Source organism: Scyliorhinus torazame, chromosome 1 (genome assembly GCF_047496885.1).
Source record: "Scyliorhinus torazame isolate Kashiwa2021f chromosome 1, sScyTor2.1, whole genome shotgun sequence".
Classification (NCBI taxonomy): domain Eukaryota; kingdom Metazoa; phylum Chordata; class Chondrichthyes; order Carcharhiniformes; family Scyliorhinidae; genus Scyliorhinus; species Scyliorhinus torazame.
This window is the reverse complement of record NC_092707.1, coordinates 345,643,211-345,715,299: the sequence shown is the minus strand read 5'-3', so window position 1 is coordinate 345,715,299 and position 72,089 is coordinate 345,643,211. Positions and strand designations below refer to the sequence as shown.

General features: G+C 43.3%; 1 protein-coding gene across 2 annotated transcripts; it reads left to right on the top strand.

The window, feature by feature from the left end:
- Window positions 1-17,067: 17,067 nt before the first annotated feature.
- utp25 (UTP25 small subunit processor component) lies at window positions 17,068-69,688 on the top strand. 2 transcript variants are annotated; one of them, XM_072509961.1, is made up of 13 exons: window positions 17,068-17,268; window positions 23,551-23,590; window positions 24,506-24,737; window positions 26,124-26,315; window positions 31,229-31,314; window positions 31,947-32,357; window positions 50,201-50,414; window positions 52,785-52,987; window positions 57,015-57,197; window positions 57,837-57,949; window positions 67,633-67,878; window positions 68,682-68,940; window positions 69,301-69,688. In XM_072509961.1, the coding sequence occupies exons 1-12, from the start codon at window positions 17,159-17,161 to the stop codon at window positions 68,926-68,928; spliced, it is 2,277 nt and encodes a 758-aa protein (XP_072366062.1). In that variant the 5' UTR covers window positions 17,068-17,158; the 3' UTR covers window positions 68,929-68,940; window positions 69,301-69,688. The 2 variants fall into 2 exon arrangements, with proteins under 2 accessions (XP_072366062.1, XP_072366053.1); XM_072509952.1 differs by having other exon boundaries at window positions 68,682-69,688.
- Window positions 69,689-72,089: the final 2,401 nt, after the last annotated feature.

The following is a 72,089-nucleotide window of genomic DNA, read 5'->3' as shown; positions in this document are numbered from 1 at the left end:
CAATCATTTCTATGCTTGTGTACCTTTTTGCAATGCAAAGCCAGTTAGTTTGGCAAATCAAATTAAATGTGAACCCAAATATGAGACATTTAAGCTTTCAGCTTAAATATGGGTAATGTAATGAATAATGAATAGGGGCTTTAAAAATCAAAAATAAGATCTCAAATTGCTAATTTAATATACTTTAAATTGCGAACTATTTACATAGCACATGTTCACCATGTGCGATAAATCTTATTGCCAGATTTTAAATATATAAAATAACATTCATATAATTTTGGAATGGAAGTAATCATATGGAGGAAAATGGATATTTAATTAAATCCCTCAAATTGTGGGCAGCTTTACACAATTTGTTTAAGTAGCATCACATTATTGATTTAACATCTGGGCACTTCTTTTCCCAAACAGGTATTTTAACAATAACAGTTCTGATAAAAGTAGCAACTTAAATTTCTTTCACTTTTCTGGTTTTATTTAATCAGCAGTTGTGTTAAATGCTCCCAACACATGTTGCTTTGACAATTTCTGATTGCGCAAGATGCATTTTATTAGCTGAAACAGAAACTAATCACTGTGGATGAAGGAGAGCACTCCAGATTTTTATATCTCTAAAGTAAATTCTTAGATTTTAAAACTGAAAGATTATAATGGATCAGTTTTGAATTGAGAATATTTCTAAGATCTGGTACAATGTTGAACAATGTACCTTTGAAAGTATTTCATGGACTCGGTCTTTGGCAATGTTCCACTGTCTTTAACACTTTTCTTCCGCAAGTTTGTTGAGTGTGCAGCACCATACCTTGGTAAACACTATTCAAGACTAGTAAGCCGGACAGCCAGAGTCTCATCACAAAAACTTCAGTGCTTCTTTCATTCTGCATATTATTATTTCAAATTCATGTAATTTTGCTCTGCAATATCTGTCAACTACTGGAAACAGTGCATTTTTACCATATTTATTTTTAAAAATACTTTTAGTTCACATTTCTTTTAAACCTTTGCTTGTTTTTGATTTTTCTAACCGTTGCACACTGCAATGTTGCCGTTCAGTAAAGTTTTCAATACACATGGCTGCACTATTTTTCACTTTGAACAAATCTTAAGGAAATGTTTCCAATTTACTCAAGGATTATTTTATGCATCTAATTAATCCCTTGCACTCAGAAATTTTCAGCAGTTTGATTTCTTCTCCTTTTTCTCCCCTGATATTATTCAGATTTTAAAAATTCTTTCACAGGATGTGGGTGGCACTGGCTGGGCCAGCATGTATTGCTCATCTTAGTTTGCCATTGGCATGGACACCCTTCCAGCACCTAATTTTGGATTCTGGACTGCGACTATTACTTGAGCTATACACTACAACCCGCCGCCTATCTGTCAAAAGTAATACTAGAAAATGGCCAATATCAATTATTTTCCTCTCCCACAGCTGCAGCAACATATCTACACTAACTTGAGATATTTTAGCCTCCCACAACTTAGTGCTATACTATTATTTTTGGATAGGGTTGCAGTGGAGGATCGTGCAGACAACACCCATTTTCTTTCTGACTACATGCAATGAAAAATGGTAATGAGCTGTAAGAAGAGAAGACCATCTTGTCTTTTTCTTCTTTCAAGTCCAAGCGACATCTTCACAGATTGTGTTCCTGGCAAACTCTCAGAAGACATCAGAAATAGTATCAATTAGATCAGTCTTGAAAACTTCAGATAGAATTATCAGAAGCTTAAAAAAATTGGTTACCCAAACATAAAACATTATAATACGAGAAAGGTTTGGAAATAGAAGTGAAACTATGTGAAGCAGCCAGAGGTATCCATATCAGGACAAAGAGTACTGGCGGTTGGAAATGTTACTAATTATCTATCTTCTGCAACTTAAAACAATGACATTTCTCACAGATCTATTTCCTTTTATAAAAAAGAATTACATACATTAATTTGTATTACTTTTTCCAAATTCACAGCCTATGGCTTTTGTGAAGGGATGTTACCAACTACTTGTTCAAACAAAATGAACAAAACAAGGATGAACCACTGCAGAATTGTCCCATTTATTTTCCTCTGCTTGACTTCCTCTCCATTCCAAATGACAATCAAGCTACGGTATGGTGCCACAAGCCCCTATTGCCTCTTGGTACAATCCATAACTACAGTTGGAGTGAAAGGATGCCATTTGGTCCACACAGCCACTGCATGCTCCAATATGGACTTCTCAACCTTCACAGTTGATTCCCTACATCTCTAGGTGGAAATAAATATCAAGCAGTATTGCTACTCCTCTTGAACACAAATCATCTTTTTCAGTCCATCACTCAGCCATCTTATTCATTTTACTTTATTTTTTTGTTAGCTGGATTACTTTTCAAAGTGTTTAGTTCTTTTGCCCGAGGAAAGCAGCTGTTGCATTCCAGGGGCTGAATGTAGCCCAACCCCACAATTCTCAATACCTTATCTTAAAAAGCTCCCCATCTTCCTGTGCACATTTATTATTGCCTGCTCCTACATTATCCTACATTTTTCCATATTAAAGCCTATCTGTCATGTTTCACGTAACTGTTGCAAGTGACCAATCTTTCTATTCACTACTTGCCAATTGTTTTATATCAGTGAATGTAACAAAAAAAAGGACTGCTAAGCTAGGCAATTTTCTATATTATTCATAAATATTGTAAACAAGTGGCATCTTAGAAGATATGTGAAATGTAAATGATTACTTTCTCGGAGGAGGAACTTTTACCATCATTGCCCACTGTTAGGTCAAAACTCAATCTGACAAGACAATTTATCCATGCCATAGCTATAACTTTTCCCATTTGTATAAAGTGAGGAATTTTAACAAAACGTTTTGAAAATCCAAATTAATTACAACTACTAGATTACCCATGTTGACTAGCTTAGTTACCTGTTCTGAGCATTTCTATATTGTATGTGGCGATTATTACTTTTAAAACCATGCCAATTGTTCGGTATAGTAACTGCTATTTTAAATGCCCATTAAAAGTATATTTGTAGAATACCTCAAGCATTTCCTGCTTTGGATTTGAAGCTAAGATGCCTGTAATTATCCATTTTGTGCTTTAAACTTTTTAATATTGGAATTACATTGCTATTCAAGTCCTAAATTATCTCAGTAGTTCTGGAGCTCTTAAAAATACCGAAGTATAATTTCTTCAGTTTATTGAAGGCTCAAACTCTCGGTGCTCTGCAGGTGTTTTGACCTTCAAGCTCCTACACCACACATTTTCAAACTTTTATGCCTTAGACTGCTGAGCTCCATCTACTATAGAATCCCTACAGTGCAGGAGGCCATACAGCCCATAGAGTCTGCACCAACCCTTCGAAAGACCACCCAATCCCCCGCCCTAAGTGGAAATTTAGCTTGGCCAATCCACCTAACTAGCACATTTTTGGACTGTGGTAGGAAACCAGAGCACCCGGAGGAAACACACGTTTGCACGGGGAAAATGTTCAAACTCCACAGTCACCCGACGTTGGAATTGAATGTGAGGCAGCAGTGCTAACCACATATATAAAAAATATGGTTAGTGTTACCTACAGTCTTTGTGGAAAAATAGTGAATTTATTTGATGTATCTGCCACATCTTGTTCACTTTTAATAATCTGTCCCATCCATTCCTTGACCTTTCTTCTGTTGACCACACAAATTGTAAAACTTTTTTGGTTTCTTTTTTTATACTGTGTGAGCTATTTCTTATATATTTTCTCTTCTAATAAGTGGCTATTTTCATGTCAGCGCAAAAAGTCAAACGATTTGATTTCTGGGACATTGCAGCCAAGCCTAATTCCATTGTCATCTAACATCAAGTTTTGACAATTCAACATTTCCTCAGCTCAAGCCTACACCTATGTGCCTTTGGTGCAGACTTCATCAACTCCACGACTGACATAAGACTGAATAACAGCCTCAGGTTCCGGTTTTACTTTTAGCTGAGCTTTTTATCCCACAGCTACTTGCTTATGCTCTGTCCAAAACCTTAATCTATGTCATCTCTACTCAGAGTACTAACTTTTCTCACCGTTGTGACTGGCTACCCTACTATGATCACTTACAAAACAGCACACCAAAATCTCGATCTCCTTTTTTAAATATAATCATTGCTATAATCCTCACTCCGCTCTGCTGGCTAAATGTGCTTTAATGAATCAAGATTCTCATGTGCAATTTTCTCAATTGCCCTGCTCCACCACATCTGAGCAACTCTCATTGAATCCCATCTCCCTTTGCACACTCTCCACTTCTGACTCATTTTAGTATGTGGCTCCCACTTCATTATCTGAAGCCCCTTGGTCTCTATGCCCTATGTTTAAATTTCAAAACAATTCTATAATTCCACATTCCTTCCACTTTCAAAGGCTTTCTTAAAATCCACATCTTCAAGCATGCTTTGTCCTCTATTAAATTTATCTTTTTCCTGTTTAATGTCCATCTCTCTGCTTTTTGGTTTCCTCTAAACCTTTCTGAAATTACAAATTGGTGATGTTGCTGACAACTTCCACTGTACAGCAATCAGAAGTACCAAACCCATCTATTTGCTCACTTCTCTGCTCAGGAACACTAACCAACTGTTGTGCTCGGTTTCTGCACAGACCAGTAATAATCATCAGTGTCTGTATGGCTCAGCAGCAAAATGCAAAAGTAAATTTACCTACTGAGTCATTGTGGCATTTAAAATCATGCTCTTTGTTGCAAGAATGGCAATTTAAAGCACAGTAGCCACTTCAAAATTGAGCTAAGCAACATGGTTTGACACAGATTCAGGTAACACTAGAAATGAAGAAAATGATTATGTAAAAACTTCTCACCTGAATTCAGTGCTCAAAGTTTCCCGGTAGTCTCAGCATCAGCAGTAGGCCACACAGGGTGCACTACCTATGTTACCTTTCAGGAGACAACAACAGCATCAATCTTGCACCACGGTAAAAGTGGTGATTAAAATTTAATTTAATAATCACATGCAACGTTGAAGAAGAAAATTAGGAAAATTGGTTAATGGGCTTAAAAAAAAAAACTTAAGGGCAAGTTTTAAATTGCACAACATTAAAATTGCTACATTTTAATTACCCATAGATTTTGTTTCAACGGTTAGACTATAAATTAAAATATTAATCTCTTCTAATGCTACCTTTTAATATTAATATATTACTGGAAGCCAGATATGTTGTGGGACAGCCCACATAAAATTTAGTTAACCATACCTTAACAAATTATTGTCTCTTCGTACATACAATTCCTGCTTGCAGATTTAAGACCCAGGGTAGGGCTAGCCTAAGGTTAACTTGAACTGCACATTGGTCAGAAGATAGAATTCAGCCCTCAGCACAAAGGGAACTAGTAAAGTTCGTTGTTAAACGAACTGCTTTCCTGGCAAGTTAGGTTGTGATCATGCTGGAAGATGGCAGGCTCTGTTCCATAATACTTTTTTCCATCGTTACGCTATGTTTCTCTGCCATTAACATGGCAATGTTAGGAAGAATTACAGTTGTTCATTAAATTTTTTGTAGCAAGTAATGGTATCACTTTCATTAGAATATTCATATGAATATATGGTTACTATACATTACTTCATTAAAATATTCAAATGAATGTAGTTAAGATACATTAACTATCTAACATTTTTGTTTGTCAAACAACATGTTACACTTCAATTATTGTTTACTAACAAAATCAAGAGGGTCAAACTGCATTGTGTATATATATATATATATATTTTGGGAAAATGAATTTAAAACCCTTTGAAATTCACAACTGTTTTAAATATATTTTTTATTTCCTCAGGAGTTTTTCATTGTGCTCTTTCTGGTTCAGAAAGTAACATTAATCCACATTTACTCAGTTACATTATTTAGTGTTTCTAACAGTTCAAAACTTAAAACAGTGAGTTTTCTTTTCCACGTATGGAATCAACCAGCCATTAACCACTTTTACTTTACAGTGTTACTTGCTTTCAGTATTTTAAAGTTTAAAAACACTTCACTTCTATAAAATAAGGATGCACAAGCAATATTTCCAGACAAACAACATTTTTAAAACAATCACAGCTACCCAAGCTAAAATAGCTGCACAAAAGTATTTTCAAACTGCATAAAAATTGACTCATGATTCTTTACAAAGATAAATGCTTGACCTCAGAAGAGACATCTAGACATAAAACATGAATGGTTATTTAATCATTCAAGATTTATATGTGCATGAGGCACCGATAGGAGTCCATACAGCTTATATAAAACAGTGCTTCGAAGGTCCAAGGAGTCACAGGAATATATATTTGTATGGCTTGTGCCATCTGGTGCATGAGGGCTGCTGCAAATATTGTTGACAAGTCTCAACTAAGTTTCTTTGCCAGCACTACTAATTGTTGTTCCTAGTCCAGTCATCAAAAAACTTTTTGTGTCCACCCCACTATGCAATTTAACAGTAAGTGGCTTTAAAAGTGTCTGCCACCTGGCGGTCCAGGCCATCTCTGGCCCCGTCCAGGTGGCGGAGGTGGCAGCGACGCACCAGGTCCATTGTGAAAGCTGTGTAAAAGGATAAAATCACAATTTTTTTGTTTCATGGTGTACTTTTCTTCATTGAAAAAATTAAGTTAGTTAGTTATAAAAATCGAACAATTACACTACTTTTATCAACTTACGAGCTAAATAGTCATTTCTTGACATGCAGGCTTTTATAGGCTTCCAAACAATTACTCACTTCAATAAGGGCTAATTACAAAAATCGGATTCAAATACTTTATTTAACTTTGGGGGGGGAGGGGGGGGATGTTCCCACAGAAGCCCGAGTTCAACTTACCCTCTCCGAGGTGAGAAAACCCCTCTCTGCATGCCTCGACCTCGAATAAAGGGGGGTCTTCCTCTGAAGCCTATTGGTCCTGGAGGAGGAAGTGGTAGTGATGGTGGAGGAGGACCACCACCCCTAAATCTGCAAGACAATTATCATATTCTTATTACCACAGAAAGCAAATCAAAACACATTTTATTCAAATTAGGACCAAAGTGGAGGCGAAGTTCTAAGCAGCTGGACAAGACTACAGAGGTAAGGATTTTTGAAATCAGAACATGTTAGAAGTCACAATCTCAGCTTAAGTATTGTAATTTTCATTGCTTAGTAATAACACAGAACATTTCTGCAAAGATCCCTTGCAAGGCATGCATTTTCAATCACCTCACCAGAATGTTTAGAGGATATTTGCATTACATCAGAACACCTGTGCTCCCAACTATTACGGGTGCAATCACAAAAGGCAGGGCGGCACAGCCAGTAGATCCCTCTTCTGGGTTCTACCAGGCTCGCCGTGCCTCACGCGATCTTGCGGGACATCACAATCTAAATCCATTGTGGGCGGAATCACTCTTTTGCATATTAGAGGAAGACCCCCCCCGCCCGGCCATTACGAGTACAGATAAAAATGGTATAGGTTTAGAGATTGTAAAAACAGAAACAACTCCAATCCATTCTTAACATTCAAATTAATGTAAACTACTAAATGGTGATATACCTCTAAAACGTGGAGTCTGTCTCGTGATTCTGCATCTTAATAAAATATTTATCTGGAGAAAATATTTGCAAGGCAAGTGGGATCAATGTATCTTACCACCCAGTAAATTCAAAAATTATTCCCCCCCTCCCCCCACCAAAAAAGGCTTCTGTTGACTTCAGCAATAACAAGCAATTAGCAGAAGGCATTTGATGGGAACATGACTATTAAATTAGTATTCTGCAGAGGCACACATTAAAGTTTAAAGCTCCTGTATTATTCTTTCTTGTCTAGTGAAAAACACTAATGGAATGTTGACCTTTATCCAAGAAGATTGGAATTAAAAAGTAATGCTTCAAGTTTTCTGAGCCTCGTTTGGACTCATAGCAGTGTTGGCATTCATTTATGGGCATGGAATCTAAGAAATGTTATATTGGCCTTGGAAGTGTAAAACATAAATCCACAGAACAATACCGGAGTTTGAATGTTTAAATTACAAGGACAGGTTGCACAAACGTACATAAGTTTGAATGGAAACAGAATGGTTCCAGGTGAAGGCCACTCAGCCCGTCATCTCAGTGTCAGCTCTCCAAGAACTCAGCTATTCCCACTCCTCCACCTTTCCCCCCCTAGCCTTCCAAATATTTTCTTTATAAATATCTACTCTCTTTTGAAAGCCACGATTAAATTTGCCTCCACCACACTCTCAGGTAGTACATTCCATATCCTAACAACTTGCTGCATAAAAAGCTTATCCACATGTCGCCTTTGGTTCTTTTGTCATTCACCTTATATACCGGGGTTTCCAACCCATCTGCCAATACGACCAGTTTCTCCCCATCTGCTCTGTTCAGATCCTTCATGACCTTGAGCACCTCTCAACCTTCTGTTCTCCAAGAAGTACAGTCCCAGCTTCTCCAATCTATCCATGTAACTGAAGTCGCTTATCCCCAGAACAGTTCTCAAATCTTTTCTGCACACCCTCTCTAATGCCTTCACATCTTTCCTTACACATCCTACTCCCTAATATAATGCCCATAATTGGAAGCAATGCTCCAGTTGAGGTCAAACCAGTATTTAATAAAAGGTTAACCCAAACCTCCTTTTGCACTCTATGCCTCTATTTATAAAGCCCAGGATCCCATATGCTGATAGCAATGTTTCCAATTTCCAATAAAATTTGCAAGTCCCTTACCTTGGAGGAGGAGGAGGGAAAGGCATATCTCCTTGTCCACCAAATGGACATTCCATCCCTCCCCTCCTAACTGGCGGACCAAACCTAGGCAGTCCTCTTCGTCCACGAGGATCTGGGTAGGGACGCATTCTGGTATTTCCTAGACCACGTCTAAAACAGAAAACAACATTTTAACTCAAATGAGCAAACACAATTCATATAAAGTTAGCAATTTTAACACCTGGCATAAAATCATTATTAAGATTAAACCTTTTTTTGTGCAAATCAAAACGATGGATGTTAGCATGAAGAAAATAGAACTTAATGTTCTTGCTGCAATCCAGTTAAGAGCATTCTGAAGCTCTCTAACTGATTCCAACAAAATATAATTTTAAGTATTTTACATGTTACAATTAAAATGGTTGTGTTAAAAGCTTTGGCAATCTGAATGGGACGAGTCAAAACAATGATAAATTGAGTAAATGCACCACATAGCTTGCCCGTGAACAATATAAACCAATAGAATATAAAAATTCAAATCAGGCATAGGCCATACGGTCACTCAACCCTTCTCTGCCATTAACTATAATAATAATGTTTATTAGTGTCACAAGTAGGCTTACATTAACACTACAATGAAGTTACTGTGAAAAGCCCCTAGTCGCCACATTCCAGCACCTGTTCGGGTACACTGAGGGAGAATTCAGAATGTCCAATTCACCTAACCAGCATGTCTTTCGGGATTTGTGGGAGGAAACCAGAGCACCCGGAGGAAACCCACGCAGACACGGGGAGAACATGCAGACTCCACAAAGAAACCCAAGCCGGGAATCGACCCGGGTCCCTGACGCTGTGAAACAACAGTGCTACCGTGCCGCCCTAAGGTGATGGTTGATCTTCAACATCAACTCAACTTTCCCATCCTTTTGTTTTAAATAAATTTAGAGTATCCAATTCCTTTTTTTCCAATTAAGGATTATTTAGCATGGCCAATCCACCTACCCTGCACATCTTTGGCTTGTGGGGGTGAGACCCACGCAGACATGGGGAGAATGTGCAAAGAACACATGGACAGTGACCGGGGTGGGATCGAACCCGGGTCCTCGGCGTCATGAGGCAGCGGTGCTAACCACTGTGCCACCATCCACTTTCCCATTCTTACCCCATAATTTCCTTTGTGACCAAAAATGATCAATCTTGAATATGCTCAAAGACTGAACACCCACAACTCTCAAGGATAGAGAATCCCAAAGATTCACAACCCTGTGATTGAAGAAATTTCTCCTTGTATCGGTCCTAAATGGTTGACTCCCTCTCCTGAGACTATGATTCATAGTTCTAGACTTCCCCCAGGCAGGAGAAACAGCCTCTCAACACCTACTTTGTCAAGCCCTCTAAGAATCTTATATGGTTCAACAAGGTCACTTCTCATTCTTCCAAATTTCAGAGAATGAAAGCCCATTCTATCCTATCTCTCCTTAAAGGACAACCCTCATATCCCAGCAACCAATCTGGTATTTATTTAATCCCCACTAAGCCAAGTAAATTTTCCCTTGGGTAAGGAAACTGAACACAGTTGTGGGGTCTCACCAGACCCCTATATAGTTAAAGCAAATCTTCCTTACACTTTATATTCCAACCCCTATTGCAATAAAGCCAATATGCCACTTACCTTTTAATTGCTTGCTGTACTTGCATGTTAACGTTCTGTAATTCATATACAAGCACAGCAAATTCCTTTGAATATCATTATTTAATGGTCTCTCACCTTTATTCTGCTTTTCTATTCTTTCTACCAATGTTGATAATTTCACATTTATCCAGATCTCCATCTGCCAACTTCCAGCCCAATCACTTCACTGATCGATATCCATTTGCAGCCTGTTTAGTTTGATTTCAATCATAACTTTCAGCAAATTAGTTATATTACACTCGGTCACCTCATCTGTCATTGATACAGGTTGTAAATAGCTGAGGCCCAATCATTGATTGTTGCGAAACTCCAATTGTTACAACATGCCAGCCCAAGAATGGCCCATTTTCTGTCATTAACTAATCCTCAATCCATGCTAATATATTACCCCAAATCTAATGAACTATAATCTGGTGCAACAACTTCTCATGTGGAAGTTTATCAAATCCTTTTGGTTTCTCTCATTTTACCTGCGCTCACCACAATGCTGATCGATCACCCTTCTCCATCTCCTCCTGTCAGTCACACATTTTGCTTCCAATCACACTGTGCTTAAGTCTCTCGCCACCGCATCTTTCCATCTGGTTTTTAGACCGTCCTCTTCTCTCTCTTGCTGGTAGTCCCACCTCCACCAATCACCTCACCACATTTCCATTCTTCTCCGCATCAGATAACCATACTTTCTTCGATGCTCCCGCAATCTTCACCTAGTCGAAAAGTTTTGAAAACCCAAATATACCACATCCACAATTCCCCTGCTAGGTGCCTCCTCAAAACCAAATAGGTTTATCAAGCACAATTTATTTTACACAAGACTGGATTGATTCCACCTACTCATAATATTTTACAGGTGTCCTGTTACCACTTCCCTGATAATTTCTAACATATTCCCCACTACTTCATATTAGACTAATTGCTCTGTAGTTCTGTTTCCTCTTTGTCTCCTTTCCTGAATAGCAGAGCTACATTTGCCACCTTCCAATCCACTAGATTGGAATCTAAGTGCAAGCTGATATTTGCTTTGATGGCCCTCACATAATTTATGCTACCATTACATAAATGTCCATGTTCACCAATAAAGAATATTCTCTTGGATGAGACATTGAATGGCTGCTGCTTCTGGAAGTGTACCCAGATCAGATGTTCATCTTAAGGATAGGAGGGAATTTCACGGGGAAAATAAAAATGTCGGCAGAAGCAGAATTCCAAAAAAGGCGGGCCGGGGGGCGGGGGGGAAAGACTTGTTTTATTGTTGGGTGGGGTGAAGATTGTGGTGGGGTGGAAATGTTTATTGTGCCATGTTTATGTTGCTGTTATTATTATAAAAATTGCAAATACCCTAATAAAAATATATTTTTTTAAAAAAGGATAGGAGGGGAAAAAATTGGGAAAGAAATGAGAAATACCTTGCAGAGCCAAATCCATTAGCAGCTGCTTGTCCTCGCCCAAATCTGCCAGATGATTCACCTCTACTCGGTGGCCCTAGGTCCTTAGGTCCTCGAAAAACACCTCTGCTGCCTCTTCCTCTGCCACCTCTGGCCATCCGCCCATCTTTTCCTCTTCCTTTACCTCCTCTGCCCCTGCTCAAAATAGTTGCATTACAATCTACTTACTTCTCTTTGTTGCACATAATATTTATTATAAAATGGCACTATAATCCAAGTGAAAGAAAATGTTCAGAGACTTGAACTGTTAACAATCAAGTCCCTGCAATAAAATTGCAAAATGAAACTAGTAAGTTAATTTGTCCAACTATCCATCTTGGCATAAATAGTTAAACCTTTCTCATGTCTAAATGCAATTTTCTTCAATATATTTTGTAGAAATTGGCCAGCAAATAAATGCAGTTTTGGCCATTTAGCTTTGAAGAAACGAGTAAGTACTATTTTTTTGGTTCACATGTATTTTCTGGTAAACAAATGATTAAATATGAGAACAAAGATTTCATTTAAGTACAGAAAGATTTGTAAAAATAAAGTATCTTTGTTTTCAATATATCTTAGGAGGTAGCATAAATTTGTGGTGCGCATATTATAAAATGTTTAAATTTTCAACTATTTACACCTCAAATTATGGATATCCATGCTATTTGTAATATGACATTTCCGCATATTTCAGAAGGTCTGTAACATTCCATCCTCAAGAACTTTTACATGAAGTACAACTAGTTAATGAACCACTAAAATGCTCAGGAATTTGTACGTAAGAGCAAACATCTGATTGAGTGGATGATAAATTAAAGGTGAGAGCTTGCATAGCACATAGCGTTCATTAGATGACATAGTTGAGCTGAATGCAGTGTCTTGAACTCTGTATAACACAATTGAGCTACAGCAATTGAGATCAGTTCCTTTTCTGCAACCAATCTGAACTCCAAATCTAGACCCTAATGCTATTAATGTACAAAAATGATGTGATCACTCCAAGTTGGTCACAAATCATCGTGGTGTAGAATCAGTCACCTAGCTTCACTTGATTGACTATCTATATTTACATGACTTTCTCAAACTGTTATGTGTTAAGGCTTTTTTAAAAACCTATTTCAAATGGATCTTTACCATATTCAATTTAATTAATTCACTATTTACATCAAATAGTCCAAAGCCATATGTCCACACATTAGCTTACCTAATGTTGCCACTGCCAGTCCATTCATCAAAATCCGCCTGAAAATCAAAATTTAAAAATATTTCAAGTTGCCTTGCTTAATATGTCACCACATGTTAACAAACTCCAACTGAGCTCCATTACAAAAACATGCTCTTTCTCGCATCATACTTGTACTGTAAAAGTGCTGTCCCAGCTTCTTGCCACCCAACTTTTTTTCACTTCCATGATCAGTAGCAGCAAACTGCCTCTATTCTCCAAGTCAATCCTACGACTCTCAAAACTACTGTCAATATTAGTTCATAAAACATAGGGGCCGTAGGCCATTTGGCTCAAATCTTCTCTGCCATTAAATGAGATCATGAATGATTTGATATGATCATACTCAACTCCACTTTCCCAACTTATCCCAATAACCCTTGATTCTCTTACTGATTTAAAATCTATCTCAGCGAGGGCGGCACAGTGGTTAGCACTACTGACTCACGGCGCCGAGGACCCAGGTTCGATCCCTGCACCGGATCACTGTCCGTGTGGAGTTTGCACATTATCTCCGTGTCCACGTGGGTCTCACCCCCACAAACCACTGATGTGCAGGGTAGGTGGATTGGCCATGCTAAATTGCCCCTTAATTGGAAAAAAAAATTAGGTACTCTAAATTAATTTTAAAAATCTATCTTAGCCTTGTACAGCTTTTTGCAGTGAAGAATTCAACAGATTCACTACCCTCTTGAGTGAAGAAATTCCTCATTGGTCTTGAATAGTCTCCTCAAAAACTCTATTGTCCATTTTCTCCAACTACTGATGTTTAACTTTCCCTTTCTAAAGGGAAACAACATTGCTGTGTTGTAACTACCCTCCCAGCTCCCACACTTTACATTCAATGGCATTAGCCATGTTTTCATCTTAAGTACAGAAACACTTGTTAAAGTCACCTTCTTCATTGTGACCAATGTTGACTGTTCCTCCTCAACCACCCACCATCGTCAATATGGTCAATTCAGTCCATTGGAGAAGAAAACAAATGAGGATAAAGTTCATGCTTGTGACACTACTCATGGCTGGTTCAATTCCTTACTGTTGTACCACAGACATTCAATTGCCTCAACTTGCTTCTCCTCGCATATCTGTCTCTGCTGTATCCTCATGTTGCGATCTTGGCTCTCTCCTCTTCATCAGTTATAAGCTATCCCTTTTTAATGTCACCAGAAGCACAAGATCAGCTTTCACATGTATGCTGGTGACACCCACTCTACCATGCCACCTGCGCATTATCACATGTATCTGTTCCAAACTTCCTCCACTACAAGATGGTAGGTGGTGAGCTATGAACTAGACGGGAGTATCTGGCAGAATATAGGCAGTTGTGTTGGACAAGCTGCAGTTGAATGGTGGATGCTAGCAAGGTAATAAAGAGACATTTGAAAAATGGAGTCTAATAGTAACCAAGCACAGATAAGAATTCCAGCTGAAAAGAGTGACAGACAGAACTGTTGCGAAGGTGGATGCGAGTCATCGGAGATACTTAGAAGCTTAGCTTCAAGTCAAACAGGACGCCACATGACCAGCCCTATATTGCATAGCTGACAATGCTGGTAGGCAAACTTGGCATGGGAAATAAATATTCCCTTTAAGTTTCAGTCTGTTTTAGATTCTGAAACTTGTATTTATTTCCACAATATGCAATAATTTTACAGCTGGAATTTGAGTTATATGAATATTAACGTAGATTCATCTAAAACTTGTGGATTCAAGCCCCAATGGATCGGAGCACATAATGTACACTGATACTTAAGTGTAGTACTAAGCAGTATTATTACAAGGGACAATCTGCACTGCCAAAGATTTTGGCTCTCAGGTTTATCTGGGCTGTTTATGGAACCTTATGCGCACAAATTGGCTCCACATTTCCTTACATTACAACAGTAACTATGTTCCCACAGTTCCTAATTCATCATAAGGTCTTAAGACATTGTGCAGTCCCTTAGGCAATATATAATTGCAGATTATTTTTTTCAATGAAGGATAGCATGAATGATCTGTCAAATATTATGATTAGATTAATGAAGTCAAGGAAGGATCAATCATAGTTTTAGAAATGTCATCAGTGATTTTGGTCATTGGTGGTCTTGCAAACATGGCAGAAAATGGATTGTTAGGATTCAAACAAATTGTTGCACAATGGGGCATAAAGTTGATTGGGGACAATTTGAACATCTTAGAAAGGGAGGTTAGAGATTGGACAGGCAGTTCGAGAGGATGGATTTGAGTTAATGATAGTTGACCATGAGCAAATTACTATTAACAATAACAGCTAGCAAAATGGTCAGGTGTGGTAATTGACTGACTCGGAGTTAAGTGGGGAGGGAATTGAGGGAGCAGATCTAGAGAGTATACAGAACTGTGGTAAACTCTAATGTAATAGGGTAAATAGGATACTAGAGAGATGCCTAGCGGCTCTGTTAGAAGGAGTTGCATGACATTTTCAATCTGAAGCCAAGAAGCCACAAGCCTATCACACCTATTTTGAGGTTGCGGTGGAGATGTGAGGCAAATGTGTCAAGGCCATAAGTATATAATTGGTTTTGCAAGATAGTAGAACAGTACAATTGTTTTATGGAATCAATGTAAATGGACTAAAATGTATGAAGTCACTCATCCATAATTATTCAAAAGGTTTACAGAAGGGGTGCAAAATTAAACTGGAGTTATTTCTGCATCAGTACATTCTCTACAGGCAGCACGGTAGCATTGTGGATAGCACAATTGCTTCACAGCTCCAGGGTCCCAGGTTCGATTCCGGCTTGGGTCACTGTCTGTGTGGAGTCCGCACATCCTCCCAGTGTGTGCGTGGGTTATCTCCGGGTGCTCCGGTTTCCTCCCACAGTCCAAAGATGTGCAGGTTAGGTGGATTGGCTATGATAAATTGCCCTTAGTGTCCAAAATTGCCCTTAGTGGTGGGTGGGGTTACTGGGTTGTGGGGATAGGGTGGAGGTGTTGACCTTGGGTGGGATGCTCTTTCCAAGAGCCGGTGCAGACTCGATGGGCCGAATGGCCTCTTTCTGCACTGTAAATTCTAGCATCTACACAGAAACAGCTGTTGTCAGGGCTGAGAAAAGGGGGACAAATAAATGAAATTTGGGTATCACAAATCAATTCTAAAAGTCTAATTCTAGGTTGTCGACAATAATTCCAAGATAAGGGGATCATATATATAACTGGCTGTAAATGTGCCGGAAGACCTGGAATGCTGGAGGAAGAACACAACGAGAAAGGAATGAGGTTGAAGTCAACGGAGGAGCATGGGGAAGGGGTGGAAACATGCCCGACTGCTGCCGCCCTGACACTTAAAAGACCATTGAATGCCGCCACTGTAAAAGCACAGGAACCCTCTATTCTCTCGGCTTCCGAGTGCAGAACGTACAAGGGAGTATATTCTAATGACGAATATTTCAGATTTGTAACGAATGACATTTACTGATATTTGCAAAAGACCAAATATATTTTTCATATTGTCAAGTATGAGAAAAGTTTGCCTGAAACATTTTTAGGACCGAGGAAGGTCAGTCAGTCAGTGAGGTCCCGGCTCAACACAAAAGAACCCGATTGAGAAGCAGCTCGGCCGTGACTATCCCCCCACCGCCCCGGATAGCGACATAAAGAACGAGAAAGGCGCTCTCTGATGCATACTTGCCTCCATTGTGCAGGTGGGATTAAAGGTAAATGGTGCGCTCTTTATTTTTTTATTAAAGTTCCCTCGAGTCAGGTTTTATAAACGTATTTTAATTTTCAATGAAGCAATATGACTGTAACCATCGACCACAAAATGGCGAGTCACACCGCAGCTCAACCAAACCTGACGTTGGGAATACCGCCCCTCCTCTGCCCTCCAGGCACTGATTGGTGGGTTTCCCCTCCTCCCCCCACCAATTGTTAACGCCTCTCTCTCCAAGCGGGCCATTGATTGGACAAGTTCGACGTCAGTCAGAGTTCCTCCCGCGGTCTGATTGGACAGGATCGATCAAAGGTAAGCCTTAGGAAGTCTGCTGAACCAATGGCGCGAGGCTTTGTTGGGAAGTGGCGCCGCACTAGCCAGCGGGAGCCTGACAATCGGATCGGAGCAAGCGCGCGCGTACGTCCTGGGTCAGTTGAAGCCAACGTGTGGTGTGGCGGCGGGGAGAGATGGGCAAAAGGAAGAGCGGCGCAAAGTTGCGGGGACTCGGCAGCAACTTAACCAAGAAACAGAAAAAACACTTGCGGGATTTCGGGGAGGAACATCCCTTTCATGATGAGTGAGTGTCACCTACCACAAGCTGAGGGCCGCATCTCATCCTGAAGTTCGTGTTTCTTCTGAATCGCCTGATTTTTTTTTCTACGTTGAAATCTTTGGATATTTTTTTGACAGAACTTTTGTTGTGGCCCAGTAGGATTGTAAATCTTTGGTATTCTCGGGGTGGTATGGGTGGCAAGCACTGCTGCCTCACAGCGCCAGGACCCGGGTTCAATTCCTGCGTTGGGTCACTGTGCGGAGTCTGCACATTCTCCCCGTGCCTGCATGAGTTTCCTCCGGGTGCTCCGGTTTCCTCCCACAGTCCAAAGATGTGCGGGCTAGGTGGATTCCTTGTGCGGGTTATGGGGGTAGTCCTGGTGTGCCCTTCTGGAGGGTCGGTGTAGAACATACAGTGCAGAAGGAGGCCATTCGGCCCATCGAGTCTGCGCCGACCCACTTAAGCCCTCACTTCCACCCTAACCCAATAACCCCTCCTAACATTTTGGACACTAAGGGCAATTTAGCATGGCCAATCCGTCTAACCTGCACGTCTTTGGACTGTGGGAGGAAACCGGAGTACCTGGAGGAAACCCACATGTGGAAAACGCGCAGACTCCGCACAGTGACCCAGCGGGGAATCGAACCTGGAACCCTGGCGCTGTGAAGCCACTGTTACCGTGCTGCCCAGCGAAGTTTTTTCTGCATTTAAAAAGTTTGGGGACCGACGTGGACATGGAAAATCAAAACAAATGGAAATATGAATAAATTCAAGAATCTGGCATGAATTGTAAATATGAATGCACATCGGAAAATGTGGGCTTGGGAACATTGGTCACAGGAAATGTGACAACTGATTGTACAAATGAAGTTGTTGCTTAGTTTCTTCATGTGTGTTTTGCCAATGGCTGTTTCTTGTTGTGCATAAATCTTGCTACTAAATGTTAAATCCCACTAAAAAAACATTAAAAAAAAAAAACACTGATTAGGCCACAGCTCGAGTGCTGCGTGCAGTTCAGGTCACCACACTATAGGAAGGAAGTGATTGCATTAATAATAATAATCTTTTATTGCCACAAGTAGGCTTACATTAACACCGATGAAGTTACTGTGAAAAGCCCCTAGTTGCCACATTCCGGCACCTGTTTGGGTACACAGAGGGAGAATTCAGAATGTACAAATTACCTAACAGCATGTCTTTGAGGACTTGTGGGTGGAAACCGGAGCACCTGGTGGAAACCCACGCAGACACTGGGAGAGCTTGGTGACTCTGCACAGAAAATGACCCAAGCCGGGAATCGAACCAAGGACCCTGTCGCTGTGAAGCAACAGTGCTAACCACTGTGCTACCATGCCGCAAAGAGGATGCAGAGATTCACCAGTATTTTGCCTGGCTGGAGCGTTTCAGCTATCAAAAGACACTGGATAGACTGGGGTTATTTTCCTTGGAGCAGAGAAGGCTGAGGGGTACCTGATTAATGAACATAAAATTGAGGGATATAGATAGTCCAAAGATGTGCAGGTTAGGTGGATTGGCCATGCTAAATTGCCCTTGGGTTAGCTGGGGCTACGGGGACAGGGTGAAGATGTGGGCTTAAGTAAGGTGCTCTTTCCAAGAGCTGGTGCAGACTCGATGGGCCAAATGGCCTCATGCACTGTAAATTCTATGATAGCCTGGATAGGAAGGAGCAAGTGACTTAGCGGAAGGCTCAATAACCAGGGGGCATAGCTTTAAGCGGATGTGAGGAAAAACATTTTCATCCAGAGTGGTTGGAATATGGAACTCACTGACTGAAAGGGTGGTAGAGGGGGGAAACCCTCTGAACATTTAAGAAGTATTTAGATGAGCGCTTGAAATGCCATTGTATACCAGACTACAGGCCAAGAACTGGAAAATGGAATTAGAGTAGATAGGTGCACACAGATGATGGGCCAAAGGGCCTCTTTCCATGCTGTAAAACTTTTATGAGTAAAATACAAGAACAGGAGTAGGCCATTTGGTTTTTCAAGCATGCTCTGCCATTCAGTAAGTTGGCTGATCTTCCACCTCAACATTCCCACACTATATCCCCATATCCCTTAGTATCCTCAGGCTTGAATATTTATTGGCGGCACGGTAGCACAGTGGTTAACACTTGCTTCACAGTGCCAGGGTCCCAGGTTCGATTCCCGGCTTGGGTCACTGTCTGTGCAGAGTCTGCAGATTTTCCGTGTCTGCCTGGGTTTCCTCCAGGTGCCATTTCCTCCCAAAAGTCCCAAAAGACATGCTGTTACGTGAATTGGACATTCTGAATTCTCCCTCCGTGTACCCGAACAGGTGCCGGAATGTGGCAACTAGGGGCTTTTCACAGTAACTTCATTGCGGTGTTAATGTAATGCCTCCACATATGTTTCCTTGTTCCAAGGGTGAGGTTTCCCTCCGGCCGTCTACTGGCTTTTCGGCCGGGCAGTTGACTCTTTCCCATCTTGGTTGGCAGTGCAGTGTATATTCCCTTGCTTTAACTTTTAAAGGTTCATTTTTATCATAGTATTTACAGTGCAGAAGGAGGCCATTTGGCCCATCAAGTCTGCACCGGCTCTCTGAAAGAGCATCCTACCCAACTGCACACCTCCACCCTATCCCCATAACCCAGTAACCCCACCCAACACTAAGGGCAATTTTGGACACTAAGGGCAATTTAGCATGGCCAACCCACCTAACCTGCACATCCTTTGGACCCGGAGGAAACCAGCACACACACGGGGAAAACGTGCAGACTCCGCACAGACAGTGACCCAAGCGGGAATCGAACTTGGGACCCTGGAGCTGTGAAGCAATTGTGCTAACCACCATGCTACCGTGCTTGCCCATGTTTAGGTGAGGTGAACATCTCCGAGGGGAAAGATAATGTATAAAAATGGTTCCAGGGATGAGTCACTTTTCACAGTAACTTGGGCAGCAAGGTAGCACAAGTGGATAGCACTGTGGCTTCACAGCGCCAGGGTCCTAGGTACGATTCCCCACTGGGCCATTGTCTATGCGGAGTCTGCACGTTCTCCCCGTGTCCATGGGTTTCCTCCGGGTGCTCCGGTTTCCTCCCACAGTCCAAAGATGTGCAGGTTAGGTGGATTGGCCATGATAAATTTCCCTTAGTGCCCAAAAAGGTTCTTACAACGCCAGGTTAAAGTCCAACAGGTTTGTTTCCAAGCACAACGCAACGCCATCTGCGCTCTCAAGACCAACCGCAACATCGTCATCAAACCAGCAGACAAAGGAGGGGCCACCAAAATACTGAATAGAACGGACTACTGCAAAGAAGTATACCGACAACTCAACAACCAGGAACACTACAGACAGTTACCCGCAGATCCGACCAAGGAACACATCCGCCAACTCAACAGACTGATCAAGACCTTGGATCCAGACTTTCAGAGCACCCTACGTGCTCTCATCCCACGTACTCCCCGCATTGGAGATCTCTACTGCCTCCCGAAAATACACAAGGCCAACACACCAGGCCGTCCTATTGTTTCAAGCAATGGGACCCTGTGTGAGAACCTCTCTGGCTACATCGAGGGCATCTTGAAACCCATCGTACAAAATACGCCCAGATTCTGTCGCGACACGACGGACCTCCGACAGAAACTCAGCACCCATGGACCAGTTGAACCAGGAACATTCCTCGTCACAATGGACATCTCGGCACTCTACACCAGCATCCCCCATGACGACGGCATTGCTGCAACAGCCTCAGTATTCAACGCCGACAACTGCCAATCTCCAGATGCAATTCTGCAACTCATCCGCTTCATTCTGGATCACAACGTCTTCACCTTCGACAACAATTTCTTCATCCAGACGCATGGAACAGCCATGGGGACCAAATTTGCACCTCAATATGCCAACATCTTCATGCACAAGTTTGAACAAGACCTCCTCACCGCACAGGACCTTCAACCGACGTTATACACCAGATACATCGATGACATTTTTTTCCTTTGGACCCATGGCGAAGAATCACTGAAACGACTACACGATTACATCAATAAGTTCCATCCCACCATCAGACTCACCATGGACTACTCTCCAAAATCAGTTGCATTCTTGGACACACTCATCTCCATCAATGACGGTCACCTCAGCACTTTGCTTTACCGCAAACCCACGGATAACCTCACGATGCTCCACGTCTCCAGCTTCCACCCTAAACACATTAAAGAAGCCATCCCCTATGGACAAGCCCTCCATATACACAGGATCTGCTCAGACGAGGAGGAGTGTTACAGATGCTAAAAGATGCCCTCGTACGAACGGGATATGGCGCTCGACTCATCGACAGTTCCAACGTGCCACAGCAAAAAACCGCACTGACCTCCTCAGAAGACAAACACAGGACACAACCGACAGAGTACCCTTCGTCGTCCAGTACTTTCCCGGAGCGGAGAAACTACGACATCACCTTCGCAGTCTTCAACACGTCATCGATGAAGATGAACATCTTGCCAAGGTCATCCCCACACCCTCACTACTTGCCTTCAAACAACCGCGCAACCTCAAACAAACCATTGTTTGCAGCAAACTACCCAGTCTTCAGAACAGCGACCACGACACCACACAACCTTGCCATGGCAATCTCTGCAAGACGTGCCAGATCATAGACATGGATACCACCATTACACGTGAGAACACCACCCACCAGGTACGCGGTACATACTCGTGCGACTCGGCCAACGTTATCTACCTCATACGCTGCAGGAAAGGATGTCCCGAAGCGTGGTACATTGGCGAGACCATGCAGACACTGCGACAACGAATGAACGGACATCGCGTGACAATCACCAGGCAGGAATGTTCCCTTCCAGTCGGGGAACACTTCAGCAGTCAAGGGCATTCAGCCTCTGATCTACAGGTTAGCGTTCTCCAAGGCGGCCTTTAGGAAGCGCGACAACGCAGAATCGCCGAGCAGAAACTTATAGCCAAATTCCGCACACATGAGTGCGGCCTCAACCGGGACCTGGGATTCATGTCGCATTACATTCATCCCTCACCACCTAGCCTGGGCTTGCGAAATCCTACCAACTGTCCTGGCTTGAGACAATTCACACCTCTTTAACCTGGGGTTATCCCTATCTCTGGACTTAATTACCTGCAAATGTTCGCATTCTAAGCAATGTCTTGCATCTTTGAATTTGTCTATATATATATATATATATATATATATATATATATATATATATATATATATATATATATATATATCTGTTTCTGGAACAAACCTCTTCATTCACCTGAGGAAGGAGCAGTGCTCCGAAAGCGAAGTGTTTGAAACAAATCTGTTGTACTCTAACCTGGTGCAAAACTTCTTACTGTGCTCACCCCAGTCCAACGCCGGCATCTCCACATCATCCCAAAAAGATTAGGAGGGGTTACTGGGATAGTGAGGGCTTAAGTGGGTTGGTGCAGCCTAGATGGGCCGAATGGCCTTCTGCACTGTATGTTCTATGTTCATTGCAGTGTTAATGCAAGTCTACTTGTGACAATAAAAATATTATTATTCAGTTATTAAGATAGATTGGAACTGTTAGGACTGTTTGCTTGGAGAAGCGAAGACTAAGAAGAGATTTGGTAGAGGTATTAAAAATCATGAGGTAGCTGGACAGAATAGATTGGGAGAAGACATAGAAGCAGAATTGGGCCATTCGGCCCATCGAGTCTGCTCCACCATTCAATCATGACCTATGTTTCTCGTGACCATTCTCCTGCCTTCTCCCCATAACCCCTGATCCCATTAATCAAGAACCTATCTATCTCTGTCTTAAAGACACTCAATGACTTGTTCTCCAGATCCTTTTGGGACATCGAGGAGCAGCCAGTGACACTGATGTCTGAGGGAGTGGGCTTTTAATTGGGTGGAAGAGAGTGCTGATCAAGTTGACTGCCGTGTCCTTAATACTGTTTAGTCTCTGAATGTTGGAGCAGTAGCCATCTATGGAAGTGATAGAGTATTTCTGGGGAAGTGGTAGAATATTCCGTTGTAGTCTTGACATGCCTTGTAGGAGGCAGAGAGTATTTGGGGCACAGGATGTTACCATTCACTGCAGAATGTCAGCTATTGACTTGATCTAGATTTGAATTGCTGTTACTGTCTTTGCTTTCAAATGCTTACTTTTGTATTTGCGTTTTAGTAGAAAAACATGACATTTATGTTGAGGGAGCAACAATGTTTCTGCATAACTGTTGTTGGATTTATAGATGCAATCCAAATCCTGTCTTAAAAACAGGTTATCCTTGTAGTAAATTTTGTAACTTTTGGATATTGTTTTTCAGAGTATTGGAAAAAGCACAACCAGCTCAAATTGTTGAACTGGTGAGTTATTATTTTATGATTTTTGTATCTTTTTCTCAAAGAATGCTTTATGTTCAGGTTAAATTTATTTAAACAACAAGCATTTGCGTTAAGTTGCTACTGCAACTGAATATCTCTGGAAATGTGCATGTGCCAGTCACACAATATTCGATGTACTGAAAGCACATGTTCTTCACCATCCCAGGCATGGATAGTGCACCTTTTCATGTAAAAAAAAATGTTCTAAGGCGCTTCACAACGCATAATCAAGCAAACATTGCGCTTGCGCTAAGGCAATATAGGCCAAATTACCAAAAATTGATTATTTATAAGGGGGTGAGGGTTTAAGAAAGCAATTTTAGAGCATGGCAGATCTAAATTGCCGAAGGAGCAGCTGCCAATGGTAAGGCAAAGAAAGTGGGGGATGTACAAAAGAGTCAAAATGAAAGGAATGTCGAGAATGTGGGGAGACATTCTTGGAATGGGAAAGATTAGCGGTACAAGAGGGTAAGACAGTAAAGAATTGAACATGGAAATTAGAATTGAAAAGTGAGGTGTTTGAGGCAATTGAAACCAATGTATTCTAGCAAGAATAGGGATATAGGAATTGGTATGGAATGGAATACAGCCAACAGGGTATGAGATGAGCTGAAAATTTATGGATAGAGGAGGGAATTGAAAGTAGATGAGTTTGGAGATAACAAAAGGCATGGATGTGAGTTTTAGTGCATTTGGGCTGAGTCAGTGGTGCACATGTATTTATGATGGAGGGTAAATGATGGATGGAAGTTTACCATGATGCTGAATATGATGCCAAAATTCTGAATAGTCCAGTTCACTAAAATAGTGCCTAGTGAGGTGCGTGGAGTTCATTTACAATGCCTGAAAGTGGTGACTGCAGATATGCTTGATTATTTTTAATCCAAACAATTTCAGACAGACAGCTCAGAACAGTCTGGTTCAGAGAGCGATGCAGAATCTGGCACAGAACAGGTGACTGCCTACCAACATCTGTGTTCCACCTTAAAAAATGTTGGAGAGGATGAAGACTCTGTCTCTGACCATGGCAGTGAAAGTGAATTTGAAGATGAAGTGGAAGAGGACCAAGATAAAGATGATGAGAAGGATGGTAGTGAAGTCGATGATGAAAATGACCAAGAGGAAAAAGGTATTTTTTAAGTTTATTTCTATTATTTGCATATTAAAAACAAGCTAGGAGAGATGATTCTTAGGTAAAAAGAGCAAACTTAAAAAAAAAATCAAGATCCATTGTAAAGGGAACTTTCAATGGTGGCATGTAGATGGAGGTCGCACGATAGTTGTCTTTGTTTTTTGGGTTTTATGCTGAATCTCAGGGGTACTCAGGGTGTGGGAAGTCATAAGGAGTTGGTGGAATGTCGAACTCCCAGAAGAAAGGCCTTGGAAATAAGGGGACGAGTGAAGGTACGACGGCGAGCTTTGCTGTGAGGCCAGCAGGAAGAAAGATGGCGGGGGCCGGTTCGTTGGATGGGGCCGCTCCCATCACAGTTGAAACTCTGACCGAGGTGGTGTCAGTGGAGTTTGAAAAGCTGCTTGCCAAACATTTAGAGGTGCTTCGGAGGGCCATGATAGCTTTGCTTAAGAATGGGTGGAGGAGGCGCTTGCCCCAATAAAGGTTGCAGCAGCAAAGACGTTGGTCGAGGTGCGGGAGCAAGGAGAGAAGTTGAAGGGGGTGGAGGAGGCACTGTCGCAACATAGCGGCCAGTTCACTTCAATGGGCGAGGAGCTGCGGAGATCAAGAGAGGGCTCAGCCAATGTGGAAGACCTGGAGAACAGGTTGAGGAGACAAAATTTGAGGATAGTGTGTCTGCCCGAGGGGATGGAGGGTCCGAGGCCAACAGAGTATTTTGCGAACATGTTTGTGTGCGAGGCTGGGGCTGATACAGCTGAAGGTGATGTACAGGGTGCACCTGACAAAGTCAAGGATGGGCTGGCTGTTTGAGGGGGTAGAGGATGTCGGAGAACTATTGTGGGAGCGGCAAACCATGTACACCTGTTTTGGTTCTGCCCAAAACTGGAAAGGTTTTGGAGGGTGGTCCTCTGGAAGCCCTACTCTGGGTGTCGGACCGTCTGGAGTTGCTCACGGGTGAGGGGGCAAATGGTTTGGCCTGCACTTTGCTGATTGCTCACATGCGGGTCTTGCTGGGGTGGAGGTGAGCTTCTCCACCCTATTTCTCGATGTGGCGGCGGGACCTGCTGGAGTTTTTAGCCCTGAAGAAAGTCGGGGCGAGAGATGTGTTCTACAAAAGTTGGGGTTTGTTCATTTTGCGTTTTGGAGAGTTGGTTACCGTTGGTGTTGAGGGAGGGATGGGGAGTGGGAGAGAGGGGGAGGGGTGGGTGGGGGGTTTAATCTGTTGGGTGGGTCTTGTTCCTATTGTAAATTGTAAAAATGTAAAATTTGGAATAAAGCTTTTTTAAAAAAAAAAATCCATTGTAAAGAGTTTATATTCTGACATTAAATCATAATCTGCCATTATATTAACCTTTTTCTTCCTTGATTGTTACTTCATGTTAGCTGATGTATTCAGTAAAGAAGAAAAGGAAAGCAGTACTGCAGAAAAACAACTTGCAAAGGAGGAAATGGTACAAGATGATACCAATGACTTAGAAGCTGATTTTACTGATGTAAAGGATGAAGCCAAATTCTGTCTAGAAAATAATTTCATTGGAGATGGAAGTGAAGATGAAAGTGATGACAGTTCTGACGGTATGACTTTTCTCTCTCTTTTTTTTTTATACCCAATTCATTTTTTCCAATTAAGGGGCAATTTGGTGTGGTGGCCAATCTACCTACTTTGTACATCTTTGTGTTGTGGGGATGAAACCCACGCAAACATGGGGAGAATGTGCAAACTCCACACTGACAATGACCCAGAGCCGGGATCGAACCTGGGACCTCGGCTCTGTGAGACTGCAATGCTAACCACTGTGCCGCCATGCTGCCTGGAAAGTAGGATTTTTAAGAAACATTTTTAGAATATTGTGCAGGCTTTCATTAAACTACATAGAAATTATGAAACCGCTCAACCAGTTTGTATTCGTACTTATTCATCACATGGGCAGGTAACCTGAACTTGTGAGCCTACTTTTTTCCCTTTTATTCTTCTTTCAATTACATATTTGCCTGTTCTTAATGTTGGCATGGTCTCTACTTCCACCATTAAATCTGTTCATGCATTCCTCAACTTCATAACTGTCTGTATTTTTTTAAAAAAAAGAGTTCTGCTCTGCACTAATTCTTTGCATTTAATTTTGCCCCTATGTCCACTTATCCTAGATCCTCAGTCACCCTCTCTCACTCCTTCATAACTTTAAATACTTCTGCCAAAACACCTGTTAATCTTTTTGAATGGAAAAGTCAAAGGAGTAGTAATATCCTCTTTATTCTGGCACCTTGTTATTGGCATGAAGGGCTAATGTACTGATTCTGTGGACAGAAGAAAACAGGAAATTCAGGTACAATCTTTTTCAATAAGAATCTGATTAGCATATATAATTTGATTGGATTAAATAACTTCCAATGGAAACCTGGAAGATCCGATGCAGAGAGATCTGGATGAATTGTTCGGCATAGTAGCTGAAATTAAATTGATATTTGCAAGGGCATAGTGAAATAATTCAGTGCATTATGAGATAATTGAAACTGCCTATATAGTGTGGCAGTGATTAGTAAAGCAGAGTATTACATTGTAGAATATGTAAAAATTACAGGACATCCTGACAGTGCATTTGATAATTCGTCACTTGGGGTAATGTTTGTAGTTCTGCTTTCCAGATGACAAAAAATGTCATGGCACAGAAATAGGTGTAACATTGAGCAACCTGTTCAATCTGTGACACCTGAAATAATTTGTGTAGATGATGCAGAGCATCACTGATGCGTGATAAAGTTGTGGAAAGCAAGATTGTATTGCGCTTCTTCTGTGTAGTACCAAACATCAGTGGTGGACTTCCGGTGATGTGGAGATGCCGGCGTTGGACTGGGGTGAGCACAGTACGAAGTCTTACAACACCAGGTTAAAGTCCAACAGGTTTGTTTCGATGTCACTAGCTTTCAGAGCGCTGCTCCTTCCTCAGGTGAATGAAGAGGTATGTTCCAGAAACACATATATAGACAAATTCGGTGACAGCGGGTGGGAGGCAGCCGCAAGTTGGAGGGCTCCTGCTCGGTTACAGAATTTTCGGGGTTTTAACACCCGGTCCCGCGGGCAACGGAGGCTGAAAGAAGGCACAGTGAGGAGAAATGTCCAAGTTTGGGGAAAAAACGGCCGTGAAAAAGAGGATTAATGAAAGTCTGCCGGTGAGTGGAAAAGTCAGCGCAGCAACTGTAATGAAAGCGGAGGCTAGGGCCGCATTGCTCACAGCAGAAGAAATGACCAAGGTGATGGCTGTGGAACTTGAAAAACAGTTCACAAAGCACATGGAAGCGATGAAGGAGGAGATGGGGGCGGTATTGAAAGTGCTGGTGGAGGAGGCGATTGCCCCGGTGAGGGCGGCGGTATGGAGCGCAGCGGCGGAGGTGCAAGGTGAGACACAGAGGACGTGGAAGAGGCATTATCGCAGCACTGTGATCAACTCACCTCGATGGGGAAGGAGCTGCGGAGGGTGATAGAGACCAACAAGGGTCTGCAAGCCAAAATGGAAGACCTGGAAAACCGATCCAGGCGGCAGAATCTGAGGATCGTGGGTCTGCCCGAAGGGGTGGAAGGCCCGAGGCCGACTGAGTATTTTGCCACCATGTTGGAGGAGTTCTTGGGGGAGGGGGACGATCCCTTTCGATACGAACTGGATCGGGCTCCTAGGTCGTGGAGGCCTATACCAAAGGCGAGTGAGCCGCCAAGAGTAGTGACTATTTGTTTCCGCAGGTACAGTGTGAAGGAGAATGTCCTGTGCTGGGCAAAGCAGCAGCGGGTAGTGCAGTGGGCTAGAGCTTGTTTACGCATGTACCAGGACTTTACGGTGGAGTTGGCGAGGAGGCGGGCGGCCTTCAGCCGGGTGAAGAAGGCACTGTACAAAAGCAAACTGCATTGCAGCACACTGTATCCAGCTAAGCTGAGGGTGACCTACAAATCCAAGGACTTTTATTTTGGGGCGGCGGAGGGGTTTGCGAAGGCAGAAGGACTGTGGCACAATTGAGAAATGGGACTGAGAGCTGGCCTTGTACTGATGTAGCCTCATGTAACTTTCACGGCGTGTTGGTGTATGTACTAAATGAGTCGATGCTGTATATTTAGATGTCTTACAACATCAGGTTAAAGTCCAACAGGTTTGTTTCAAACACTAGCACTCCGAAAGCTAGTGTTTGATACAAACCTGTTGGACTTTAACCTGGTGTTGTAAGACTTCTTACTGTGCACACCCCAGTCCAACGCTGGCAACTCCACATCATGGCTGTATATTTAGACAAGGGAAGAGTTGGGACTTTCATTTGCAATGATGGTTCTTTAGGGCTTGGGTGTGTATGCTGGGGTTGTGTGTTAAAGGGGATTTGTTTGCTTCCCTGGGACCGGGCAAGGGGGAAGGAGACCAGGGCGGGGGGCCTCCACATGGGAATGAGGTGGAGGGGAGGGGCTGCGGTCATCGGAGCCTGGTAGAACAGGTTTCGATGAGTCTAGCCAGGGTGAAAAGTTGGGGGAAGGAGATTACAAGAGGAAGTGGTGGGGGAGGAATCTGGGGGGGGGGGGTCTACAATTCATGGGTGTCATTCACAGTACACTTTTGGGGATTGAATGGCTTTGAATATTAGGGGGGGTGGACTATATATGTCAATGGTGACCACAGGCGATTCCTGATTCCTTTTTTCTTTTTTGTTCTTGGGAGGTTTTGTTTTATTTGATGTTTATATTGTCATGCGGGCTGTTGTTTGGGGGTTGGTGGGAGGATGGGATCATTGTTGTTAATAAGGGGATTGACATTGTATTCGTTACCGTTTGTTGGTGGGCTGTAAATTTTGAATAATATGTGAAAATGGAGAATTAAAATATTTTAACATCAATGGTGTTATTCTGTGCCCTCATGGGCAAATGGGGGGATTATCCATGAATGCTTTGGCAAATGCTTTCTACATTATTGAGTTGAGAAGATCCATGAGAGCAGAAATGATGGGTCTAGTGTCGTTGTACTGCACCTTGAAGAACAGAAAGCTCCCATGTTTGCTACACAGTTCCACCAGGGGCAACAGTGGGATTGTTCACCAGAGTGATTTAAAGATCTGAAAGCATCCAGAAAACTTTCAGCAGATCGGACATCAACTTCATATAAAATGAGGTTTGGCACTGAGAGGCTCTTCCAAGAAAAGCTGGATGGAGACATGGACTCAAAAGTTTTATCTCTCTCAACATTGATGAAGCACCTCTGAAAGTGAGCACTAAAATGTTTGAAATTCTAGCCAGCTACTTTTCATCAGAACTAGGAAATGTTGTTTTTCACAATCTGGATTTTGGAGCAGATATTTGCATCAACACTGGATCCATGTTTGATAAACTTAAGTATTTCACCAACATAAATTACCGTGGAACAATTTGATGTCTACCTTAATGGACTCCTGCGGACTCAGAAAATGGTTTAGAGCCTTGTTTTTCAAACTTTTCTTTCCTAGGACACACCTTACCAGCCAGCTGACTGTCGTGGCCCATGCCGGCCGATCTTCGCAACACACCATTATTGCTTACCTTTAATGCAACAGCATGAGCCTGTTTGATCCTCACAATCTCACTTCCTTTGTCATTCAATGTTACATTTGAAATGAAATGAATGAAAATCGCTTATTGTCACAAGTAGGCTTCAAATGAAGTTACTGTGAAAAGCCCTTACTCGCCACATTCCGGCACATTTCCACTCAGGACTTCAGCTGACGATTTAAGTTCTTGCAGCATCCTTTGAGAAAAATCAAAAGGTTTGTCCTCAAACTCACAGTCTTCAAATGCCTTTGAAGTTTTGAGGGTTTTAAACTTTCATTTACCAGTTCTTCCCTACATATAACACAACACAGGCTTTGCATCCTCATTTGCATTAGCACAATTAAAGCCATCCCACAAGAAATCATCTTTATACTGCTTTGTGCCCGATTTCAGTTTCTTCTTATGTTCATGGAGTGGAGCAAGATCACCAGAACTTTTCAGTGAGGTTTGGCAAGGGATTTGAGAGATCTCTGCAAGGCAGGACGGTGACTTTCTCTAGAATCCTCTCTTGCTGTTGGCAGACTTCTCCATTGGGCACAGGATTCCTGAGGCTGCACCACGACTCCCTCAACTTGCCAGTATACCTGCCGGGACTAACATAGCGGTTTGCCCATACAATGTCGCAATGAGGCACTGATGGCTAAAGTTGAGATGATCAGGTTGCTTCTGGGCAGGAATGGCAGTCTCAATCCTCCCCACCCTGGTCATGAGGTGGTGGCTGTATGAAACTGCAACATATCCTTCAGCCATGAAAGGCAATATCAATTTGGAATACAGAATCACATCTATGGAACAACCAGAATTTCCTAACCTTGTGTCACAAACTAAATTTAAGTGTATAAGTTGGATAACTCCTTGCATTGCAGAATTATGCAAATCTCAAGTATTGAACATCGAAGTTCTCCTATTTTGTTTAAAGCAAAACCATATTTTCTTTCAGATCCATTTAAGCAACATATGGATACAGAACTAGAGGACGATGATGTGAAAATTGTAACAGAGGTTAAAAGTACGATGCAGTCCAAGGTAATTCTCACCTAATAATTCTAATAAAAATTTGAATTCTGAGGAAGTTGAAATGGTTCATTTCCATCAGGTTTATTTTTGGCGAATGGTTTATCGTTATTCTCAAGTTGCTAAAAATGTTTGATTGAGAAAATGAGTTAGTATAAATTAAGCATATCTGCGGACTTCATGTTAAAGAGGCAGTTATTGTGCAGATTCTAATTTGTGTAACCCATCTCTAGCTACTCATACTGCTGTCAATATCTGCTATTTGCTGCAAAGATAAATTTAAATTTGTAGCTCTTTGACTCAGATGATATTTAAACTGTTAGCATAGTGATGGCGGTATACACTCTGAATTAGTTTTATACTCAGAAATAAATGACTAGCTCCCAATCACTGGTGTTCACTGGTCATGTTCTTTAATGCTTTTTTAAAAATGGCAATATATTTCTGCATTTGGTGATTCCGCACTTAATTTTAATTACAGGATCAGGATATAAATTGACCATGTACAATAGTTTGAAAACTTGCTAGCAATTGGACTGAAATTTTGTACTATATTCCTTTTGTGAAGTGATTTTGTTTAAGCAACTATAAGAGGTTTTCAAACAGGCTCTTTCCAAGCTAATATCTTGTTCATTTTTTACCAGTGGAATACTCTTGGGCAGCTAGTATGGTCTAGCCACCTTCCAAAATACACTCTTATCAAAGAGTTGTTGGTTGAATGTTTGAAAAATCTTCATCTTCATAAACCTCTAGAAACAACATGGCCCAAGATTAATGGCCAACTCCTTTCAATAGAAGATCAGCTTAATCAGCAAGAATTTTTCACACCACTTCAACAAGGACTGTTCAATATAATAAATAGTTACAAGGACTTGTATTATCCAGAAAGAACAGCTATTCGAAATGGGGAGGAAGTTCGCCGTGCTTATTGCTTACATGTAATAAATCATGTGTTGAAAGCAAATTCACAGGTGCTGAACAACAATGCCAAGAGCCGAGATCAAAAGGCAGAAGTAGATGATGACTTGAGGGATCAGGGACTTACAAGGCCTAAGGTAAGGAGCATTACCATGTGACAACTGAAAGTGCTAATAATAGCACGTGGGTTATTTGCACTTAATGCTGGTGTGTAATTTGAACTTTCACTAAATGCAAATATTGGTGGAGTTAGTCGACATGCAGTATGTTGTCATGGGCAACCAATAATATGTTTTGTGGCACTCGGTCAGGCTGCCTATAATCTAGCCTACTTCATGCCCAATGTGATCAGAGATGGATATGTAGGCAGGAAAAAACTAGTACGCTTTAAGCCCGTGTTCAAAGTTCATAGGCATGATAGAGGGGTTGGCTAAGGGTATTCATGAAACAAACTAAAAGCTATGGCAGTAAATAAATACTGCAAATGATTCAAACTGTTCAGCAAAAATTGCTTTGTTGTAATCAAATCAGTGAGAAAGATCTCAGTAGCTTATTAAATGAGGAGGCTTGCAATGTTGCAACAAAATAGTAGCCTATGGATTGGGAGAGTTTTAGAAACCAATAAAGGGAGTCTGTCATAACCCCCACGAGGACCACAGGGAAACTGTTGTCCAGCTCCCCGTGGGACTCGTGGAGTACGAGCTTCCCAGGTAGGGCAGAGGTCATCCAGCTGGAGCTCTTTAAACCTACATATACAGCCGGCTCAAGCAGGGCCCAGAGTGGTTTGTCATCCCAACAGGGACTGGATTGGGAGAGAGTTACTGCCGTGGGCAGATTATTGTGCATAGTTAAATAAACCCTTGTTCCATGACCACTGACTTCCTCAAGTTACTAAACTGGTGACAAGGACAAAGGAGACTCCGGACTCGCTTGTGGAACCGCACCGCCACCCCGGACGATTATTATCCTGGAATGTGTGGACATGAGTTCAGGGTGCCACAGAAGCCTTCGATGCAGGTCTGGGAGATCAAATTGAGGTCTACAGGATGATGAAAGGTAAGGATAAAGTAGACATGGAGCGGATGCTTCCTCTTGTGGGGCATTCTAGAACGAGATGTCATGGTCTTAGGATACGAGGTAGCAAATATAAAACTGAGTTGAGGAGAAACGACTTCTCCAAAAGGTTGTGAATCTGTGGAATTCGCTAACCCAGAGTGCGGTGGATGCTGGGTCAATGAATAAATTTAAGGAGGAGTTAGACAGATCTTTAATTGGTAATGGGTTGAAGGGTTATGGAGAACGGGGAGGTCTGTGGAATTAAGGCCAGGATGAGATCAGCGGTGATCGAATGGTGGAACAGACTCCATGGGCCAAATGGCCTAATTCTGCCCCTATATCTTATGAACTTATGGAAGACTGGATCTCGTATGCTAAACACATGAGGTGGCACTTCGAGACTAACGGTATTTTGGGAGAAGACCATCAGAAAGTTATCCTCCTACTGCCTGCGGGACCCCGACCGTTGGAATTATAAACTCTCACTTACCTGGCCGCACCAGACTCCAATTGTTTGACAAGCTGGCCATGTTGGTAGCTGAACATTATGACCCTAAACCTTCCATTATCATGCAGCAGTATACGTTTAATATGGCAATGTGATCTCCAGGTGAATTGGTCACTGACTTCTTGACCCGCCTTAGATGACTGGCAGAGCCTTGCAAGTTTGAGCTGTCTCTCTCCGAAATGTTGAGGGATAGGCTGGTTTGTGGAATAAACAACACAGCCACTCAGAGGAAGCTGCTGGTGGAGACCACCTTAGATTTAAAAAGAGACATCGAGCTGTCACTGTCCCGTGAGCATGCAGAGGAAGGACCTGCAGGGGTCCATGGATTACGGTGTCCATAGTTTGGCCCGACCTGTGTTTTGAACACCCACTGCATCACGGGGTAATGCCAGTCAGGCCAGATCGCTTCCCAAAGGGCAACCCCAGAGGCAATTTTGCAACCGGACCAAGCACCCCGGAGCCACCTGCGGGACACATCCTCTGAGAATGAGGGGGAATGTTTTTAAAAAAAAAAAAAATTTTAAAAAATTATTTGGAGTATCCAATTCATTTTTTCCAATTAAGGGGCAATTTAGCGTGGCCAATCCACCTAACCTGCACATTTTGGGTTGTGGGGGCGAAACCCATGCAAATACGGGAAGAATGTGCAAACACCACACAGACTGTGACCCAGAGCCGGGATCGAACCTGGGACCATGGCGCTGTGAGGCAGCAGTGCTAACCACTGTGCCGCCATGCTGTCCGATGAGGGGGATGGTTGGCTACATTGCGAAATGTGAGGTCAGAGGACACGTGATGGCCAGAGCCGCCAAATGAGACTCCCAGAACACCGTCCAAGGCAGCTACCGAGATCATCAGGGCCTTGCACATATGCCTCACAGAAGAGAAGAAGAGGAGGACTGTTTGATGCAGCTAAACTGTATCATGGCCCTGAATGTGGCACTGATCCTGGGCACATTACATGGTCATACTGTGGTGATGGAAATTGACACTGGAACTGCCATCTCCTTTGTGGGCCATCAGACGTTTTGATAATTTAGCACAGGGATCATGCTGCTGACTTTGCGTAGCACTTAGACAAGTTTGATGACCTATACTGGCAAGCGATTGAGCATTGTGGGGACCACAGTTACTCCTGTAAAACATGGGCAACAGGTTTTTCGATGGGCACCGAAGAACACCACTGAACTCCGGTTGTTCCTAAGCCTGGTTGGGAAGTTAATCGCCAACCTGGCCACCTTATTGGTTTTACTCCACATACTGTTGAAGGACCAGAAGTGGTTTTGAGGTGCATCACAAAACAAAGCAAAACTGAGGTAAAAGAGTGTCTTTCATCCACCCAGCTCCTCATTCACTGATCCAGCTTGGCTGCTAATCCTACATGCGATGCCTCCACCTAGCATTGGGACTGTTCTGGCCCACAGATGGGACTATGGCACGGAATGACCCATCACTTTCGCCTCGAGGATCCTGGCGGACGCTGAGCGGCAATGCGCTCAAATCAATAGTAATATTTGGCAGTAATATTTTGAGTTAAGAAATACCACTAATATGTTTATGGGAGGCATTTCGCTATTGTTACTGACCCCAAGCCCCTGTTCTGTCTTTTTAGGGAAGATGAGGGAATACCACCCATCGCATCAGCCAGAATTCAGTGTTGGGTGCTTCTACTTGCTGAGTGAATATTCGTTTCGACACCATATGGGTACGCAGATTGCCCCAGCCAACATGCTCAGTCATCCAGCATTGCCCATGAGTTCCCCATTCCCACCAATGGTGGATGAAGTGGTTGCAACTCTTAAATTTTATGGATACCTTGCCAGTGGACAGAGTTCTGGTGCAAGCATGGACACAGCGGAATCCAAGACTGGCAAAACTCTGCCACATATGCTTGAACGGTAAAATGCAGGGGACCCCTCCTGTAGCCTCACATCCTTTGCCCAGAAGCTCTTGGAGTTCACGTAGTAATTAGGAGTCCCTGCTGAAGGACCTGCACAGTGGTCACCCGAGCACCTTGAAGATGAAGATGCTGCCCGTAGTTATGTCTAGCATCCTGGCATTGATATGGACATTGAGAGGGTCGTACACAGTTGCCTGGCATGCCAGAGTCATCAGACGCTCCCGCCGGCAACCTCCCTTCACCCATGGGAATGGCCAGAACGACCGTGAGTGAGACCGCATGTGCACTTCACAAGGCCTTTCATGGGGTCCATGTTCTGCATCATCGTGGATGGCTCGAAGTGTGCAAGATGGCCTCGACAACGTCCGGGGCCATGATAGGAGCTCCGGTGCTCATTCAGTATCCATGTGATCCCTGAGATTCTGGTGACGGACAATGGGACACCCTTTATGTTGCCACGTTTGCTTGATAACCGTACCATCCCTCATCATATGGCCTGATGGAAAGGGCGGTCCAGACTTCCAAAGGGGGCATAAAAGAGCAAACCCCAGGCTCCATGGACACACGACCGGCGCAGTTCCTTTTTAACTACCGCACAATGCCACATGTGACAACGGGAAGAGCTCCTGCAGAACTGCTGATGGGCTGTAGGCTTAGAACCCAGTTGAGCCTCGCGTTTCCGAATCTTGGTGGGAAAGTGGAGGTGCAGCAGGAGGCGCAGAAGTGACACCATGACTTGATGGCAGTTTCACTCTGGGGACGTGGTCTATGCCCACAACTTTGGAGATGGGACATTTTGGCTCCTAGGTGTCCTGCTGGAGAAAAGGTCTCCCAAAATTTAGGATTCAATGGAGCGAACAGGACTGATCTCCTACAAAGTTAGGATTCAATGGAGAGTTCAGGGAAGCATTTGGAACACCTCCAGGGGCGGGAGCCCGCGCTGCACGACCGGCAGCAAGTATGTTCCATCCATGCCAGGAACCGCCCCTTGGCCAGGATACCTAGCCGTTCTTGTCTCAGCATTGGGCCGATTAGGATGAGGATGACTCCGGCTCCGAAATGGACACTGAGGTACCCGCACAGACGGACTGCGCTATGTCTGGGACTGAGCTCTCGGCGATAACACTGGAAGTCATCCAGGAAAGGGCAGTTGTTGATGCACACCGCCCGACCTAGAACCGCCACAAGCTGAAAAATAGTCTTTGGTGAAGTGGCACCGAAGGTCCTCACCATTGGTAGCTGAAGGGGAGCTTTCTTACTTTGGTTTCTCCGTGGGACTCATGGAGCATGGGCTTCCCAGGTAGGGGACGGAGGCCACCCAGGTGGAGCTCATTAAACGTACATATAAAGCCGGCCGAAACAGGGCCCAGAGCTGTTGATTGTCCCAATAGGGACTGGGTTGGGAGAGTTATTGCCAGGGGCAGAGTATTGTACATAGTTCAATAAATCCTTGTTCCACGACTACTGGCTTTCTAAAGTTACTAAAGAAACCAAAAAGTTGATTTGAAAATGAAGAAATACAATGTGAAAGTAGACTAGTCAGCAATATATGAACAGATTCATCTTGCGAGTAAATAAAAAGGAGGCAAACAGCTAAAGCCGATGATCTCAAGGCAGAGACAGAAAGAATTACATGGGAAATAAAGAAATGGCAGACGTTGAAAGATGAAAGGGGTGGGGGAGAAAGTTCTGTCCAGGGAGATTTTATGTTGGCAATCTGTTGCTGTTGAAGACCAGTGTTGGGGCCTCAGCTAATTACAATCCATTTTAATGGCTTACACAAAGATACAGAGCAATGTAACTAATTTTGTTGGTGATGCCACTGAGAGGACCCAGTAAAGGGGCCACAGAGAGATAGGTTAAGTAAGTGGGGAAACAAGGTGGACAGTGGAGTATAATGTAGAGAATTGTGCGATTCATATTGATAGTTGAATATGCAAACAGAACATTTTTCAAAAGGTACTTGTAAATATTTATGTTCGAGACGGCATAGGGGAAAGACTGGAGCCTTGGGGGGGGTCCCCGATAAGAAACAACCATAGGTTTGCCCCGGGGGGAATGGATGGGGGATATGGAATGTGGCAAAGAGCAGGAATAACGCAACTGAAAGATCTGTTTGTGGATGGGAAGTTCGCGAGTCTGGGTGCGCTGACCGAGAAATATGGGTTGCCCCAAGGGAATGCATTCAGGTATATGCAACTGAGGGCTTTTGCGAGGCAACAGGTGAGGGAATTCCCGCAGCTCCCGACACAAGAGGTGCAGGACAGAGTGATCTCAAAGACATGGGTGGGGGATGGTAAGGTGTCAGATATATATAGGGAAATGAGGGACGAAGGGGAGACTATGGTAGATGAACTAAAAGGGAAATGGGAAGAAGAGCTGGGGGAGGAGATCGAGGAGGGGCTGTGGGCAGATGCCCTAAGCAGGGTAAACTCGTCGTCCTCGTGTGCCAGGCTAAGCCTGATTCAGTTTAAGGTATTACACAGGGCGCATATGACTGGAGCACGGCTCAGTAAATTTTTTGGGGTGGAGGATAGGTGTGCGAGGTGCTCGAGAAGCCCAGCGAATCATACCCATATGTTTTGGTCATGCCCGGCACTACAGGGCTTTTGGATGGGGGTGACTAAGGTGCTTTCAAAAGTAGTGGGGGTCCGGGTCGAACCAAGCTGGGGGTTGGCTATATTTGGGGTTGCACAAGAGCCGGGAGTGCAGGAGGCGAGAGAGGCCGATGTTTTGGCCTTTGCGTCCCTAGTAGCCCGGCGCAGGATATTGCTAATGTGGAAAGAAGCCAAGCCCCCGGGGGTGGAGACCTGGATAAATGACATGGCAGGGTTTATAAAGCTAGAGCGGATTAAGTTCGTTCTAAGGGGGTCGGCTCAAGGGTTCACCAGGCGGTGGCAACCGTTCGTCGAATACCTCGCAGAAAGATAGATGGAATGGAAAAAATAAGGCAGCAGCAGCAGCCCAGGATCGGGGGGGGGGGGGGGGGGGGGGGGAGAGAGGGGGAGGAGGAACCAGAAGGACTCTCAGGGTTGTTAATATATACTGTATAATATGTATAGGTCGTTGCTACAGATAATTATATATCGGACTGTTAAATTATATTTTTGGAGAGTGTTACTTGTGATAAGGCAGTTGCCAATTAGGGTTAGTTTTCATTTTTGTTATTTATTATTTATTCATTTTCTGTTTATAAAATAGGTCATTGTTAATTGTGTTGTTATAATATTGTGTAAAGGATGCACAATGTACTGTGTTGGTTGACCAAAAATTTTCAATAAAATATTTTTTTAAAAAGTAAATGTTTATGTTCAGCGAGATGTGGATGTACTTGTACAAGGAACACGGGTACAATGAGCAATTAGGAAGGCAAATTGCATGTTGGCCTTTTATTGCAAATTATGATCCTGGACCAGACCTGGTACGATCTGGTTAGGGACCTATAATGTTTTGTTTAAAGTGGACAAAGTTTGAGATTCAAGACACTTAAGAGAATAAAGTCACACAAATCGATGGGTTTTGAACAAGCAAACAAACTAGGTCAGGATTTAAAAAAAAAAAAATTTCAATATCAATCTTATTCTCTTAATATTCGGGGTTAATATGAGGTACATGTGAATTAACTGGCAAGCTGTGGTCCAACACAGCACCACGTAATAAATGGTAGATGCGTTCAAGATAGATTCTACCGATTTCAACAATGTCAATCAAAATCGTTGAAACACTTTCTCTCTTCAGAAGGATTCCAGTCTTCACCTTTGAAGATCTTGTTCTGAAATTCTTTCCAATTAACGCTCCAACTCTGATAGCCCTAGCGACTGCCCACCTCGCAAGGTTTCAAGCTCATAGCCTGAGACTCTATTCCTTTGGATTCCTGAGTCAGTACTCCACCAATTCGGAAACACAACTTCAACTCTTCGCTGCGCCAAGCAGAATACAACTGTTCCAAAGGTGTACCTTCACTCCAGCGGCCCACAACATGAAATCATCAAATTTGGCTGTTTTCTTAGAACTTTAGGGCTTCTCCTTTGCCCAACCTCAGCCCTTTTTCTGCTGGAGCCTCTTTCTCGCTGTCCCCTGCATGGGACTCCTATGATCAGAGGCTGAGTTAATTGCGCCTATGTTCTTTGGAGTTTAAAAAAATGGGAGATGATATTATTGAAACACAATATTCTGAAGGGGCTTGACAGAATGGAAACTGGTTCCAAGGCAAAAATTGTGGATGTTGGAAATTTGATAGAAGAACAAATTGCTGGAAATGCTCAGCTGGTCTGGCAGTATCTGTGGAGAGAGAAATGCAATTATCATTTTAAGCTCCAGCATCTTTCTTCAGAACTGAAGGAAAATGGAAACTGAGATTGCTTCCCTGGCTGGGGAATCTAGAACGCATGCACAGCCTGAGGATGAGGGGTTGATTATTAGAACTGAGATGAGAAGCACTTGCTTCACTCCAAGGATTGTGAATCTTTGGAATTCTCTACCCTGGAGGGCTGTGGTAAATTCAAGGCTGGGGCAAATAGATTTTTGATCTTGGGGAATTGAAGGATATGTGTAGTGTGAAGGAAAGCGCAGCTGAGGCAGAAGATCAGCCAAGATCTTGTTAAAAGGCAGAGCAGGCACAGGGGGCAATATAGTCTACACCTTCTGTTTCTTGCATTCTTGGCAAATGCCACATGTAATGAAATTAAGGATCCACTGCATCTTATAGCTAGAGAGCCTGATTAACTCTAGATGCTTATTGCCTGGGTCTATTGGGAAGGCTGACACACAACTTTCTTGCCTGGCCTTGTAATAGGGCTATTGAGTTTTCTTGCTTTCACTGACCTGTTAAAAGGAAGTCTTTTGTGCCTCAACAAATGTAGCATTGCAAGAGCAGCCAGCAGTCGTTCAATTATTGCTGGTACCTGACATCCTGACTCCCATAATGCAGCAGTTGGAGGTACTATAAAAATATCTAAGTTGAGTTGTGGCCAACCCATCATTCAGATGAGGTTGCACACTGTGCCGAGATTGTATTTTCAATGCCAGGTTGTTAATGGCTGCGTGTGCTAATACACATTTTTCCATCAGAAATTATCTTGAGCTCCATTCCTTGAATGTGTCAAGGCCAAAAGTTCTAAAATGGTGGCAAGAAATAGGTGAATCTGCTAAGTACTGGTATATTTTTGTTTGGCTCCTCTGTATCACCAAGTTATAATATCAAATGATTGGCATTGGGTCATTGAGCTGACTTAGATGTACTGTAATTTGGAAAAACATAAAATGGGAAATTTCTTTTGAATAAAGCCCCAGCCATTATTAACAAATATTATCCCACCAAACTGTAATTGAAAACATGCAAAAATAACTGTGATACTTCTGTTCTGTTTGACGTCTGGTTTTGCTGTGTTAAAATATAAATTGTACCATCTACTGCAATCTTCTAATTCTTGTCAGGAACATTGTGTGGAGGAAAAAACGTACTTGTATCCCTCCTAGTAACAGTGATCAGGGAAGGCTGAAGGAGGAGAGTCCGTTTAAACAACAGACTGAGATCTTCCCATGTAGGTGACCCTTGCAACCAGTGTGTTTTTCTCTGGGCAGGGGCTGCCCTAGTGGGAATAATTTCCCCTCATTGCCCTTCACTTCTTCAGACAAGCCATAGGCTTGCCAACATTTACATGGTGGGTTGCCCAAGTGGCGCAGCAAATATCAGCACAATTAAGTCCTTCAGTAACTATCCAAGTGGTCACTTGGACCCCCGTCAGGAAAGCTGTCCTTGAGCCTTGTATATTATATGCCCCTCACCTCTTCCTGTTTTCCTCCCGGAGATACAGGAGAACAGGGGCTAGTTTGTTGTGTACTGCATGTTCAAATTTCCAAAATGCACTTCCAGCTGGCACAGTTTCACTGGTAGCACAACTTTGAAAAATATCATATCTTGCCATACCTTAATGGATCAGATCTAAGCCCCTCATAATAAACAATAATAATAATAAATATTATTGTTTATTGTGAGAGGCTTTCAGGGCTTATAGATTAACTTTTCTAATTACTTGCTGTACCTGCATACTAACTTTATGCGATGCATGCATTGGGACATCCAGATCCCTCTGCATCTTGGAGCTCGACAATTTTACCATTTAGATTATGTTTTTTTAATGCTGTTTAAAATATTTCATGTTTTTTTTTACCATTACAATAATTGTCATTTGATTTAATTTTAAAAAGAACAAACTAAATGCAGAAGTAAAGCTGACATTTGAAATCATTGTTATCAATTGTTTCATTTTTAAATAATTAATTGAAAAGATAGACCATCTTAAATTTATTCCCCTTCTCTCCTGAAGGCATTTGATTATTTGAGATGAGATTCCATGGTGTTACAACCTTCCAAGTTGGCTATTCTTTGAATTGATCTATGCAATGTCAGCAGCCTCTTTGGTTGTAGAGGATAATGCAGTTGAGTCTGATTCTGCTCTGGCCTAATGATCAGAAAAATATACCCATGGCTCTTTGTTACTCATTGGGCTGTTCAGGTGTACTCATTTACCTGCATCTTTGAAAACAGATTTTTGTTTCATTGGTGACCATGAGTGTTTTTGCATGATGCTTTTGACTACCATACTTCTCTGTGTTTAATCCATGTGTGCCACTAAAGTGATGTGCCGCAAATACTGTTCAAAACCACCAAATATTTAATTTTGTAGCACCTGAAAATTCTTGAATAGTTGTTAAGCGGAGCAGGCTCGAAGGGTAGGATTGCCAACTTCTCCTAATTCCTATGTCAAAGCATTAATTATTTATCTGGAAACATGGGCTGGATTGCTGGTGCCTAAATAAAGCTTACCTTAATAAGATCTATGAAATTTTAATGATGTCAACAGTAAAGTGAATATAAATAAAATAAGTGCTTTTTTTCAAGCAATATTGGTGACCCAATATTGAAACTGACCATTGAGCATTAGTTGGTCATCGGCAGTATTTGGTCATCAGCAGTACTTTTGATTTGTGCAGAATGTATTAGTTTTGTTTTCAGACTAAGTATGTTTCTCTTCCCGCACTGTTAAGAAGGGGAAATTTAAGATTAAAAAACATGTAAAACAGGAACCAAAAGAGAAAATGCTGGAAAATCTCAGCATGTGTAGCAGCATCTATAAGAAGAGAAAAGAGCTAACGTTTCGAGTCCAGATGATCCTTTGTCAAAGTAAAACAAGGAGTTGATTAGAGGCAGAGGTCTGGAGAAATGATAAAATGCAAATTTTGATATCAGTGGGTGTGATTAGAGAAAACAATGGGGCTAAAGTGGTAACTTCAAAGTGAAACGAAAAGGAAATGGACACGTACCTGCATGGTGGCACTGTGGCACAGTGGTTAGCACTGCTGCCTCACCGCTCCAGGGACCCGGGTTCAAATCCGGCCTTGGGTGACTGTGGAGTTTGCACTTCCTCCCGTGTCTGAGTGGGTTTCCTTCCAATGCTCCGGTTTCATCCCACAGTCCAAAGATGTGAAGGGTAGGTGGATTGGCCATGCAAAATTGCCCCTTAGTGTCCAAAAGGTTAGGTGGGGTTACTGGGATAGGTTGGATGTGTGGGCTTATGTAGGGTGCTCTTTCCAAGGGCCGGTGCAGACTCGATAGGCCGATTGGTCTCCTTCTGCACTGTAAATTCTATGATTCTATGGAAAGCCAACTCCACGGTAAATAACATCAAAGGCAAATATATATAAAATGGTAGAAACCTAACTCAGGAAAGAGAGCGAGCGAGCCAGCTAACTTCAGAACTGCAGGTTGCACATTTAGTCTCGCGAAAGAAAGAAGCCACTTTCTGTCTTCGCTGAACCTGAACACTATTTCTCGGGCCAGCTTGATCTGGTTGTGGTAATTATTTGCTGGAGTTAGCTCAAAGTTACTTAAAAATCATATGTTTTTTGGAAAAGAGGTGTCTCCGAGTTCATGTAAACGTAGGTGGTTGGAGCCCAAGGGATAGTGTAATGTCAAAGTATGTGTGTATAGTTGTCAGTATGCTTAAATGTCATTGTATGTTGCAGTTTTTCTGGTCGTGTATTATTTTATGTTAATAAATATTCTTTATTGTTCCCACAACAACTACACTGTTCCTCTCTGTGTTGTGCATCATTCCTCACATTATACCAAAAAAATACATGGAACACTACTACGAACTGGTGTTCCGAGTTCTGGGTTTTGGGACATTTTTGCATTTAACGTCAGCATAGTTTTTGACAGCACCTAGTGGTGCACACGGCAGGCGTTCATCTGTTTCTATAGCCAGTTTTTCCTGGAACAGGTCGCTGGTCTGTCACCAGAGGCTTGTGGTTTGAGGGCGTGCCTCTTGCATCGAGCATGACTGACCAGAGGTCTTTCCTGCTCTTACTGCCTGCCATTGACATGCTGGAAAGTTGATACTCAACCAGTGTGGCCATATTATGAATGCACCTTCCTTGGCCATCATGTCCTGGGGTGGGACTCCAACCCAGAGCTTCTGGCTCAGAGGCAGGGACACTGCCCGCTGCACCACAAGGCCTGAGTAGTAATGATAAACACTATCATGGATATTAAGGCAAAATTGTTTTACTAAAATTGCAATGTACACCAACATTTTTTAGAGCAATAAAGAAAAGCAATATGTGCCAAAATGTTTAGACATTTTAACATGGTTTATTTGTAAGTGGGAGAGGAGAGATTTGTTCAATCAGAAGTGCGCTACCACTGCGGTGCACCAACAAGCAGTCCAAAGAAAAGAACAAAGATATACAAAATATGGCTGGTTATGTCGGTCCCACAAGGGCTGCCCTTGCAGTGATGGTAGCAGCCCAGGCAGCCAAACGCTGGAGAAGGTGGCAGCAGCATTGATGCAGGCTGGGGGTGGCAGGGGGCTGTCGTATACCACGAAGACCAGGCATCAGAATCGCATTTTGAGCAGTCAGATGCACCGCTCCATGACTGCATGGATGGCAACATGGGCCTTGCTATATCTAGTCTCCGGCTTCCGCACTGGCGTCATCAGCCAGGACCTCAGCGAGCACCCCTTATCCCCCAAGAGCAAACCCGTCATCCTGGGGTGGTCCTCGAACATGCTGGGTATCTCAGAGTGTCCCAGGATGTAGCTGTCATGCGTGCTCCCTGGGAAATGTGCACACAGGTGCATGATCTAGAGGCGGTGGTCGTACACTAGTTGAATGTTCAGGAGTGGAACCCCTTCCTGTTATCGAAGGGCACTCTCTGATGCCTCGGTGCGTGCAAGGCGACATGCGCACGCCATCAATTAGACCCTGGACCTGGGGCATCCCAATGATGGCGGAGAATCCAGCAGCCTGGGCACCTTGGTGGGCCTGATCCAGCTCAAAGCTGATATAGTCTGATGCCCGGGCATACAGTGCGTCCGTGATCTCATGGATGCACTTGTGGACTGTAGCTTGGGAAATGCCAAACAAGTCTCCACTCGAGCCCTGGAATGAACCGGTTGGGTAGATGTTCAGGGCTGCGGTGACCGTCACGGCTATTGGGAGCAGGTGTCGTCCTCCATGGGGTGCCAAATCCACGAGTACATGGCACAGGTGCCACACTGTCTCTTTGAGACAAGAGGCTCCTGCGGCACGTGCTGTCAGTCATGTCCTCGAAAGATCAACAACACCTGTATACTTTGGGCCGTCGCTGGCTTCCCTCTCTGGTTTCCTCCTTGCCCTGATGGGCGGCCAGGTCTTCATGGTATACGACAGCCCCCTGCCACCTCCAGCCTGCGTCAATGCTGCTGCCGCCTTCTCCAGCATTTGGCTGCCTGGGCTGCCACCAGCACTGCAAGGGCCGCCCGTGCGGGACCGACATAGAATTAACCAGCCATATTTTGTATAACTGTAAGGAGGAGAGAGACCGACAATTAATTAGGGCTTCCACCTCTGGATCCTCAAATCCCCCAAGCCTCCCCCACCCTTATGTGTCCCGCCACATCTGAGTGCCATCCACTGAGCTAGTTGTGCTGGAAAACCTTGCTCTGCACACCCCACACCCCTGCCGGGAACATTTGGGAGACGGTGCTCAGGTGCCCTCCCCTGATCCACACCCTATGGTCGCGAGGATATCCCCAGTGCTGAAACACAGCTCTTGAGTTACTGGAGTTCAGGCAAACTGTTCAGGCTTCATGATTGAAATAATAATGAAACACGATGCAATAATCAGCGTTTGAGACATGGCACAAGTACCCACGAGAATCCTCTTGAGAGTATTTTATTGTCAAAAACAGTCAACGATAAAGATTTGAAAATCAACTACATAACATTCCACATCACACCAGCCAGTATTCAACCAGGAACTTACCGATCAATATTGGTACAAATAAAAAGCTATATCAGCTCAGTTTCACAAAAAAACAAACACATGGTATCACCCCTCGCAGGTTCCTCAACATAAACTGAGGACAAGCTTGAGAATGTTTGTCATGTCCAGAACTTCATCATAGAAATAATCTGTCCATCAATGCATCCCAATGCATTACATGTTCTACATATCAGTGCCATTCTCTCCAAGAACTGCCGCTGTGCAGGCACTCTCACACGGCCCTCCTGGCATCCACATATTCCACTGACGCTCACGGTGAGGTTGAACATGCTTGACTTCCAGCATGTTTGACCCACAGTGAAGTGCAAGTTATATGCAGCACTCGCCATACCAGCAACAAAAGCATCATCTGAAAGCATTTGTTCACCGCCTGCAGCAAGTTACTCATTTAGATCAATCTTGTGCACCAAGTCCACAGAGTCGTCTTGCTTCAAACCCGATCCCCTTCTGGACTCGTACGTCCCGGGAGCATGGTGTTCCAGGCATTTTTTTTAAATTAAGGGGCAATTTAGCGTGGCCAATCCGCCTAATCTACACATCTTTGGGTTGTGGGGTTGAAACCAGGTATGTGTTCCAGGTATCTTAGAAAAACTTGTCCTTCTTTCCGGCTACAGGAAAAGAAGGAAACATGAACAGCAGCCTACAGGCATTTGCAGCAGCAAACACAACCTGCAGCTGTAAAGTGCTCTCTCAACTAACCAGGCCAATTCCTCTTGTGAAGCAAGAGGCTGCTCACAGACAAAGGGAGTTTAAGTGACCTCCAGCACAGAACCTAGAGCAGGGCTCTGTCCTGGAAGTATTTGGTAGGACAGACCGGCAGCAGCTGTAGTTGTCCTTGTTATGAGTATCCACATTATTTGAAGATGGATTGAAGGCCGAAAAGCCCCCCCCAAGTGCCCTTGAGAAGCATGCTGGAAAATAGAAATGGCTACTCGGTGCTATGGAGGATAAGGTTGAATCCATTTGGGTGGAAATCAGGAATAGTAAGGCGAAAAAGTCACTGATAGGAGTAATCTATAGGCCACCAAATAGTAACATTATGGTGAGGCAGGCAATAAACAAAGAAATAACAGATGCATGTAGAAATGGTACAGCAGTTATCATGGGGGATTTTAATCTACATGTTGATTGGTTTAACCAGGTCGGTCAAGGCAGCCTTGAGGAGGAGTTTATAGAATGTATCCGCGATAGTTTCCTGGAACAGTATGTAATGGAACCTACGAGGGAACAAGCGGTCCTAGATCTGGTTCTGTGTAATGAGACAGGATTGATTCAGGATCTCATAGTTAGGGATCCTTTCCGAAGGAGCGATCACAATATGGTGGAATTTAAAATACAGATGGAGGGTGAGAAGGTAAAATCAAGCACTAGTGTTTTGTGCTTAAACAAAGGAGATTACAATGGGATGAGAGAAGAACTAGCTAAGGTAGACTGGGAGCAAAGACTTTATAGTGAAACAGTTGAGGAACAGTGGAGAACCTTCCAAGTGATTTTTCACAGTGCTCGGCAAAGGTTTATACCAACAAAAAGGAAGGACGGTAAAAAGAGGGAAAATCGACCGTGGATATCTAAGGAAATAAGGGAGAGTATCAAATTGAAGGAAAAAACATACAAAGTAGCAAAGATCAGTGGGAGACTAGAGGACTGGGAAATCTTTAGGGGGCAACAGAAAGCTACAAAAAAAGCTATAAAGAAGAGTAAGATAGATTATGAGAGTAAACTTGCTCAGAATATAAAAACAGATAGTAAACGTTTCCACAAATACATAAAACAAAAAAGAGTGGCTAAGGTAAATATTGGTCCTTTAGAGGATGAGAAGGGAGATTTAATAATGGGAGATGAGGAAATGGCTGAGGAACTGAACAGGTTTTTGGGTCGGTCTTCACAGTGGAAGACACAAATAACATGCCAGTGACTGATGGAAATGAGGCTATGACAGGTGAGGACCTTGAGAGGATTGTTATCACCAAGGAGGTAGTGATGGGCAAGCTAATGGGGCTAAAGGTAGACCAGTCTCCTGGACCTGATGGAATGCATCCCAGAGTGCTAAAAGAGATGGCTAGGGAAATTGCAAATGCACTAGTGATAATTTACCAAAATTCACTAGACTCTGGGGTGGTCCCGGCGGATTGGAAATTAGCAAACGTGACACCACTGTTTAAAAAAGGAGGTAGGCAGAAAGCGGGTAATTATAGGCCAGTGAGCTTAACTTCGGTAGTAGGGAAGATGCTGGAATCTATCATCAAGGAAGAAATAGCGAGGCATCTGGATGGAAATTGTCCCATTGGGCAGACGCAGCATGGGTTCATAAAGGGCAGGTCGTGCCTAACTAATTTAGTGGAATTTGTTGAGGACATTAACAGTGCGGTAGATAACGGGGAGCCAATGGATGTGGTATATCTGGATTTCCAGAAAGCCTTTGAAAAGATGCCACACAAAAGGTTGCATAAGATAAAGATGCATGGCATTAAGGGGAAAGTAGTAGCATGGATAGAGGATTGGTTAATTAATAGAAAGCAAAGAGTGGGGATTAATGGGTGTTTCTCTGGTTGGCAATCAGTAGCTAGTGGTGTCCCTCAGGGATCAGTGTTGGGCCCACAACTGTTCACAATTTACATAGATGATTTGGAGTTGGGGACCAAGGGCAATGTGTCCAAGTTTGCAGACGACACTAAGATAAGTGGTAAAGCAAAAAGTGCAGAGGATACTGGAAGTCTGCAGAGGGATTTGGATAGGCTAAGTGAATGGGCTAGGGTCTGGCAGATGGAATACAATGTTGACAAATGTGAGGTTATCCATTTTGGTAGGAATAACAGCAAAAGGGATTATTATTTAAATGATAAAATATTAAAACATGCTGCTGTGCAGAGAGACCTGGGTGTGCTAGTGCATGAGTCGCAAAAAGTTGGTTTACGGGTGATTCAGAAGGCAAATGGAATTGTGTCCTTCATTGCTAGAGGGATGGAGTTTAAGACTAGGGAGGTTATGCTGCAATTGTATAAGGTGTTAGTGAGGCCACACCTGGAGTATTGTGTTCAGTTTTGGTCTCCTTACTTGAGAAAGGACGTACTGGCACTGGAGGGTGTGCAGAGGAGATTCACTAGGTTAATCCCAGAGCTGAAGGGGTTGGATTACGAGGAGAGGTTGAGTAGACTGGGACTGTACTCGTTGGAATTTAGAAGGATGAGGGGGGATCTTATAGAAACATATATGATTATGAAGGGAATAGATAGGATAGATGCGGGCAGGTTGTTTCCACTGGCGGATGAAAGCAGAACTAGGGGGCATAGCCTCAAAATAAGGGGAAGTAGATTTAGGACTGAGTTTAGGAGGAACTTCTTCACCCAAAGGGTTGTGAATCTATGGAATTCCTTGCCCAGTGAAGCAGTAGAGGCTTCTTCATTAAATGTTTTTAAGATAAAGATAGATAGTTTTTTGAAGAATAAAGGGATTAAGGGTTATGGTGTTCGGGCCGGAAAGTGGAGCTGAGTCCACAAAAGATCAGCCATGATCTCATTGAATGGTGGAGCAGGCTCGAGGGGCCAGGTGGCCTACTCCTGCTCCTAGTTCTTATGTTCTTATGTTCTCCTCAGTTTCCCATTGCACCAGCTTCAAGTTTTTAAAAAGGAGTACTAAATGATGCCCACATGACTTCTCGCTAGGAGCCTGTTAATTCCCGGGAGGCCATTGCATTCGACTTCAAGCTTGCTAATGAGATGAAAATGAATGCAAATGAGCGTTAAATGATATGCTCCATCGGGAGGGGGCCAGTTAGATAGTCAACTGATTCGCACCTGTCGCGAATCTCGATTTTGGCCTTTCCTGCTATTTAACCAGTGCGCGCAGAACTACGCCGGGCGCAATACGGTGGTTAAATCACGCCCATAGTCTAGTTTACATAATTCACACGATCATTTGTGCTTTTGGCACAGTTCTGTGTAAAACCTATGACCCTGAAATTATAGCATATTATACTTGTAGAAATGCTTACTGCTTTTGTCTGAAACTGCCTCCTGTGCCCCCCTGCCCCTTACCACCACCATCACCACATTGGTGTTTTCTGAATTGGGTTTCTGAGATGCTGACCATAAAGAAGCACAGACCGTCTACATATTCAAATACCTGGGTATTGGCTCCATAATAGAGCTTTAAGTTCTAAAAATAAAATATTTGTATCTCACAGGTACTTATTGTCGTGCCATTTAGAGAGTCTGCTTTAAGAGTGGTTCAAACTTTGATTGGTCTTCTTGATGTGAAAGAAAAACTGGAAGTGAGCAACAAGAAAAGATTTAAGGATGAATATGGCTCAAGTCCAGAAGACAGACCACCAAATCTAAAACGACCTGAAGATTATGAGGCTATTTTTGCTGGCAATATTGATGACCACTTTCGAATAGGTAAATACGAGTTTGGTGTGTTGAATACATTGTAAGAAATTGTATTTATAATACTATGTTGTCCTATCTCTGTATTCAAATCAGAAAGGCAGTAGATTTAGAGCTGAGATGAGGAACTACTTCTCGCAGAGGGTGGTGAATTTGTGGAACTTGCTGCCCCATAGTGTGGTGGAGTCTGAGTCATTAAATATAAAGAAGGAGATAGATATATTTCTGATTTTTTAAAAAATGGATTAAAGTGATATGGGCAACGGGTAAGGAGGTGGATTTAAGACCAGGAAGAGATCAGCCATGATCTGATTGAATGAAGAAGTAGGCTCGAGGGGCTGAATTGCCTGCTTCTGCTCCCAATTCATATGTTCCAAATCAACAGTGAGTTGATAGAACAGCTCTTAATGTTAATGTTCAATCTTTACCACTCTTCAGTTTACAGGAGACCTCTACAATAACATTTTTCACAGCGCTGTCACTAGGGTTCCAGGAAAGTAAAAATGGGCATGCGCGATTATCATTTTCCTGATGTGAAAATAAAACCCACCGGAAGAATTTTAAGATTTTGTCCTTCCGAAGTTGGAATATTTATAGATACTTTGAACTATGTAACACTTGTGTATTAGTTACAGTATCAGTTTGAGGTGGTGAATTTTTAAGTTTATTAAAAGTAGTTTCACTACATTTTTCTAAATATGCCAGTAACACCACTGCTGCAGCAGGATGTTTGAGTCTATGGAAGAAATGTGAAATTAAAAACTAGAGTAGTAAATATTTGTTGAGCCATATATCTTGTACTGCTGCCAAGCTATTGATTAAAGTTTAATTCACCACAAAATCACTGAGTATGTATTTATGGAAGAAGTTCGCTAGAGTACTACACACACACAAACAAATCTTAATTAAGACAAATAAGTGTAGAGAAATCAATTTTTAAAAATAATCTCAAAGGATTTGTAACAATAATTCTCCTAAAGTCCAACAGAAGTATATTGATTGTTCAACTGAATCCCTTTTCCTTTGGTTGATTTAGGAGGAAGAAAATATTTCAATCATTACATGTCTTCCCAATCTTTTTGCACCTCTCCTAAAACCAAATGTGAGAGTATAAGTGATGTGCTCGGTAGTTGATTCATAACCATGATTTGCTACACAGCGTACTACCTCTCAGCAGGGTGGAAAGATATGGAGGTAAATTTTCCTGTCCTGCCTGCCGTGGGAATCATTGCAGGCAAGACGGCGAATTTGACCATTGAAAGATCTGTTGATCTCGGGTGGGAATTTCTGGTCTTGGGGCAGGCTGGACCATAAAATCCTGTTCATGGGATAGGCTGTTCCCCCATATTTCGAGACTCCTAGGTCTGTTCCTAAGTTGTTGTTGCATGGTTCCTTTTGTATCTGCTTGGGGAGCTATATTTGTAGAGGTCTGGTTGGTTTATCATCCAGCTTCTTAACTGGGATTGTGCAAACATAACTTGTTGTGCATGGAGATCAAAGAGGAGCAAATAATAATTGAATCCAATGACCTTAAACAGTACCAGGAATATTCTTGACTTACAGTTTGGTATGTTCTAGATTCTACACTATGACTAAATCTGATTTGGCAAACACTTGAAAACAAACACATGGGTGACCCTTTATCAATCGTGGCTCAGTTAGCACTTTGTGGGCGGCACGGTAGCACGGACATTAGCATAGTTGCTTCACAGCTCCAGGGTCCCAGGTTTGATTCTCGGCTTGGGCACTGTCTGTGCGGAGTCTGCACGTTCTCCCCGTGTCTGTGTAGGTTCCCTCCAGGTGCTCCGGATTCCTCCCACAGTCCAAAGATGTGCAGGTTAGGTGGATTGGCAATGCTAAATTGCCCTTCGTGTCCAAAAAGGTTAGGTACGAATACTAGGTTACGGGGATAGGGTGGAGGTGTGGGCTTGGGTAGGGTGTTCATCCAAGGGTCGGTTCAGACTCGATGGGCCGAATGGCCTCCTTCTGCACTGTAAATTCTATGATTCTAACAAGAACTTAACTCTGGAATATACCAGCTTTTGTTTTCAAGTCATCGGTGAACATGAAAATTATTTTTTTTTTGTCTCTATATTCTGCCTCTGTACTTTGGGTATAATTGCACAGGTGGCTCTTCTGCATGTCCATGTAGTATTCTTCATTGATGAATTGAACTCTGCCTTTTCACCGTGACTTGGTTGTGAGTATGAAGGTCATTTATAGTGTTCCTAACTTCACACCTGACCTAGCTCATGGTCCTTGCAGCCCGAGGACTACATGTAGGGCTGATTGCCACACCACATGCTGTGTGATTTTGGATGAAGAAGGCTGTGAGACTGTGCTTGTAATTGGTAAACTAATTTGTGTGTGCTTGCATCTTAGGTGTGGCCATCCTTCGGAGGAGTATGAGATTGTATGCACCATTTTATTCTAGCGACATCATCATTGCTTCACCTCTGGGCTTGCGAACAATTATCAAAACTGAGGGTGACAAGACCAGGGATTTTGATTTCCTCTCTTCTATTGAAGTATTAATTATTGACCAAGCTGATCTATACCTCATGCAAAACTGGGAACATATTGTGGTGAGAAATTTGTATCAACAATTTTCTTCAGTGAATTATCTGAGAATTTTGTTTTAGTAAATGGAAGTTTATTTTAAGCTTTGCTGTCAGGGATACCGAGTATTTCTAAAAGGTATTTTAGGCTTTAACATACCGTCAAAATGATACGTTCAGATTTGGTAAATTTGATCTTTTATTTTTCAGATTTTGTAAATTTGAAGTTTTATCTATCAAATAGTTTGTATTTCACCGTTGAAATTAAAATTGAAGTGGCATACCCAAATTAGTTTATGAATAATGAGAATACTCTCACTTACTATTTCCTCACCCAACACCACACAGCAAATGAATTTGATGTGTAGAGCGGCAACCAGCCCTAGTAATTATGCAATAATTATTACATGAAGAAGCCATGTACTGAATTCACTAAATTATAACAAAACAACCACTGCTGTACATTCGCCATTCGTCAAGTATGCCTTTCTGAAAGGCTTGGAGTTTTCGTCATCTTTACAAAAGCCTTCTAAGATGTTATGCACTTGCTACTGAAGCAGTGACAACCAGTTCTGTAGGCATATAACTAGTTCAAAGGTGGATTCGGGCCAAAAAAGTGGATTTACGCATGGCAGAAGGAGGCAGTCTGAAGTATCGAATGGGAAGATGCTGCTCAAGTCATGGTGAAAGAGGAAGTAATTCAGACACTTGAAAAGTTTAAAATTGATCAGGCTGTAAATGGACGGGCTGTATATACTTAAAGTGGATAAGGGACCAGGGCCAGATGAAATGCATCCAAGGATACTGAGGGAAGTGAGAGTAGATATTGCAGAGGGAACAGCCATACTTTTCCAGTCACCTTTAGACTTGGGTGGGGCCAAATGACAGTAGAATTGCAAGTGTTGCACCTTTTATTCAAAAAAGAAAGTAATGATGAGCCTAGCAAATACAGGCCAGTCAGTTTAACTTTGGTGATGGGTCAGCTTATAGAAAAGAGAATTCATGATGTTTTTAAGATAAAGATAGATAGTTTTTTGAAGAATAAAGGGATTAAGGGTTATGGTGTTCGGGCCGGAAAGTGGAGCTGAGTCCACAAAAGATCAGCCATGATCTCATTGAATGGTGGAGCAGGCTCGAGGGGCCAGATGGCCTACTCCTGCTCCTAGTTCTTATGTTCTCATGACAAAATTATTAGTCATTTGGGTAAATGTGGGTTAATAAAGCATACAACCCAACTCATTTGTTACGGTCAGATTGTGTTTACTAATTTGCTGGAGTTTCTTGATGAGGTAGCATAGGGTTATGACAGGTAATGCTGTTGATGTGGTGCTGTTGATACAGTGTATTTGAATTTCCAAAAAAGCATTTGATAAAGTGCCTCACAACAGACTTGTGAGCAAAGTTAGAGCTTGTGTAATAAAAGGGTCAGTAGCAGCATAGATACAGAATTTGCCAAGACTCGGGAAACAGTGAAATGTTTAACGAGTGTTTTTCAGACTGGAGGAAAGTTTATAGTTGGGACCCTCCATCTTCCTGTGTGTGTACAGGGCACAAAATATCAGACTTTGTGGACAATACAAACTTGGAAGTATTGTGAACTGTCAGGAGGAGGTTCATGTAAAATCTCAAACGGTCATGGACAAGCTGGTGGAATGGCAGGACAAATGGCAGATGTAATATATTGCAGATAAGTGAAAAGTGGTTCAATTTGGAGGAATGTGATGAGACGATATAAAATAAAGAGTACAATTCTAAAAGGGTGTGCAGGAGCAGAGGGTCGTGTGCGTGCAAAAATCAATGAAGGTGCAGGATAGATTGAGAGAGCAGTTAAAGAAAGCATCTTGGGCTTTATTAATAGGGGCAAAGAAGTTACGCTAAACCTTTTATAAAAAATAAAAAATAAAAATTTAAGAGTACCCAGTTTTTTCCCAAATAAGGGGCAATTTAACGTGGCCAATTCATCTACCCTGCACATTTTGGGTTGTGGGGATGAGACCCATGCAGACACTGGGAGAATGTGCAAACTCCACACGGACAGTGACCCTGAACCGGGACCGAACCCAGGTCCTCAGCACCATGAGGCAGCAGTGCTAACCACTGTGCCACCCGTAAGTTATGCTAAACGTGCACAGAATCCTGATACTGCCTCAGATGGAGCATTGCTTTCAGTTCTGGGCACCATAGTTTAGGATGGATGTGAAGCCACTAGAGAGTGTGCAGAAAAGATTCACGAGAATGGCTCCAGAAATGAGGAACTTCAGTTGCTTAGATTGGAGAAGTTGAAATTGTTTTCCTTGAAGAGAAGGTTGAGAGGTGATTTGATGGAGATGTTCAGAATCGTGAGTGGTTTGGACACTAGATCTGAGATCCCCCTGGGCTCCGCACCTTGCTCGGCTCCTCTGAAGGACTACCGCTCCCACCTTTCTTAGTTATATTCTTTCTTGGGCCTTTTGACATCTTCTCATCAAGGAATCTCGAATGGGACTAATCTGTCCACCAATTATCCTGGAAACCGGGTAAAAAGAACCAAAAACCAATTACTCTAGTTACCTTGCGTGCCACCTCCTACATGTTGCAACCGGAAGTCCCTGGACAGAGTAGGTGGGGAAAAACTTTCCCCATTGGTGGAAGGATAGAGAACAAGAGAGCATAAATTTAAGATCACTGGCAAAAGAGATGGTGAAATGATAAAAAGCTTTCTCATGCAGTGAGTGGTTAGGATCTGGAACACACCGCCTGACAGCGTGGTGGAGGCAGGTTCAATCAAGGCATTCGGGAGTGAATTTAATTATTGTCAGAAAAGGAGAGCTGTGCAGGGCTATAGGGAGAAGGCTGAGGAGTGATACTTGGTGAAAGCCAGCATGACGGGATAGGCTGAATGGTCTCCTTCTCTACTGTAACAATTCTGTGATTTAGTTCAGAACAATTTCTATCACTAAGTTTTGGAAAACTAGGGATGGAGATGGTTTACGCACTATGTTTATATTTGTATTTGTACTGTTATTATTATAAAATTATAAATACCACAATAAAATGTTTTACAAGCAAAAGATGTACTTCAAACTCTATTTGATGCTCTTGGAAATAGAAGCAAAATCCCTAAACATGGATTACCTTGCATCAGGCAAACCGGTGAAGTTGGCAACATCCAATCGCTGGAAAACATGTGGTAACTGCACAACAACATGGCAGATTGAACCAGTTTGAGGCACGTTACTTACTACCACCTAAAAAAACAAACAAAATATTTCAGAAACAAGATCTCTAACTTTGTCCTGCTGATCATTTAGTGATGCAGTGCACTCGTGCACCCATATGCTGCATTACAAACATAAATATAAGACCATTTGTCTAATTTGATTGATTGGAATAGAGTTATGGTATTGGCCATTGCAGTGGTTAATGTACTTCAGGGAAGAGCTTGATAAACATGTGACTCCAATCCTATACTATATAGGTTACTCATAATGTCCCATGGCAACACCATCGTTCTTCTATAATGAAAGTAAAATACTGCTGTTGTTGGAAATCTGAAATAGAAAATAAAAGTGCTGAAAAAAACTCAGCAAGCTTGTTGGCATCTGTGGAGAGAGAGAGAAACAGTTAACAGTTCAAGTCAAATAATGACTTATTTGGAAAAGCCAGTCCCCAGTCTTCTATCCTTGCACATTCTTCCTTTTCAGATACAACCCAATTTGCCATTGAATGTCTCAATTGAACCTGCCTCCACCACACTCGGGCAGTGCATTCCAGATCCTAACCATTCGCTACGAGAAAAAGCTTTTCCTTTTGTCAGCATTGCTTCTTTTCCAATGACCTTTAAACCTATACCCTCTTGTTCTCGATGAATCTGAAAAAGAGTCATTGAATTTGAAACTGTTACTCTCTCCACCATCTCATCTTTTTTCTCTCTTTACCATCTCAATGTCACCCAGACCTCCAGAACAGATAAATATTTAGAAACCTCAGTAGGGCTTTGCAAGTGATTCCGCTATATATGTTTAACATGGTATATGTTCAGTCATTTTAACTGCCAAAATCTTACTTGCTGCAGCACCTACTGAATCATCTTAACCAGCAACCTCATGAGCCGCATGGAGTGGATTTCTCTCGTGTGCGGATGTGGAGTCTGAACAATTGGTCCAAGTATTACAGACAGACTTTGATCTTCAGCGCTCTTCAGGATCCACAGATTAATGCTATTTATAGTAAACACTGCTTCAATTACAGAGGACAGGTGTGTTTATTGTGAACTTTTATTACTGACTGTTGTAGATTTTGGGGAATGCTGTTGAGCCTGATTTGAAGAAAATAATTACAGGGCTGGAAGAGTGTGTGACTGACGCTCTTAGAGATGCAGCATGGATAAGTTGGGCTAAATTGCCATTCTATGATTCGAAGCAAACCTTTCTCACTTAATATTAACTGCTTCTGTGCTGCATTTAAATTGTTGAAGGGCCCTGAAGAAATAATCCATATGGATGCTAGAATACACTGTAGGAAAACCAGTCAGTTTTGTGTCAAGAGTATTCTACAACTTTGTCGTATTTGGCAACACTGAAAATTGTCTATTGTACATTTTTGTTCCGTTTTAGTGAACGTTTTTTTCAAAGAAACATTTTATCTTTTTAAAGTAGCATGTTTTGACTAGTTTTTTCCAGTCTAATTTCCCCTACAGTGAATGGTTGGTTACTGTTCAGTAATTTGTCCACAGCATTGCTATGTTTGTAAGTATGTTGTGTGGGGAACTTGGATGATTTGTATGTCGCTATGTTAGTAATGCAGCATATGGGTGCACGAGTGCACTGCATCACTAAATGGTCAGCAGGACAAAGTTAGAGATCTTGTTTCTGAAATATTTTGTTTGTTTTTTTAGGTGGTAGTAAGTAACGTGCCTCAAACTGGTTCAATCTGCCATGTTGTTGTGCAGTTACCACATGTTTTCCAGCGATTGGATGTTGCCAACTTCACCGGTTTACCTGATGCAAGGTAATCCATGTTTAGGGATTTTGCTTCTATTTCCAAGAGCATCAAATAGAGTTTGAAGTACATCTTTTTTTGTAAAACATTTTATTATGGTATTTATAATTTTATAATAACAGTAAACAGTACAAATATGAACATAGTGCGTAAACCATCTCCAACCCTAACAAATCCCACCTACCCTAAACAGAAAATAGCCTAACCCCCCCCCCCTTTTTTTTCTTATTACCTCTGCTGACCGTTTTCCCCAAAGAAGTCGAGAAACGGCTGCCACCTCTAGACGAACTCTAGCATTGACCCTCTTAAGGCGAACTTAATTTTCTCACGTTTGAAGTACATCTTCAATGTTACTTTGGTTGGGGGGGGGGGTTACAAAAAATAAATCACTTCACCATTTCAAGCACATACTATTGATGCTCCAAAATCAGGCAGCATAAAAAGCTTGCCATAACAGAAGCTTTGGTGTCAAACTTGGGAGAAGGCCTGTGTGGTTTTGCCATTCTCACAACCGCTATCTTTTTTGTTATCTGAATGTACTGGCAGCTTGTAGAAATTAGGAAACGGTATGTATTGCAACTCAACATTCTTTGTAAATCTGGGACTGACTTGAGTTCATTTTGATTCACAGAAAATCTGTCTAACTCTGCCTTGAATGTTTTCAATGATTTATTCACAGCTGTCTGGGGTGGAGAATTCTAAAAACCAGACTCCACTGGGAATGAAAAATCCTCCTTACCTCTTATAAATGGGAGACCCTTTATTCCAAACAATACCCCCCACACCCAGTTCTCAATTCTCCTATGAGGGGAAATATCCTCGCATCTACTCTGTAAAGCCCCCTCAGAATCTTGTATGTTTCAAATACGATCACCTCTCGTTATTCAAAATATCATATTGTACCAGCTTAGCCTGCTCTTCCTTTCCTCATAAGACAACCTCTTCATCCCAGGAATCAGTGTAGTAAACCTATTATGAACTGCCTCCAATTCAAGTACACCCTCCTTAAATGATGAGACCAAAACGATATGCAGCATGGTCTCATCAATGCCCTGTGTGATGAAATGAAGAAATTGTCATAATTGTTACTAAATTGTTATTAAAACCTGGATTAAAATGCATGGAGACAGTATGATTGCCAGAGCTGTGATTTGTGTTCTGCTAATAGATCTTGAGAGCCATTTGTTACAAAGAGGTGGCTAATGTGATGGTGTCTACGTTTGAAGGACCGGGGGGGAGATAATTTGAGGACTATTGGGCGGGATTCTCCGCTCCCGGGACTAAGTGCCTGCGCCGTCATGAACGGCGTCGCATTTCACGAGGGCGCGAACAAGGCCCGGTCACGACCTATTCTGGCCCCCATAGGGGGCCAGCACCACGCTGGAGCGGTTCACGCCGCTCCAGCCTCCTTACCCGGCGGCAAATGGGCGTCGCTCCAACCCGCGCATGCGCAGTTGGGGCAGCTCATTCCTGCGTATGCGTAGTTGGGCCGCGCCATCCTGCGCATGCGCGGGGAACTTCTTACACACGCCGGCCCCTCACCAACATGGCGCCGGGATTCTGGGGCTGGTCGCGGAAGGAGGTAGGCCCGGTTGGGGGGGGGGTGGAGGGAGAGGCCGGCCCGCTGATCAGTGGGCCCCGATCGCAGTGGGCTCCCCCCTGGTGAAGGAGGCCCCCCCTCACAGGCTGACCATCCGGGCCGAAGAATTGCTGCCGTTTGCGGCGATTCTCCGAGCGGCCCGGCGGTGCTGGTTTTGGGGGGGTTGGGAGAATCGCGTACGGGTGTCGGGGCGGCGTGGTGCGACTCGCGCGGCGCCCCTGCGATTCTCCCACCCGGCGTGGGGGGGGAGAATACCGCCCATAATGTTTGGTCCTAGCTAAACAAGTCGAGGGATGTCATGTAATAAGAGACAAAATAATGCTTTGTGCCTTGCGTACAGATTATGTAGTTCATGGGAGGAGCCAGGCCTGTCTGAAAAGGCAGTTGGTCTTGGAACTCTGACCTGAACAGAGATGTCTCAGTTCAGTCCTGAAAGGTTCTGTCTCCAAAGACTCTGCAAGGAGAAAAGCAAGTAGAAACCTGGTTGTTGACTTTATTCATGTGTGGTATTTGAAATATATTGGTTAGCTTAATTGTAATATAGTGGCAGGTTTGGGAAGTAAGTTAATGTTTTCTCTTTTTAAAGTTATTTCTTTGTTGCAAATGTGGGTAATTCTGTGTTTAAATTAAAGTTTGTTTTAACATAACACTGACCTTTGGTGCAATAATATTTCCCCTCAGTTTCACAAATTGCAACGGTTGGGGCACCTGTACGGTTGTAGCAAGACTTCCTTACTTTTATACTTCATTCCTCTTAAAATAAAGGTCACTATTGCATTTGCCTTTGTAATTGCTTGCTGTACATTAACTTGTGGAGATAAGATATGGGATGTAACTGGTGGGAGTAGCGCAGAGGCCCCCAAACAGTAGGTACACTGTAGGACAGAGTATAAATCAAGAAGTAATAAGATTTGTAAGAAAAGTACTGTTATAATTCTGTAGTCTCTATTTAAATAATATTTTGCTTGTCTATTCTTTCAACCAGAGTGGATAACCATATAAATTTCTCACATTGTACTCCATCCACCAAAATTGTGCCTGCACTCTTAACCTATCTATATATCCCAGTGCAGACTCTTTGTCTTCCTCAAAACTTGCTTTTTTAAAACTTGTACTGTCAGCACAGCAAATCTGGCAGTGCCTTCATTTTGGGCATTAATACAGAATTGTAAATAATTGAGTCCCCAGCACTGAAGACTCCCCATTATTTAAAGTTTGCCAATCTGAAAGTGACCCATTTTATCCTGACTCTATGCTAGCATATTTGGATTTATTGTCACGTGTACCGAGGTACAGTGAAAAGAATTGTTCTGCGTACAGTCAAGACAGATCGTTACATACATGAAAAACATAGAACATACGATAAATACACAATATAAATACTTAGACACAGACATCGGGTGAAGCATTCGGAGTGGGTGAAGTATACGGAGTGTAGAACTACTCAGTAGAGAAGTGTGAAGAGATCAGATCAGTCCATAAGAGGGTCATACAGGAGTCTGGTAACAGTGGGAACGAAGCTGTTTTTGAATCTTTTAGTGCATGTTCAGACTTTTGTATCTCCTGCCCGATGGAAGAGGTTGGAAGAGAGAATAACCAGGGTTGAGGGGTCTTTGATTATGCTGCCCGCTTTCCCAAGGCAGCGGGAGGTGTAGACAGAGTCAGTGGATGTCAGGCATGTTCACCTGAAGGATTAGGCTATGCTCACGATTCTCTGTAGTTTCTTATGGTCTTGGGCCGAGCAGTTGCCATACCAAGCTGTGATGCAGCCAAATGGGATGCTTTCTGTGGTGCATCTGTACAAATTGGTAAGAGTCAATATGGACATGCCAAATGTCCTTAGTTTCCTGAGGAGGTTGTGCTTCCTTGGTCGTAGTGTCAACATGGGTGGACCAGAACAGATTGTTGGTGATGTGCACACCTAGGAATTAGAAGCTCTCCACCATCACCACCTCAACACCATTGATGCACGATACTTTGCATCCTGAAGTCAATGACCACCTCTTTAGTTTTGCTGACGTTGAGAGAAAGATTGTTGGCGTTACACCACACCGTTAGGTTCTCTATCTCTCTCCTGTACTCTGACTCATCGATGTTTGAGATCCCACCCACTACAGACGTCTCATCAGCAAACTTGTAGATGGAGTTGGAGCCAAATGTTGCCACACAGTCATGTGTGTATAGGGAATATAGTAGGGAACGAAGTATGCAGCCTTGCAGGGTCCTGGTATTGAGGTGTTGTTTATCCTTGCTAATTGTGATCTATGGGTCAGGAAGTCGAGGATCCAATTGCAGAGGGAGGAGCCAAGTCCTAGGCTTTGGAGCTTTGATATGAACTTGGCTGGGATTGTGGTGTTGAAAGTGGAACTGTAGTCAACGAATAGAAGTCTGACGTAGGAGTCCTTGTTGTCGAGACGCCCCAGGGATGAGTACAGGACAAGGGAAATAGCATCTGCCGTGGACCGGTTGTGGCAGTATGCAAATTGCAGTGGATCAAGACATTCTGGGAGTAAGGAGTTGATGTGTCTAATGACCAACCTAGATGTCTTGTACGGACCAAGGTCACCTGTCATGAACGGCTCAGACCTGGCCTTCAGTAGAGAGTGAATCTCCCAAGTTAAACCATGGTTTCCGGTTGGGTAATGCACATACTACCTCGGGCATTGTCAAACTCGGGGACGTGACCCGCGGGTTGGTCGCGGGCGGGTGTCTGGAGGGTTGCGGAGCCGCCCGTCGCAGCGCTCCCGATAGCGCAAATCCGTGCGCAACAGACGCAGCAGCTGGCTTTTAATAATGCCAGCTGCAAGCAGCCTTCGCGCATGCGGACCGATATTCGGGCACGCATGCGCAGTGCGGCCGGGTTTTTACAAGTTCGGGGGGGCCAAAGGGACCATTGAGGCCAAAACGAGCCAAAACCATTTCCTCCATTTTTGTCAGCAACAAACTAGTTTAGAGAAAATGGTGGGTCGCGCGGGTCGGCCGGCGTGGGTCGCGCGGGTTGGCCGTTGGTAAAAATGGGTCCCCGGAAAAAAAGTTTGAAAAAACACCGTCCGACCTTCTTTTGCATGCAATCTTCTACGTACTTACTGATGAAGTCTGTGACCTTGGTGGCATGCTCGTTTAGGTTCTCCGCTATGTCCTTGAATATGGGCCAGTCCACTGACTCTCAAGCAGTCACGAAGGAGCTCTTCTGTTACCTCAGACCAGCAATGCACAACCTTCTTTTTTTAAAGAAAATATTTTATTGAAGCATTTGTAATTTTCAGTTTAACACATTAACATTTCTTAAACAACTGCGTGGGCCGACACACCAGCATCTGCGGGAGCATGTCCCATCTACGGAAGTCCCTTTTCATTTGATCGACTGCTTTGCCCAGATTTAACTTATGAAGCTGCCCCCAATCCTTAGCCACTTGAATCCCCAGATATCTAAAACTCCTCTCAGGCACTTTAAAAGGTAACTCCTTCAGTCTCCTTTCCTACCCTCGTGCCTGGATCACATCTCGCTCTTTCCCATATTTAATTTGTAGATTGCACAACCTTCTTAACCGGATTTCTGCTTGTATGCCGGGAGAAGGAGCACCGTCTTGTGGTTCAATTTTCGAAAGTGCGGTCGAGGGATGGATTGGTAGGCGTCCTTGATGTTTGTGTAGCAGTGATCAAGGATGTTGGGGTCCCTGGTGGGACAGGAGATATGTTGGTGGAATTTTGGCAGTACACTGTTGAGGTTGGCCTGATTGAAGTCTCCGGCAGTGATGAACAAAGCCTCTGGGTATTCTGTTTCACTGTTATTTATAGGGGTGTACAATTCATCAAGCGTCTTCTTCACTTCCGTCTGGGTTGTGATGTAGACCACCGTGATGATGGCAGAAAGAAGATAGTATGGGTGGCATTTCACCGTTAAATATTCCAGGTCCGGGGAGCAGTAGTTTGCCAGGGTCGCCACGTCTGAGCACCAGGAGGAGTTGATGAGGAGGCAAACCCTTCAACCCTTCACTTTGCCCGATGACGTCGTGTGGTGAATTGAGAAGCCGTCAGGTCATGTGGTACTGTCCGGTGAGGCAGGAGTGAGCCATATTCTGTGTGAAACAGAGCCCCCAACACCATGGACTCATTGTAAGATAAAGTGCTAACTAAAAAGTAGCGTTTTTATCTAGCAGCTTATTAAATGCCTTTTGGAATCAAAATACATTGCATTGACTGGTTCCTCTTTATCTACCCTGCTTTCTACATCCTGAAAGAGTTCTGATAAAATTGTCAAAAACTATTTGCCTTTCACAAAGCCATGTTGACTCTATTTTTAATGTATTTTAGCACAATGGGCTAAATCGCTAGCTTGTAATGCAGAACACAGCCAGCAGCGCGGGTTCAGTTCCCGTACCAGCCTCCCTGAACAGGCGCAGAATGTGGCGACTAGGGGCTTTTCACAGTAACTTCATTGAAGCCTACTTGTGACAATAAGTGATGATGATGATTATTATTATTATTATTAATTACCAAAATGTCTTGCTGCTACTTCCTTAATAATAGATTCCAGTAATAATAGATTCCAGTATTTTTCCAATGACAGAGCTTTGGCTAACTGATCTATAGTTGCCTGCTTTGTTGTGTCCTTTTTTGAATAGGGCAGCTGCATTTGTAGTTTTCCAATCCACTGAGATCTTTCCAGAATCCAGGGAACTTGAAAAGATACAGCAAATATACGCACTATCCTTGCAAGTACTTTGTTTTAAGACCCTAGGATGTAGGCTATTGGGTCCAGAAGACTCAACAACCAACCCAGCCGTCAGTAAACACCATGAGTCAACTCATTTTGTTGAAACTCTCTCTCGCAAGGGATTCCATTCTTCACCTTCAAAGATCTCGTCTTGTAATTTTTTCCAGACAACCTCAATGATGGCACACCTCCCAGGGTTTCAGTCTCTTCCCGCGACTTTGTTCCCCTGGATTTCCAAGTCTGCACTCCAGCGCAAAATCACACTTCAGCCACACCGAGCAGAACACCACTGTGTGACCAGCGTTTTTTGCTGCCTCATCGATTGCCAGGGATTCTGCTGAGCACACTTCGATTACCAGGGCTTTTCCTGAGCCTGCTTCAGCAAAGCCTGCCAACTGCAGTCTTTTTTCTGCTTGAAGCCACTTTCTTTGTTCCTCTTTCTTCTTAACTCTGACCTCTCCCAGGGACTGTTCTCTGAATGTGATGTCCGACTTTGGTCACATGACTGGAGTTTTTGCACCGTCTCTTTTATTTCTCCTCATGCAGGCAACTTGAGAACTTCTGGTGACGGCGGGCGGGAGGCGGCCGCACAATGGAGGGCACCCGTTCGGCAACGGCATTTTCGGGGCTTTAAGCCCGGTCCCAGGGTCCGCGGAGGCGGCAGAAGCAGGGAGAAGGCACGGAGGAGGCACAGTGAAGACACAGGAGGAAAAAAAGAACAAAGGAAAATGTCGAGGGTGAGCAAGAAAACGGCCGAAAACAAAACAGCTGGAGGTCCGTCGGGGAGTGGAAAGGTCACCGCGGGGTCACCAGGAAAAATGGAGGCTGGAGCACCAGGGAAGGCCGCACTGCTTACGGCTGAAGAAATAACTACGGTGATGGCTGCGGAATTTGAAAAGCAGTTGGCGCAGATTGCGAAATGCATGGAGACGGTGAGGAAGGAGATGAGGGAGGTTTTGAGTGTGCTGGTGGAGGAGGCGGTTTCCCCAGTGAGGACGGAGGTGGCGAGCGCAGTGGCGGAGGTGCGAGAGCAAGGGGAGGCGCTGAAGGAAGTGAAGGAGACGTTATTGCAGCACGGTGATCAACTTGCCTCGATGGGGAAAGAGATGCGGAAGGTGATGGATACTAACAAGGACCTGTGAGGAAAAATGGGAGACCTGGAAAACAGATCCAGGCGACAGAATTTGAGGATTGTGGGGCTGCCCGAAGGAGTTGAAGGACCGAAGCCGACTGAGTATTTTGCCGCGATGCTGGCAAAACTATTGGGGGAGGGGAAGGATCCCTCCCGATATGAACTGGATCGGGCTCATCGGTCGTGGAGGCCTGTACCAAAGGCGAGTGAGCCGCCAAGGGCAGTGACTCTGTGCTTCCGTAGGTACAAGGTGAAGGAGAAGGTCCTGAGCTGGGCCAAGCAGAAGCGGGTGGTGCAGTGGGCTGGAGCGGGTATACGTGTATACCAGGACTTTACGGTGGAGCTGGCAAGGAGGCGGGCTGCTTTCAACCGGGTGACGAGGGCACCGTACATTAGCAAGGTGCGGTGCGGCATCGTATATCCAGCGAAGCTGAGGGTGACTTACAAGCTCAGGGACTTTTATTTTGGAACGGCGGAAGCAGCGGAGGAGTTTGCGAAAGCAGGAGGACTGTGGCAGAACTGACAAATTGAGGAATGGCCATGTGCCGATGTAACCTCATGACTGTATTTTCTTTTTTTTTGTATCACTGCGCGCGGGTGTAGAGATTAAAGGAGCCAATGTGGTATATATTTGGACAAGGGAAGGGATGGGACTTTCACTCGAAATGAGAGTTCTTTGGGGTGTAGGTGGATATGCGGGGTTTGTGTGCTAAAAGGTGATCTTTGGGCTTTCCTAGGGCCGGGCAAGTGGGAAAGGGACCTGGTCGGGGGCCTCCACGCTGGCCGGTTTAAGCCAGCCAGTGAACGGGAGTGAGGTGGGGGGAGGGGCTGCGGCCATCGGAGCCTGGCAGAACAGGGTCCGAGTGGTCTAGCCGGGGTGGAAAGTTGGGGGGAAGGAACCGAGGTTGGGAGGAGGAGTTTTACAAGAGGCAGTGGACGGGAGGAGCTGGAGACCTGCGGTGGGGTGGGGGGGTGGGGAGGGGGGAGCTGTGTAAGATTAAGGGTGACTACGGGTAATCCCTGATTCCTTTTTGTCATTTGTTTATGTAAACATGCGGGTTGAGGTTCGGGGGTTGGTGGGTAGATGGGATTGTTGTTATTATGGGGACTGACATATCTTGCTGATTATTGTTTATTGTTGATGGATGTAAATGTGGGAGAAAATGTGAAAAAGGGGAATAAAAAAATAAACAAAACTTGAGAACTCCGGACCACTTTGTTGCACATGCACAGAAACTCCTAAGGCATATTGGGCATTGTAGTTTCCAGCCTCCTGATGAGGAGACAGGTCTGGATTTCGCACAATGTGAAATCCATCAGCATTCTTTATGGGATTCCTCATCCATTAATCCAGTCTCATTGCATATTGCCCAATCTAAAATAGCTGGTTCCCTGTTTGGTTCAGTGTATTGTTCTAAGAAACTGCCACAAGTGAACTCATCTTCAAGGCTACTTTGCCAATTTTAATTATCCACCCTATATGAAAATTATTGTTGCCCACAGTTAATCACAGTACCTTTCTTGCAAGCCCCTATTATTGCTTGAATTCTATTCGACAGTGTAGCTAATATTAGGGAGCCTATACACTACTCCCATTAATACTTTATTTCCCGTGTCATTTCTTATCTCCCTTGTCATTTCTTATCTCCATCTGAATTATTTCTATATCTTTATAATTTGAGCCAAGATAATTTTGGATTTGGATTTTGTTTATTGTCACGTGTACCGAGGTACAGGGAAAAGTATTTTTCTGCGAGCAGCTCAACAGATCATTAGGTACATGAAAATAAAATAAAAGAGAACGATTATAAGATAAGTGAAAAGAGCGTCTGTTCGGGACAGCTCACACGGTCTGTCTATTGTGCTGATCTCATCCTTTAACAGAACTACTTGACCTCGGTTTCCTATCTGCCTATTCTTCTGAATTTTAAGTACCCTTGAATATTAATTTCCCAACCTTGGTCTACAGGATTGGTCAGAATTTTAATGTGAGAAGGGAAGTCAAGTCAGTTGGTAAGCAATCTCAAAGCTGTAGATGCAAATATCCTGATGTAACTCTGCTGCTAGGTAGTATCCAAAATCTATTAAATAGAAACTTCAAGATGCTCAAATGTGTTTGGATGGCACTGAATGTTTATTTAATCTCATCAGTCAATAACCCTACATGGTATATTGATTGTCGTCTTTAATGTAAAATATTGTAATGCTTTCGATACATTGATTTACTTTTGTTCGCTCCAAAGGTTTGAATTCTTTATCACGAAGATTTTACCGCAGTATAGAGAAGCTGTCATGTCCCACACTTTAATTTATGTACCGATCTACTTTGATTATGTGCGACTGAGAAACTACTTCAACCATGAAGAAATGAATTTTTCTCATATTTGTGAATACAGCAAAAAATCCACTATTAATCGAGCAAGATATCATTTCCTGAAGGGGGAAAAACCTTTCCTTTTATTCACCGAACGTTTCCATTTTTACAAAAGGTAAGATTTTTGTAATTCAAAAATACTCATTACGTAGAATCCTTAAATTCAGTTTTGCACAGTTACATTACTTACCTGTGCTCTTTGTAAACATTGAATGGTGTTTTTCACATCTGTCATGTTGACAAAGACAATTTGAAATGAAATGAATGAAAAATGAAAATCGCTTATTGTCACAAGTAGGCTTCAAATGAAGTTACTGTGAAAAGCCCCAAGTCGCCACATTCCGGCACCTGTTCGGGGAGGCTGGTACGGGCATTTCCAGTCTAGATTGAGAAAATTAGCTGATTTATGTCAAAGAATAAGTGTAGACAAATTGGATCAGCATACCCTTGTGCTGAAACCTAGTGCCAGACTTGAAGGTCAACAGAAAAACTATTTGGGTTAATTAAAATGAGCTACTTTTGGTCTGTTTCTCATCAGAAGTTGTAAAATGGAGAACAGGTGGCAGACAGTGGCCAGGACTAGTTTACCACATTAACCACAACCAAAATGTTTTATCAACATTCAAAGGCAGCTAGGTGTGCATCAGTATTGTCCTCATTTTAGTTTATCACCCTATTCAATGGAACCTTTCTCCACATTAAAGATTTTGGTCTGTAACAGCGTACGAAAGCTGTTTTAGGTATGTAAGCTCAATTATAAGCATACACTCAATTTGGTAATTCCATCCAATAAATTTGCTGTATTTAAAAAGTATGGTCTAGGAATTCAGATCTAATGGCATATTAAAGAATATGATGTGATCTGTCATGTCTGTTAAGTGTGTTTCATTTTGAATAATTTAAATATTTTCAACATAGGTACACAATTAAGGGCATCAGACATCTTATTTTCTATGAGCTTCCTACATATCCACATTTCTACAGTGACATTTGCAACATGCTGAAAGCAGAAAATAGGGGTGATGAAGCTACGTGGACTTGCACCGTTTTGTACTCCAAGTACGATGCTCAGAAGCTGACCCGAGTGGTGGGAGCAGAGCGTGCTGCACAGATGATTCAGTCAAAGAAATCTGTCCATTTGTTTATAACTGGAGAAGAGTCATAACATAAACTGAGGGTGAGCAATAGTAAAAAAAATGTGATCACTGGAGTCATGTTTGAGATTTGAGATTATATTCTAATTACTAGCCTGTCTTTCTAATTTAGGGATGGTGTACATTTTTTGTAAAAGCAAAATACTGCAAATGCAGTAACCTGGAATAAAAATAGAAATTGCTGGAAATACTCAGCAGGTCAGAGGTGGAGAAGCAGAGTTACTGTTTTAGGCCAGTGATGACCCCATTTTGTTCCTCTCCACAAATGTATTTCCAGCATTTCCTATCTTTCTATGTTTTCTGGGGGGTTTTAACTGCAGGACTGCAATACTCTGGTTTTTCTCTCTACGTTTTGTGAAAACTTTGTCATTTCAAATTTATAGACAATGGGCGAGATCTTTTGGCTGTTCACCCCAGTGGGATCTTCTGTCCCTGCCAAAGGCGCACTCCCGCAGCGGGGATTCTCGGCAGCGTGAGGTGGAGTCAATGAGAAATCCCAGTGACAGCGGCGGCACCAGAAGATCCCATCGCTGATCAACCACTGCCAAGAAATATGCTGCGGGGGGCCAGAGAATCTCACCCAGTATTTCATTTAATGTAACATATGACAATGTGATTTTTATTTTAAACAATTGTTTTCTCTTGAATCCACGAGTATACGACTATTTTCTGGAAATATCCTGCAATTAAACTAGCAAAAACAAACCGTTGTCAAACAGAAAATACTCTTGTTTTCAAATAAAGTGCAGCTCTGTTCATAATTTCCAGTAACCATGGTCAGTTGTGGTTTTTTTTAACCTTTTAATACATTTTTCAATTTAATTCTCATTGCATATGAAGCACTTTTTGATGCCTTTAGTTGTGAAAGGTGTATGAATGCACGTTCATTCCTTTTTATAGTTATTAATCATTGTCGTCCAGCATAAGTTGCAGCCTCCTAAATTTTGGAATTTTATCTTTGTTTTGTCATTTAGCGTCACTTTGAACCATATGTATTGCAACCGGCAAAGGAAGATCTGTGATTCTCAGCAAAATTAATTTTGTTAGTTGCCAAAGGTTCAAAGTCGAATGACGTGTCCCTACATCAGCCTAGTTTCATAAGGAAGGGCAATTTGGAGACGGAGGACTGCAGAAGTTGATATGACTGTCACTTATTGCTCTCTGGCTCCAAGTATTTGAGCGATGCAGAGAATATTCCATTTTTTATTTTTTTTAAATATATTTTATTAAAGTTTTAAAACACAATTTTTTCCCTTACAAATCAACAAAAATGGTAACATGATAACTGCTATATAACATTGTTTAACTAACATAGTAAACTAACCAAATAACACGAAGTAATGCTCCCCCTCTCCCCCTCCAAAAACACAATTTACTCCCCCCCCCCCCCCCCCCCCCCCCCCGGGTTGCTGCTGCTGGCCATCTATCTTCCCCCTAACGTTCTGCTAGGTAGTCGAGGAACGGTTGCCACCGTCTGGTGAACCCTTGAGCCGATCCTCTCAGCGCAAACTTCATCCGCTCCAGTTTTATGAACCCCGCCATATCGTTTATCCAGGCCTCCAGTCCGGGGGGTTTCGCTACCTTCCACATGAGTAAAATCCTACGTCGGGCTACTAGGGACGCAAAGGCCACAACATCGGCCTCTTTCGCCTCCTGCACTCCCGGCTCATCCGCCACTCCAAATATAGCTAACCCCCAGCCTGGCTTGACCCGGACCTTCACCACCTTCGAGATCACTCCCGTCACTCCCCTCCAGTGCCGGACACAACCAAAACATACGTGTGTGGTTCGCCGGGCTTCCCCCGCACCTCCCACACTTGTCCTCCACTCCGAAGAACCTGCTCAACCTTGCTCCCGTTATGTGTGCTCTGTGCAGCACCTTAAATTGGATCAGGCTAAGCCTGGCACACGAGGAAGAGGAATTTACCCTGCTTAGGGCATCAGCCCACAAACCCTCCTCAATCTCCTCCCCGAGCTCTTCTTCCCATTTTCCCTTCAGTTCGCCCACCAGCTCCTCACCCTCTTCTTTCATCTCCCGGTATATCTCTGACACTTTGCCCTCCCCGACCCACAACCCAGAAAGCACCCTGTCCTGGATCCCTTATGTCGGGAGCAGCGGAACTTCCCTCACCAGTTGTCTCGTGAACGCTCTCACCTGCATATATCTAAAGAAATTTCCCCGGGGCAGCTCATACTTATCCTCAAGCGCTCCCAAGCTCGCAAACTTCCCATCTATAAATAAATCTCCCACTCTCCTGATTCCTGACCGGTGCCAGCTCTGGAATCCTCCATCCAGCCTCCCTGGGGCAAACCTATGGTTGTTCCTGATCAGGGACCATACCGAGGATCCCAACACCCCTCTGTCGCCTCCATTGACCCCAGATACTTAATGTTGCTGCCACCACTGGGTTCGTGGTAAATTTTTTTGGGGAGAGCGGTAGTGGCGCCGTCACCAGCGCTTTTAAGCTCGTTCCTTTGCAGGATGCCATCTCCAGCCTTTTCCACGCCGCTCCCTCCCTCCATCATCCACCTACGAATCATCGCCATGTTGGCGGCCCAATAATAATCACCCAAATTCGGCAACGCCAGTCCCCCTCTGACTTGCTACGTTGTAGGAACCCCCTCCTTACCCTCGGGGCCTTCCCTGCCCACACGAAGCTCGTGATGTTTCTATCTATTTTTCTGAAAAAGGCCTTAGTGATCAGTATAGGGAGACATTGGAACACGAATAGGAACCTCGGGAGGACCATCATCTTAATCGCCTGCACTCTGCCCGCCAGTGACAGCGGCTGCATGTCCCACCGTTTGAAATCCTCTTCCATTTGTTCCACCAGTCGAGTCAGATTGAGTCTCTGCAAGGTTCCCCAACTCCTGGCTATCTGAATCCCCAGGTATCGGAAGTTTCTTTCCACTCTCCTTAGCGGTAGGCCATCTATCCCTCTACTCTGGTCCCCAGGGTGTATCACAAAAAGCTCACTCTTTCCCATGTTAAGCCTATAATCCCGAGAAATCTCCAAACTCCCTCAATATCTGTATGACCTCTGTCACCCCCCCCACTGGGTCCATCACATACAGCAGTAGGTCATCTGCGTAGAGTGACACTCGGTGTTCCTCTCCCCCTCTAATCACCCCTCCATTTTCTGGAGTCTCTCAGCGCTATGGCCAGTGGTTC

Excerpts from the sequence above, each read along its gene's own strand:
- utp25 (XM_072509961.1), top strand. The coding sequence starts at position 17,159 with ATGGGCAAAAGGAAGAGCGGCGCAAAGTTGCGGGGACTCGGCAGCAAC. Across the intron at positions 52,988-57,014 it reads AAAACTGGGAACATATTGTG|CACCTACTGAATCATCTTAA; the intron begins GTGAGAAATTTG and ends TACTTGCTGCAG. Across the intron at positions 57,198-57,836 it reads GCTTCAATTACAGAGGACAG|GTGGTAGTAAGTAACGTGCC; the intron begins GTGTGTTTATTG and ends TTGTTTTTTTAG.